This window comes from Helianthus annuus, chromosome 12 (genome assembly GCF_002127325.2).
Source record: "Helianthus annuus cultivar XRQ/B chromosome 12, HanXRQr2.0-SUNRISE, whole genome shotgun sequence".
In the NCBI taxonomy this organism is placed as follows: Eukaryota; Viridiplantae; Streptophyta; class Magnoliopsida; order Asterales; family Asteraceae; genus Helianthus; species Helianthus annuus.
The window spans coordinates 20697053-20769141 of record NC_035444.2 but is presented as its reverse complement, the minus strand read 5'-3'; the positions used below and the strand labels follow the sequence as shown (position 1 = coordinate 20769141).

The following is a 72089-nucleotide window of genomic DNA, read 5'->3' as shown; positions in this document are numbered from 1 at the left end:
GTAATGGCTCAGTCTTATGACGGATCAAAAGTAGTTATGAGTTGGTATTTATGTGGGTAATAAACCTCTAAAAGGGTTCCCTCTGATCACCACTCTAACTAGCTCAAATGTCGAGTCAAACGAATGCTTAAAAAGTCAACAGAAAGCTATTTTTGCGATTCTTGCATAATCGGTAATATAAATGATATGCAACCTGTTTAGACACTCATAAAACTTGAAATTAAGTATATAAACTTGTTTACGCTCGTTTGAATCGACCATTTGCTATATTGACCCGGTTCGGAGCCGAATGTCGCAAAAGTTTGACTTTTGCTTTGACTTCAGTTCTGACCCGTTTTAGTGAGGTATAGATATGCCTTAGGACTCTATTAGGACCAGGTTACATGATGGGATAAACCTCTGTGACCGGTTCGTTGGTTGTCCGAGTCTTTTACGCATTTCCGTTAATCGCCTAAAAATTGACCGTAACGGCCTTTTTAAAATATAACGAGTATTTCGGAATCGTGAACGGACCATAACCTTTCTTACTAAATTATAAGCATGTCCTTAAAGTTTCACGTCAATCCGAGGTCTAGAATGAGAGTTATGCTAAATAGCGCATTTATAAGAAACTTTTGTAATAAACGGCGCAATTAGCATAACGCCTATCTAAACCAAGATTTCGTCACCAAAACTTTTACCCACTGTTATAAAATAATATTTTTGGAATTTTAAAGATTTTTAATAATTTTTACCTTGCTCATAACCTGCGGTTATGGCTACGGTTCGGTAATACCGAATATGCCCTTTTCGGCCAAAACTTGAGTTCTACAAGGTCTTTTTACCCGATTCCAGTTGCTACTGATTTTAAATAATAAATAAAGTATTTTAGACTTTATATACTGTTCGGGAAACTCAGATTTCCTGTAGAACTCGAAAAGCTCTTTAAAAGTCTTTAAAATGACCGAAAAACCCCTACGGGGCGATATATTAACTTAAACTCGTTACGAGCATCACGGAAGGTATCCTACTGATACCACAACCTCTTTAAGGCATATTGACTTAGGAAACAAGCGTAGGACTCTCATGGTTAACCGTTGTGCCTATTGCGCGCACGGTTCGGCTTATGTAACTAGTTTGCATAAATTAGCCGATATAGGTCAAACCATATTATTTTGACCCTAAAATCCAGAGTGTGAACTTTAAACCCATATAAAACAAGTCTCTGAACTTGTTGGGTCAGAATCACACTCCATTCCCGGTTTTCGCCTTTTCGCGCGATTAAACCGTACTTATAATTCGGAACCAACCGGTCTAGGCTACGGCCAATATAAAGACCCGTTAGGATTCTAATAGGTTAATTAAAACCTTCGTTCCAGAATAGGAGCCCCAGTAAAAGCTATCTGTGACGTAATCCAATAAGGAATATACTTGCAAAGGTAAATACTTTTAACTTATTTTCCCTTATACGGGCTTGGGATACGGTATATTAATACCGCTTGATTGAGCATCATATCTTCCATCGCTTAGGTGGTTAATTGAATAATGTGATCGGCTCATTTAAACAGTCTTGTTACTTAAAAGCCTTTGGGGGGTTAATGACTGTTGTCCCGGATATCCTTGGCATCATTTTACGAAATGGCCACGACCTCGACATCCCGGTGTAGGCGTACACCCGGTATATTATGTCGACATTATTATTATTAAAAGACGTAGCCGTTGGTTTTTACACCACGGTTTTACGCAATGTGGTGTGTCTATTAATCTTTAACCCGGGCAGGATCCAGGCTACTGAACGCATAAAAGGACATGTAATTCGTTCACAAGATTTTAAAAATTTTCCCAAGTTATAAAAGAGTTTGTGCCTTGTGCATTCAAATCAATTTTAATAAACATTTTCAAATGTGTCAGTTGAACGTATTTACCAGTGTAAACTGACGTATTTTTCCAAAAAGATTAAGTGCAGGTACTATACGTAAATCGGCTGGTAATAGCTCCTTAGCATCACGAATAGTCTCGCAAGCTTGATGCTGTATCTGACTGAACAATATTTTGTTATTATTTTGATCCCCTGTGGATACAATTCGACTTCTGTAATACACCTGATATTACATTCAAAAGGTTGAATTATATTTATCTTTATGCTTCCGCTGTGCATTCATATAATTGTGTGGTTTGACTATATTGTTGCCAACTACGTCACGGTAATCCCCCACCGGGCCCACCGGTGATACACGTGGAAATCGGGGTGTGACAAGTATGCCATATACATACATTATAATGAATACAACTGTGCTCCGAATTACCTTCTTATAAACACACGACTTATCTTCGTTCTTGATAAAACTAAACTCTTTGATTTCTCATTAAACTGAGGATTTCATAATTGAGATGCTTGCTTCAATCCAAATGGATTTATTGAGCTTACCTACCTTATCAGGGTTCTTTGGATAAAAAACCCTCGACTTGAGCCATATAGAAGTCTTTAGTAAGATACCCATTTAGGAAAGACGTTTTGACATTCATTTGCAATATATCATAATCATAATTGGTAGCGTTGACAATAAGAATTATGATTGAATTTAGCATGGCTACTGGCGAGAAAGTTACCTCAAAATTAAGTTTGTAAACCCTTTCACTACAAGCCTTGCTTTGATGGTAGGCACATTACCATCCATGTCTATTTTCTTCTTGAAAACCCATTATCTTCCCGCAGTTCAATAATCGGGAGGAAAATTAACCAATTCACAAACTTGGTTATCATACATGGATTGCATTTTAGCATCCACGACTTCAAGCTATTTTCCAGTTTTCAAATACGAAATAACAGATTTATAGTTTGTGCGTAGGACCCATGCGCATGTTCATGCCATGCGCTCCTTTTTACTATTTCATACATACGACTATACAATATTCAACACACGCTCTATCTAGTCTATTCGCAAAGTAACATATACACAATATGTACCAATAACTACAACTTATGCTCCATTATCAAATGGAGTTCCAAGTCGCCTACTTTTATCTGTAACCCTACTTAGTCCTGTAAACTATTGCAAATGTGAGAACCACGGACATGCACCAAATGCAACACATAAATTATATCAAATAAGGTATAAAAACAACCTTTTTAGTACTAATGTTGGAAAAAGCGCGTTTCTTTGTATACTTTTGATTTTCAGGATTAAAAGAGCTTAAATGTACAAAAGGAACAAATTAACGGCAAAAACCAACATGAATACAAAAGAAGGGAAGTTGATACAATATACCAATCCTCCGAACTTCACCCCAAGACCAAGAAAAACAAATCAAAAGCTAAGCACGATTTTTGCCCGCCGGGCATGGGGTCGTGCCCCACCCAAGATTCCATGAAGAAGAAGACAAACATCAGCAGACAAGGGACACAAGGCCGTGTCTCATGGACACGGGCCATGGCCAACTCTCAGATTCACAAATCTTGGATCGTACAACAAGTACAATGGCCATGGGGCCGTGTAAACCCACTGTTTTCAGCTATAAATATGGCCAAGAGTAGAGTTGCCTCCAAAAGAGGGACATGCCACTTTTTGCATTAATAACTTAATTATCTTTCAATAATCCGGCTTTGCGGGACTGTATCCCTGCTAACTCAGACCAATATGGCTGAGGGTAGCATTGCCTCCAAAAGAGGGACATGCCACTATAACTAAGATAATCTCTTAAAATACCCAAAGTGTGGAAATCATCAAAGGATACATAAAAGATGAGTCAGAACCAAGTGATTCTATCTTGTCTATTTGTTTATTTATTCATTTAGTTTCTTTATTTTACTTATTAAAAATTTTTGCTTAAAATTTGATTAGATTAGACGTCGATGTTATTCCGGTGTTAAAAGCCTTGTGTACTTGGATGACCTCGCTATCTTACCATCACTATACTACGCCAATGATGGGTGCATTTGCCCTAGCGTGTTGTAGAGAGTGATAGTGTTATATCGTGTTTTATAAATTTATAACTTAATAAAAGAGTGAAAAGTACTTAAAAATATAATAAAAATCATACGCACTCCAACACCATATCAACCACATCCGGTGTCAAACACCCATGATTTGTGAAAGAATCGATAATGAATACCTGAAGCGCCATCCTTTAAGGCTCTTCTCTTCTTCAACTCAGCACAATTCAGCACGATACTTAGGACAATTACTCACAATGTCGTTTTTCATCACAATGATGGCAAGGATTGTCCTTGATGTATGCAAATAGTAACCATAAAAATACTACTAAATTAGATGCACATATTCCTGCTTTAAATTTATAAAATGATAAATCAGCTAATAAGCTATAAGAGACGTGTAGGCAAGTATACATATCGATATGAAGTATAGTATAGTTAAAGTACCGAGTATCGAACCCGTGCACATGACAACTTACTATACTAAGTCCTAAGTTAGTATTAGTTGATGAAAGCATGTTTGGTTTTGTTTTGAAAAGAAAATTAAATGTATACTTACAATAACACAGTTTTGAGAATGTTTTAAGACAACTAGATTTAGAAACAAACAATTTAAAAATTGAATCATCAATGTTGGAAAAATAATTTAGGTTAAGTTTACTTATGAAAACTGTTTCTCAAGAATTAGATGGAGCGCAACTAGCTTAAGATGTGCTAGAATGAATCAGAGCTCGACATATTGTTGAGACAATATAAGAATACAAGTGCTATATACACACACTTAGTAAATACCCTAATATCATGAAGCAATTTTTATTACAATATTTTATGACTTAGAATTGTTGTATTTAAGCTTGGACGATTAGGTTACCGACAAGTTACAAATCGTAATCAGACTAACACAAAAAAACCCTAATTAGTTCATAGACCTTTTTATTCAGATCTATCATCTAAGTAGCTCACACATTTTTACTAGTCGAGTTACCGAATTGTCTATTACCTTGGTAAGATATCAAGCCTCATGCTAATGGTCTCCAATCAAACAAGCATAACCTCTTATAAAGATTGACACAACCAAAAAACTAAATCACATGACCAATGTATAACATGCAATCATATACACCATAAGATCTAACAACACGACATAACCACTACAAGAATTATAAACCATTAGCGGCGACATGCAATAGTGACGACATGCTAAATGTCACCGCTATTGGTCGATCCGTGTCCCGGTGTCTGAAACCAAACCCCAGCCATTGATCCTTATCCTGATCCAACGGTTGGGGATTTAACAAGCAATAGAGGTGACAAGGATACTGCATTAGCGGCGACGCCGGTAATAGTTGGATCTGTGTGCTTACCCAAAAGAACAATCTTGGCCCGTGATTGAAACATGATCTAGTGGTTGTTGTTCTCCCCTTCAAACAAACACACTTCAAATACAATTTTGTCTTCTTCTCTTCAAAACAAACACAAATCATGCTCATCTGTACATCTTTGTCACCGGAGCTTCTTCCCGGCCGTCACAAATAACGACAATAATCCGTCACCAGAGCACCTTCTTTGTCACCGGAGCACCTTCTTCGTCCACCACCACTGTCACCGGAGCATCCTACTTCGTCACCGGAGCACCTTCTTCGTCACTTGAGCACCTTCTTCGTCATCGGATCACCTTCTCCGTCAACCACCACTGTCACCGGAGCATCCTCTTCGTCACCGGGGCACCTTCTAACGAGTTTTTTAGTTTTATGTGTAAATTGTGTATTGTATTGTTTGAGTATTATGTAAAATGCTTTGTGAGTTTGTGGATGTATAGTATGAAATTACCTATATATTAAAATTTGAAGACAATGAACAGTAACATCAAGGGGATTAACAAATGGTATCGGGTACTGGTACTAGTATCAAATTTACCAAACCAGGTATATTTTCAGTACCGAATGGTACCGACTTTTGACATTTTCGGTATCGGTTCGACACCGGTATTCACCGGTTTTTACCCTCAAATAGTATACCGTATGGTACCAAGCATTTTCGGTGTTGGTACCTAATTTCGATGATTTTCTGGATTGGTACATTTGGTGTCGTTACCTGTTCTGAGCTCATCTATATTTTAACGTGTTAGTACCGTAATAACTAAACTGAAAACAACCGAATTTCCAACGTGTAGGATGTGTGGGTCCTATTATTATATATTAGATATTTAAAATAATTTTTTACGACGAAGTGACTATCGTTACCACGTCCTTTTTATTTATGTATTGATATTCTGTATCTGCTTGCCGTTGCTGACACACGTTTCGCAGACATTAGATCCCCGCCGTAACGCGCGGGTGGAAAATCAACTAGTTTGAATAAAAATACAACGACAAGCTTTCCGACAATTTCCTAATGCTTTGTTATGAGATTTGACCGAAAATTACATGTAAAATGCTTTGTTTAAGTTTTTGAGAATTTGTAGGTTCCGTCAACGGCGAACTTTCAGGCAATTCTCTGGTAGAAGCATTAGCGGCGACAGGTTTAATAGCGACGACAAAAAGGGCAATAGCGGCCGATCTATACCGGCGATCCTTTAGCGGCGACATGTCGACGCTAAAACTAATAGCGGCGACAAAAAAGGCTTTTAGCGGCGACACATGGCGCCGCTAATGGTACCCGTTTCTTGTACAACCAAAATCACAATCTCATAAATAAATCAAACACTAAAATCAATCCAAACATCAAACCATCATAATCTAAACTAGATTTTGCCCCGCCCGCGTTGCGGGGCACTAAGTCGAATATTTCTCTCTCATAATATGTCCGTCTGTGTTTCGATTACTTGTATATACTACTCATAACACGATCTCAAAAAAATTACATTGAGTAAACCACTTAAATTAAAACACTATCATACTTTTGCTTAAGAAAAACAAAAACGATAGAAAAACAATAATTTTAAACTGGGGAAAAATATAAATTACACCGAGTCAAACAATTAAAACAAAGTACTACTATAGTTTTGTCAAAAAAAAAAAAAAAAAAAAAAAAACTAAACTAAAACGATGGCATGATTGTAATTTTACATTGGGGTCAAAATCGTAATTTGACTGGGAAAACAAAGGAAAACGATATCAAAAATATAAATTTAGATTGAGGCCAAAATTGTAATTTGGCTGAGTGGGGAAAAAACAAAACTAATTACAAAACTGTAAATTTAAACGGGTCAAAATCGTAATTTTGAATCGAGGGCAAAATGGTAATTTTTAGTTGGGGGCGAAAGCATAATTTTATTTGAATTGGGGTCGTAATTTTAAAGCGGGGATAAACGTAAATTGGTTGGGCCAATGGGGGAGTGCCAGGCAGCTTCCTGACACTATTCCCCCAACTTGTGTTTGTAGTTATGCACTGGGGGCAAAATCATAATTTTACTAGGAAAGCATACAAAAACGATTACAAAAATGTAAATTTAAATTGAGGGCAAAATGGTAATTTAGCTGGGAGGAACAAAACAAAACTAATGACGAAACTGTAAATTTAAACGGGGCAAAATCGTAATTTTGAACCGAGGGCAAAATTATAATTTTTAACTGGGGTAAAAGCATAATTTTATTTTGAATTGGAGGTAAAAACGTAACTTTAAACTGATAGCAAAATCGTAATGTTAAAGTGGGGACAAAATCGTAATTTGATTTGGCCTAAAGCAGGTGAACTACTCTTCACCAAATTTCATAAATATTATAGAGTTAATGAAATCAATTAAGTAATAAAATTATGAAATAATCAAAAGCATAAATAATATTATAAAAATATTTTGTGTAGTGTTCATGGGAACTTTGCTATCAAATTTCATAAATGTTATAGAGTTAATGAAATTAATTAAGTAATAAAATTAGGAAATAATCAAAAGCATAAATAATATTATAAAAATATTTTGTGTACTGTCCATGGGAACTTTGCTATAATATGTATAATGGATTAAAAAAAGTCTAACCGGACATAGTAAAGTAGATATCAAAATAAACTGATGCATGCAAAGTGTATAAATTTTTTTTGTAAGCTTTAGATCTCAAATCCCATTGACGTAAGAAGAAATGTTTAAAGTTACTTGAGTGCTGAAATTAATAGGATGCTTATTCTGTTTTGATTCAGTATCATTACTTTTTACGAAGTTTTGTATAATTAATTTATTACCATTATATTAATATTTTTTTATATTAAATACATACATGCTTCCCGCTAACCCGTGCCTAGTTTTTTTAAAGAATGATTACTTCTTACTTTATATGTTATTAGTAGGATTCTTGCGCATTTCGCTGCGGGCTTTTGGTTATTATCAGCCTGGTTCATTACAGTACTAATACGATACCGTCACTCGGCATAGCAATTGTTGCCAATGGATATATTTTTTACATCGATTGAAAACCCATAAAAACAAATACCCGTACCGCCACCAGTGTTGTTGGTATCGTTCCGTTACGATACCGGTATTGTACAGATAGTTGATATAGCTTACGATACCAAAAAAAAAACTTTACTACGAATATTACTTTGTGTTCAATGAATTTTAGACCGCCACGTTGAGAATTCAACAAATACGGTACCGTTGCCGATGTTGTTTGGTCGGTATATATTCACTTTGTGATGATAAAAAAAATCAACTATATATGACTTGTTCGAATACTGATGTTGTTTGATCGGTATATGTTTGGTTTGAGATAATAATAAATTAACTATATATAACTCGTTCGAGTAGAACTTTTATCGATTCGTACATAATAAGTAGCACATGATATGATGACATTAGTAATAAAAAAATATATATATCGATGCTATAGGGTATCGGTACCGATATTGTTCAGACAGTATCAGGAATATTAAAAAAAGAAAATCATTAGAAGTTAAAATTAAAGAAATATGTTTTCAGGTTAAAAGTAAATATAATAATAATCTATTGTAATATCAATTATGCATGTATCTAAATTTTTTAAGCTAATAATCACATATTATTAAAGGCTTAAATAATAAAGAAAACTTTTTAGCACTCGAAAAATAAAGCCTAAAAACCAAGTTGTGGTATACACAGCATATATCAACACATGTTTTACATAGATCAAAAACCACAAACCTTGAAATCGAATATCAGTACCATTTCTTTTAATACTGCTATTGGTACCTATGTTGTTTAATTCAGTTCATCATCGAACCGGTTCACACAAAATTTATGTCGAAATGTCGAGTAAAAAAATTAAATACAACTAAATTAATAAACATAAATTATTAGAGAGTTAAGTCATAAAAAACTTTTATTTAAAAAAGAAAAAAATTATTAAAACAAAAAAATATTATTGGGTAAAGTACTATCCATGCCCACTTTCTATTTGTATGTATAAAATAATATTAAATTTCATATGTAAATAAATATTATTTATAAAGAAAAAACACTAAAACATACTATTCATAGCCACTTTCCAATTTCCAATTATATATATTAAATAAATAACTAGTGGTATCTTCCTGTGCTTCGTGGAAGGAATTTGATCGGTTCGGTTTGACATGTAACAGTATTGGAATTCAGTCGTTATCGGTTTTGTTTTTTACGGTTAAATTTCAAGCTAGCGACACTAGTTTATTTCTTTACAACAACGGTATATGTCGGCACTTGATATAACAATCAAGAGGACATACAATGATACAACCGATACATATATCGATGTTGTTCGACCGGTATTTCTCAATTCGTCTCATCCAGGTTAGTCAAAAAAAAAAAAAAAAAAAAAAAGAAGCGAAACTGCTAAAAAAAATACTTGGATATTTGATGAGAAAAAAAAAATGGTTTGTTGTTCCCGCATGAATATTTATTTTGGATTTATTTCCTGAATAATATTTAAACTACTACAAATACAAGTGGCTGACATCAGCCGGTAACAGTTGAATCATTTAATTGGGCAAAAAGGGCCGCAGGGGTAATAGTGCCAGACAGCTGCCTGGCACTCCCCTATTGGCCCAACAAAATTACGATTTTATCCTAAATTAAAATTACGATTTTGCCATCATAAATTTACGCTTTTGCTCCCAGCTAAATAAAATAAATTTGCGCTTTTACTCTTAGCTAAAAATTTCGATTTCGCCCTCGGTTAAAAATTACGATTTTGCCCCGTTTAATTTTACACTTTTGCTATTAGTTTTTTCCCCTTAAAATTATGATTTTGCCATCTGTTCAAAATTATGTTCTTACCTCGACTTAAAAAAAATCTTTTTTACTCCCAGCTAAAAATTTTGATTTTACCCTCGGTTCAAAATTACGATTTTGCCCCGTATAAATTTATAGTTTTGCCATTAGTTTTTTTTTTCTCACAGCCAAGTTAAAATTTTACTCTCAACTTAACTTTACATTTTCCCAATCGTTTTTGTTTGTTTTCCTGGTGACATTACACTTTTGACCACAGTGTAAAATTACAGTCGTGCCGGCAACTTCCTGGCACTCCCCCGTTGGTCCATTTAGTTTACAATTTATCCCCAAATTAAATTTATGATTTGACCCTCAGTTAAAAATTACGTTTTTCCCATTGTTTTAGGTTTTTTTTTACCAAAACTATAAAGGTTTTTTGTTTTAATTGGTTTACTATGGTCTTATCATCGTTTTTTGTTTTTTTTTTCCCTTGGAAAATTATAGTAGTCTTTTTTTAATTGGTTGAAAATTATTCGGCCCTCGCCCCGCAACGCGGACGGGGCATCTACTAGTTTAGTAACAAACGTTAGGGATATGATTTTCTACTTAAAGTCACCATGTTGTCCAATCATAGCATGCCGCGCGGACCAAGCAGCCCACAACCCAGTACCTAAGAACTACGTGAATTGTTATATATGTAATGTAATCTAATTCTAATAAAAGAGTCCTATTAATGCCACATGGCATTTTCTCATTCAAATGTCCTACTAAAGCCATATGGCATTTCCTCATTCAATTCACTAATAATATATATTTATATTTCATATGCATAAATATTATAATGCATAATAATAACAATAATAATCTAATCTAATACTAATAAAAAAATCATGTTAGTGTTACATGACATTCTCTTCTTAAAATTATATCTTAATACCATGTCGCATTCTCTCATTTACTATTATTATTAATTCTTCTTCTTATTATTATTATTATTATTATTATTATTATTATTATTATTATTATTATTATTATTATTATACAATTTATTGATTTATACACAACAACAAATAAATAAATATTATTAAAAGAGTCCTATTAATGCCACATGGCATTTTCTCATTCAAAAGTCCTACTAAAGCCATATGGCATTTCCTCATTCAATTTACTAATAATATATATTTATATTTCATATGCATAAATATTATAATGCATAATAATAACAATGATAATCTAATCTAATACTAATATAAGAATCATGTTAGTGTTACATGACATTCTCTTCTTAAAATTATATCTTAATACCATGTCGCATTCTCTCCTTTACTATTATTAATTATTATTATTATTATTATTATTATTATTATATCATATTAATATACAATTTATTGATTTATACACCACAACAAATAAATAAATATTGTTATTATATCATATTAATATATCCAATTTATTAATCTATACATAAGTATAAATAAATACGCAATACATAAAAATATTTATCTTATACTATTGAAGTTTTTTAATTATTTATTTTTATTTTCATATGTGACATTGGATTTTATTTTTTCAACATTGCTGATCAAACCAAATTAGGTATTTATCTAACCAAATAATTTATTTGTGAATAACTAAACACAAGTATCTCTTAGTTTAGCAATATTATTATTTTATTAATAATATATTAGATTAATATTCAGTTATTATTATTAGTATATAACACATGTGGTATCCGTGTAGGTCCCTTCTCGGAGGATGACGAACCTAAACCTTGTTATACTAACCCACTAGCGAGTGCGGAATCCAAGCTAGCAAGCAAACCGGGATGAGACAAGTATAAAGCACAACACACAAAGATTCACCGATTAACACCACTGTATTAATACGTATGAAAGGTTTCGGTTACAAGCACTATGTTCACAAATCTGTTCTGCGAACTCTCAAGTGTGTGTGTGTTTTCGGACAGAATGCTCTCAAGAACTCTCTCTTTCTGTCTGTGTGCATCTAAGTGTCTAAGTGAAATACAACACACTGCATGGGTATATATACACCCAGCATCTGATGTCTGGTCCGAAGGATCCGATAGATGATCGAAGGATCATCTATCGATGACAAAGTGTTCGAAGGATCCACAAATACTTCGAAGGATTGCATATCCTTCGAAGTCTCACAGTATCCTTCGTAGCCTATCTTTCGAGGTCATCGAAGGATCCACAATATCCTTCGATGAGCTATCCTTCGACACAGAACATCTTACAACATTTCACAAACTGTTTGGCCAAGTCAAACCAGGAGGACGGTTGACTTGGTCAACTTACAAGACTGACAAGGACATCGTTTACATCGTGACCGATTACAGACAAAGTACAGACACAAGTGCACCAACAAACTCCCCCTTGGCTGTAGCTTTGTCTTTATCTTCTATAGTTGTAGACTCGTCTCGAACTTCGATGGTCTTTGGTCTTCGAGTTCTCAAAACTCTGATGTCCTTTCAAGTCTTCATTGTCGGAGGATCTTCAAAGTCTTCACGTCTTGAAAGCAGAGAGTGTATCAACAAACTACCCGTATCATGTAGGAAGTGTGTTGACAAACTCCCCCTTAACATAAGCTCCCCCTTGAGTTATGCTCGTGAAATACTTAATCTTTATGAAGTGAGATCCTTGTGGTGTTGATGATGGTCAGCGGCAACTCGAACATCTTCATCATTTGAGTGCCTTCACGTCATGTCTTCATTCCAAAGCTTTGTCATCGACCATGTTCTCCTAGCCTTTAGAATCTGCACATGCAAGAAATCTAAACGCGTAATGAGAACAACTGCTTGGAATTAGTTAACATAAACAAATGACACACTGATGACCATGTCACTATCAAACACCGTCCGACAGTTTGAAAGTTTAATAAATTTATCAATTTTAAATTCTAACTTTCAAAATCTGCAAATTTTGACCGTTTATGAAGATTTAGTCAATTCGGTTTTCAGTTAGGTTTCAGGTAACGAAGACTCGAGCTCCAACATCGTACGATCGAAAATAAAGTAGAAATAAAATCTTTTTGGTATTTATAAAGTTTATATTAAAACTCACCTAAAATCTTTTTGGTATTTTTGAAATTAAAAGACAACAATTTAAAATCCTTTGAGTGTTATCAAACGACATCACCGCTAATGTCGTGCTGATATGCACCAAACGACGAAACTGTTTAAAAGAAAAACAATAAAAGTTAAGCAGTAAATAAATAAATATATACAAACATTCTTTTTGCGAGTTTCGAGAGTAAGAGAATCATATCAGTGTACGGTCATGCCAAAACACTCTTGTTGTTTAGTTAGTTAACATTAAAATAAGCATCCTATAACAATTATCGGTATTGTTGTCCACTTAAGCTCAACTTATCAGATGTAATCATGGCGAGGGGATACGTTAGGTATGATTTATACTTACCGACCGGTGTTCATCCACATCACGACACATTCCCGTATCAAGGTATGCACGAGAGTTCATCTTACCGGTGAGTATACCGATTATCATCTGTTTGACCGTATATGATGTGAGATACTCACTTATTTTGATTTGAAAACAAGCCCTATGTGATATAATCACTTATTGATGAGGAACTTGATTTTCATATGCATGAGGGCACAGGAGCAAGTCCGTGAACAGGTCAGTACTTCCGTACAGCAGAGAGACGAACTTGACTCCCGGATAAATGTGATATTTTATCACTTATTTGATTTGGACATGTGATTGTTTATCACTTATTGAGGTCGAATGCAGTATGTAATATGTACACGTATGTATAGTATCATGGAAGATCTAGACTTGCGTCCCCGTTATTTTTCGGTAAAAGATACAACCATGATACCCAGATGATAAGCAGCATAAAGACCGAATATCTCAGAACCTCGGCAATCTATCAAACGAAATTTCGGTACTAAGACCATATGCCAATGAATGGTTCCCACCTGGTCTTCAGTCGATTAAGATTTATATCACCCTGCACACTTTAAAATGATTGTGAGCCTACCGATACATCTTATATAGAGCTGCTTATCGTTTTTCATTTAAGGTTTAAAGAGGTTTGGATAGACCACTGATGTACTATCATTTTCTCTTTTGCTTGCCAGGAAACTCATTTTTGTTTTTCTATTGTTTTTGTGTTTTTGAAATTTTTCGATGTTTTTGGATTTTCAGATTTTTGGATTTACTCCCCCTAAAATCAATAAACTAAGATAAATTTAAAACACAAAGGTATTTACAAAAATGATTTTCCGATGTTGGTTTTACTCTTGCTTGACCTTAATGCCGTTTACCAATAATAAGAAGTCAAATCTTGATTTGTCAAACGCTTTGGTAAATAAGTCGGCACGTTGGTCATCGGTGTGGACCTTAACAACATCGATTAGCCTTTTCTCAAAGCAATCACGTATGAAGTGATATTTGATTTCGATGTGTTTGGTCTTTGAGTGCTGCACAGGATTTCTAGTGATATCTAAAGCAGCAGAATTATCAACGTAAATAGGAGTAGTTAGGAATTCAAAACCGTAGTCCCGCATTTGTTGTTGGATCCAAAGAACTTGGGAGCAACAACTTGAGGCAGCAATGTATTCAGCTTCGCATGTTGATGTAGCGACGCATGTCTGCTTCTTGCACTGCCATGTGACTAGGCGATTTCCTAAAAACTGACATCCAGCCGTTGTGGATTTACCGTCGATTTTGCATCCGCCAAAATCAGAATCACTGAAAGCGACCAATTCAAAGTTATTATCCCTAGGGTACCACAGACCGGTGTCAGGGTACGCCTTCAAATAACGAAAGATCCTTTTTACAGCTGCAAGATGTGAGGCCTTCGGGTTAACTTGATATCTGGCAAGCAGGCACGTTGGGTACATTATGTCTGGCCTTGATGCTGTGAGGTACATAAGAGATCCGATCATTGCGCGATAGTTTGAGGGGCTAACAGCTTCTCCCTTCAAGTCAGGAGTAATTCCGTGATTGGTTGGCAATGGGGTACCAATGGGCGTTGCATCAGACATCTGGAACCGGCTCAAGATGTCACCAACATATTTAGTCTGATGGATGAATATCCCAGACTCTGTTTGTTGTACTTGTAGGCCCAAGAAGAAGGTCATTTCCCCCATAGCACTCATCTCGAATTTATCCTGCATTATGCGCTCGAAATTCCTACACAAGACATCATTAGTAGAACCAAAAATAATATCATCAACGTATACCTGTACCAGAAGAAGATCTCCATCTTGTTCTTTGATGAAAAGAGTACAGTCGATAAGACCTCTACGAAAACCGTTCTCCAGCAGATAGTGTGATAAGGTTCCATACCAAGCTCGCGGTGCTTGATGAAGACCATAGAGAGCTTTGTTGAGCAACCAAACCCGATCGGGATGGATAGGATCTTCAAAACCTGGAGGCTGTTCGACGTACACCTCTTCTTCAACCACACCATGTAAGAATGCACTTTTCACGTCCATCTGATAAACCTTGAATCCTTTGAAGGACGCATAGGCTAGAAAGATTCGAATTGCTTCGAGACGTGCCACTGGTGCATACACTTCGTTGTAGTCGATCCCTTCAATCTGACGAAAACCTTGAACGACTAAACGTGCTTTGTTTCGGATAACAACTCCGCGGTCATCCTTTTTGCATTTGAAAACCCAACGGGTACCAATCTTCTTGTATCCAGCAGGTTTCTCTACGAGTTTCCAGACACCCAGCTTCTGGAATTGTTGCAGCTCTTCCTGCATTGCTTCAACCCAAGCGTTATCTTTCAAGGCTTCTTTCCAAGTTCTTGGTTCTTCCTGTGAGACATAACACGCGAAAGACCAATCGTTTTGTTGCCCGGATTCTCGAATAGCTGCATACAAGCCTGCATTGTTGTTGTTTCGCAACATGTTTCTTGTTTGAACGCCACTTTGCACATTTCCAATGATGTTTTGTTGAGGATGGGTATTATGAATCCTTGTTTCTGGATTATCTGGAACTGGAATATTTATACCCAGGTTGTTAAGATTAAGATCAACAACCAAATCAAGGCCCGGAATTGACGAAGAGGATGATGCAGTAGCCTCAGCTGTTCTATGGGCATCCACTGGAGGAGTACCCTCTGAAGTACCATGAACTGCTGTTGTAGGGGCTTCTTGATCTGCATCTAGAAATTCATCATCCTCTGAAGATTCGTTCAATTCGTTTGCATCATGAAAATCCTCATTGTTGAGAGTATTATTGTTCACCGAAGAAGATGGTTCTTGATTAACAAGAATTGGACGAACCACCGGTGAAACTGTTGCATTGTCACTCTCGAAAAACATCCTAGCCGCAGCATTTTCTTCAACGGCTTCAACATTGATCGAATTGAAGAAGTCATCGTACTCAAACATCCAAGGTTGACCCGGATTTTTGACTGGCAAGGTGTGCCTTTGTACTCTGACCTCAGACCATTCCTCGACCCTTTTAGTCTCTAGATTCCAGACTCGTAAGTTAGGGGTGGCATACCCAAGAAAGTATCCATCAATTGCTTTTGCCCCAAACTTTCCATTAGGATCGATGATTGTGCATGGAGCTCCAAACGGTTCTAGATAAGACAAATCTGGTTTCCGTTTTTGAAGAAGCTCAAAGCAGGTCTTGTTGTGCCTTTTGACTGTAAGGACTCTGTTCAATGTATAACATGCAGAGGCCACTGCTTCAGTCCAGAATGGAATGGGCAACTGTGACTCTACCAACATTGTCCTAGCAGTCTCGATCAATGTGCGGTTCTTACGTTCAGCGACACCATTCTGTTGAGGAGTATAAGCTGCACTAAACTCATGAAGAATACCCTTTGAAGTGCAGAACTCCGCCATGGAATGATTTTTAAATTCAGTACCATTGTCGCTACGTATCCGCCTAACCTTCAACTTATACAAATTCTCAATCTGAATGATCAAGTTTTTGATAATACCAAAGGTTTCACTCTTGTGTGCCATGAACGCTACCCAAGAAAATCTTGAATAATCATCAGTAATCACGAGACAGTATTGATCACCCCGAATACTCTTGTGCTTGACAGGACCGAACAAATCCATATGCAAGCGTTCAAGAGGAACTGCCACCGTGTTGATCTTCTTTGTAGGGTGCTTCTTCTTTGTTTGCTTTCCTTTTTGGCACGAAACACAGACGTCTTGAAGATGGAAATTTTTGAGGGGAACACCATTCACCAATTCATTTGAAACCAAATGATTCATTTTGCGTAAGTGAATGTGACCCATTCGTCTGTGCCAAGAGATAGTGTCTTTTTCAGTGGCTTTTGAAACGAAACAAGTTGCTTGTGCAGACGTGGTAATAGCTTGGCTCATGTCAAGGACGTACAAATCATTTATCCTTGGAGCCGACAAGAGAATCCATTCTTTTGGAATTTTGAAGCCGGGTTTCAGCACATAACATCCATTAGCATCAAAGTGTACTGAAAATTGCTTGTCACAGATTTGAGAAACACTAAGAAGATTGTGATCAAGTTGTTGCACAAAGTTGATCTTGTCAAAGCTGACAATCCCGTTAGATATCATTCCTTCACCCGTTATATATCCACCTTTATCTCCAGCAAAAGCAACATAACCTCCTCTAATAGATTTAACGTCGTAGAGAAGCTTCATGTCGCCTGTCATGTGCCTGGATGCCCCACTATCAACAATCCAATGACTACTGACAGTTCCTCCTGGAACACCCTGCACATGAACTCAAATGAATTAGTTGGAGATGGGGACCCAAGCCATTGTGGTCTTGGGTATTCCATTTTCATCAATGACAATAACTTCTTGTCTTTGATGGTTGGTGAATTGTGATGGTCCCCCTGATTCAGTAACCGATTTAGGTTTCCAGATCTGTTTTGTTTTACCAGTGTCTTTCTTTAAAATTTTAACTTCTTGATTGTTTGAAGTTTTAGAATTGTCTGGTTTTACAGCAACAGATTGTTTTTGAACCACATCGATTTTAATTGCTTTTTCAATCTTCTTGACCTGTTGGCGTTTCTGTTTCTTTTCCCTTTCTTTTGCAAGGCGGGGATCTTGTTTTACAGAAACAGATCGCTTATGGTCATTGTGGTCACAGGGAACATCAACCTTTTCTTTTTGCTTACGAAGATATGGACAATTTCGAATAATATGTCCAATTGTTCCACATTCAAAACATGATCTTCGTTCTACAAACCCCGAAGAGTCATGTGATCGTTTGGCCGATGATGTTGAACTTTGTGAACCCGAGGTACTAGGCTGTGAACTGCTTGGTTCATTTCTTTTCTCAATAATAGCCTTTTTGACAAAATCTAAGTTAGATTTACTTTCAAACGTTTCAATTTTGTCCGTTCCCGTCGATTTCACAAAGTTTACATTCTTGTTTTTCTTCTGATTCGGCTTCTTTTGAGTTTGAGCCGGTGATTTTGCTTTTGGCTTGGTGTGATTTTGCTGTTTCTGCACTGTTGGTAATTTCTTGTTGCCAAATTGTTTTCGAATTTCGGCCTTTGGAATAGGAGGACACTGTGTAACTGTAACACGTGGTCCTGACTTTCCCAAAAACTTACTGGTCGAATTCTCAAAGACTTTACTGATTAAGGATTGATTAACATTCCTAATAGGAAAATCTTTGTCAGAGTAAATTTTGTCATCACCAACAAGAGTGTACAGCAAATTCACACTCTCCGGCTCTTTTGCAGACGAGGACTCGATTGCAACAGTCTTAGCGGGTTTAGCAGGAGGATCACATAGAATATGATTCTCGAGAGGTATGTCCTCATTTTTGGCTACCGCATCAGACTTTGCTGGGATAGTATCATCAGATTCATCATCAGAAGAATCAGCATCCTCAATCACAACTGGAGGATCTTGATTCTGTTCAGCACTTACAAATGTATCTGCTGACACATCTGAATCTGAGGATACTTCCTTTTGGTATCCGAGTCCTGCAGCAAACTCCTTAACATCTAGAGGCACAGAAGGTTCAAATAACACTCTGTCCTCCTCATCTGGCATGGCATCATAATTGTGTCTCACAGGAGGTGGACATTTCTTATATCCCAAGCACGTCATGTCCCTTTTCTCCTTTTGGACATCAATGATGTGATCCAACACATAGCTAGAACTCAAATAGCTATCCAGCTTGAGTTGGATTGCCTCACTTTCCGTTTTCACACAGACCATTTCTTTTTGCATTGTCTCAAGACGAGAGATATACAAATTAATGTCCGTTTGTTTTCTGGAAACCATTTTAGTCAATTCAGTTTTATCTTTCTTTAATGTCTCAATCATTGACTTAAATTCTTTTTCATGGTTTTCATAAAACATATTGGCTTCTGTGCATTTGGAAAGGTCCACAGTCAATTTCTGATTGTGGAGAAAAGTCACATCATACTTTTCTTGCAAAGCGTCATGCTTACTTTGCAAGTTACTCAAATTCTCATTCACAGTAGTATGTTTGTCTTGCAAGTCAAACAAACTAGCTTGTAAAGCATCATGTTTGCCTTGCAACTCAGACATACTTTTCTCCATATCAGCACATCTAGCATGCAATCTAGCACACTCATCACAATTAACAGCAGTGGGTTCATCGACACATACCTGACTTGATGAACCGTTGACATTAGCCATAAAGGCTGAATGGAGAGAAGACGAAGTATAAGCAGCTTGATCCACCAGAATAGATCTTCTTTGAGTTTCTGCTGCAGCTTCTCCCAAGAGTTCATCAATATCTGCATCGATTGCTGCATTCGATGTCTCACCCACATGATCATCACCATAATTGGATGATTCTTCATCAACACTTCTGCTGTACCCAGAAGAGTCTTCATCTTCAGACGATTCACCACCACTGGCAGAAGATTCTCCACCACTGGTGTGAACTAGCTTCTTCACAATTTGAGCAAAACATGCTGTTCCATCGGGAGCATCACCACCCAACTGGATTGACCAGTCACAACCTTCATCCACCTGAACCGCAAGTGCCCGGTTGGTTTGGTTGTTGACGGGTACCATTGTACGATCATTGTTTCTGTTCTGCTGGTTGCCTTGGTTTCTGAAGGGGTTTTGATTCCCGTGTTGAGCTGGCTTTGTGCACTCCCTTTTAAAGTGACCCCGTTCACCACAGTTGAAGCACTTAACAGCTTGTTTATCGAACCCATACTTGGTGTCTCTCTTACTTTCCAAGCTGGTTCTTCCAGTACTCTCCATCCAATCCTTTGCCCTTCTCACAGCACTCGCAAAGGCCCACTTGATATCCATCAAGTCCATCTCTTCTTTATCAATCTGCCGGTAGTCTTCTTGTGTCAGATTAATATTGCCAATCTGACCTTCTATCAACCCACAGTACGCGCTCACTACAGTGTTAAGCAGCTCCTTGTGTTCCTTAGCTACTTCTACACTGATTTTAGAGAAGCTTGAAGTGTCGAGCTGTAGTGTACCTGGCTTTGATTGTTGACTAGCAGACGAGGTTCCTCCATAACATGCACGTTGTTGTTGAGCAGAAGGCGGAGGAGGAGGTGGTTGTATTGGATTTCCGTACATATCTGTGGTGGGAGGTGGCTTAACAGGAACTTGCACAGGGTTGCCATACATATCCGTGCTAGTAACAAACGCCGTTTGAAGTGGAGCATGTGGACTGGTTCTTGCAGACGAAGAATTGGAAGTTCCACAATACATCTCTGGATTTTGCGCCACTGGAACTCTTTTTGCCTTTAATGTTTCCTCCTGATCCTTGTTTTCCAAAAGCTGCACGAAGTCGTTGATATTAGTGGTTCTCAACACTCCGTTGTACTTCAGGATTTCCAAGAAACTACTCCATTGGGGAGGCAAAGCATCAGCAAACTTTTTCACCACTTCAGCTTGAGTTGTCGTTACACCATAATTGTCCAATTCCGTAAGCAAATGATAAAACCGGCTTGTCATATCTCCCAAGGACTCCTTATCCATACAAGTGAAACCATCAAATTCTTTCTTGAGAAGATCATGACGCATTTGACGTGTTGCTGCATTTCCTACTCCTCTGGTTTTCAATCCGTCCCACAACTTCTTTGTTGTCTTGAAGCTGACAAACTGGTGATAGATATCCCTGCTTAACGCCTGAGTGAGAATGGCGTATGCCTTCTTTTCCAGATCATAGGTTTTCTTTTTATCTTCTGGAAGATCGGCAAACGTAGCAGTATCTGAAGCAGCAACCTCTATGGCTTGATCGAAATCTGTAGTGAAACGTATCCACAGTTCGGTATTTTGACCAAGAACATATGTTTTAAATCTCTCAACCCATCCTGAATATTCATTCAAATGCATCAACTTTGGAGGTCGATTCAAACTTCCTGTTTCACTTTCGCTTAATAAGATACTTTGAATGCTCGGAGTTTGATTCGATACCAATGCCCATTGATTTCCCTGAGAAGATGTCGATACCGGAGACTCGGCCCATGAAGGAGATGACCTTGTATTCGTGTATTTTCCATCGTCTGGAGCCGGTGTACCCCACCATGAGGGAGTGACACCTGAACTTGTATATTTACCACTATCTGGAGCCGGATTCCACCAATTCGGATTCATGATTGATAAGCAAAATACATGCTAAGTGAATATTCCGAAAGGTCACACAGCCGAAGGATCCTGTTCGAAAGATCTAAAATCACAGAAACTTGTTAACAACAAACAGACCACAATCGAAAGATCAAATCTTGTTCGAAGGATCAACAGTGCTCGAAAGATCACTGTTGTATCTCGAACAATGATTTCGAAAGATTCACAAGCTCGAAGGATTCACTATTTGAAAGATCCTTATCTTTCGAGTATATATCCTTATCTTTCGATGAACTGTCTTTCGAATAGATTCCCTGGTCGAAAGATATGTTTCGGACTCCGAAGGATGGGTCGAAAGATGATGATCTGTCGATCCTTCCTTGACCGAAAGATGGTCTTTCGATGTCGAAAGATATCTTTCGAGCGACTCTGACACACTGACACTGATGTGAAAGGTTGGTGAAAAGGTGATGTGATAGGTAAGGTCAACGTTCGGCAAAAGGGTATGGCAGACTGTACTTTCTTACCAACCCAAGATTTTCAAACAAAACTTACCCAAAATGGACAACAACCAGTCACCGGAATAATGACCGGAAATTGGCCGGAAAACACCAAATCACTTAAAAACAAGTTTTAAGTTACCCAACCCGCCTTTGAACACTCCCGGTTAGTTTAGAACACGTTTTTCAGTTTAAAAATCCAGTAAAACCAGCAAAAACGGGTGCTAAACCAAGTGTCCAAACACACCAAGAACTTGAACAAAACCCGGTTTTAAACAAGGTAAAGAGCCTTAGCTCTGATACCACTTGTAGGTCCCTTTTCGGAGGATGACGAACCTAAACCTTGTTATACTAACCCACTAGCGAGTGCGGAATCCAAGCTAGCAAGCAAACCGGGATGAGACAAGTATAAAGCACAACACACAAAGATTCACCGATTAACACCACTGTATTAATACGTATGAAAGGTTTCGGTTACAAGCACTATGTTCACAAATCTGTTCTGCGAACTCTCAAGTGTGTGTGTGTTTTCGGACAGAATGCTCTCAAGAACTCTCTCTTTCTGTCTGTGTGCATCTAAGTGTCTAAGTGAAATACAACACACTGCATGGGTATATATACACCCAGCATCTGATGTCTGGTCCGAAGGATCCGATAGATGATCGAAGGATCATCTATCGATGACAAAGTGTTCGAAGGATCCACAAATACTTCGAAGGATTGCATATCCTTCGAAGTCTCACAGTATCCTTCGTAGCCTATCTTTCGAGGTCATCGAAGGATCCACAATATTCTTCGATGAGCTATCCTTCGACACAGAACATCTTACAACATTTCACAAACTGTTTGGCCAAGTCAAACCAGGAGGACGGTTGACTTGGTCAACTTACAAGACTGACAAGGACATCGTTTACATCGTGACCGATTACAGACAAAGTACAGACACAAGTGCACCAACAATCCGATACAAAAATAAAACTTTATTGCGAATATAACTCTTTATTCAACGAATTTTATACCGCCATGCCAATAAAACTATAAAAACGAATATGGTATATAGTTTAAAATTTAAATTATATTTTATATAATTTAGATTATATTTTGCTTTATTTTTGTAATTATATATCAACAATGATTAAGTTAAATAGAAGGTATTTACATAGCTTTTTAAGTTCACATTTAAGCGATGATATAAATTAATGGGGTTGGTTTTATTTGGATTAAGAAAACAATAAATTAAATAAGTAAAAAGACAAAAAATGCCCCTCATTAAACTGATTTTTTTGATGAAGTTAATGGGTTGGATGAAAATGACAAAAAGAATGCAAAACTCAGGAACTAATGAGAAAAATTGTTATTGCTATTGTTATTATTATCTATTCGTAATTATTAAATTATTATAATTATGAATTATTATTATCTAAGTCACTAGGTTATAGTCTATGCGTTACACGGGTTTACGTAACATATCGTCTTTATTCAACCCGTGTAATACGTGGGTCTATAAACTAGTTTTGTATATAGTAAAGTAACATCATCTTGTTAATTTTTTTTTTTTTTTTTTTTTTTTTGGGGTAAACCAGCATTTCTCATATTTCAAACATAGTTTACGTGAATTGAGAAAGACATCATGGTCTCCATTAATCAACACACTTTCAAATGATACGCTAGATTTGATATTAAAGGCACTGCTGCTCACGTGAAGTATTATTTCATAAATTGTCAGGTGGTTTCATAAATGCAGCAAATTCGTCATAAAATCTTACAAGTTCCATTTGACCATCCTTTGATTATGAACTAATTTTAATGTTAAAAAGTTAAAACCCTAAAGGGGGATGGGGCGCCCCGTGATCATCGATTGTTCACGCGTGGAAGCTAATGAAACACCACCGCCACTGCCTTTTATCATGCGTGGCCATGAACACACGTTGTTGTTTTGTGAATGATTTTGATGATGGAGATGAGTGTGTGGTGAGTGATGGACATTTCCACGTACTAAAATTTATTACTAGTGATGGAATAATGCTCGATGACATGGCGGAAATTGATTGGATATTATGAGTGATGAGTGTGTGGTGATGATGAAGTAATTAATTAAGTGTTGACACACACATGCAAGTAGTCTGTCTACAAAGAATATTTCCTCAATAAATCCTCTAAAGATACTTGCTAGATTTACTAATTAAAAAAGGTTGATTTCATGAACGTTATTACTGGTCATAGACCTGCTGGTTTTACATTTTTTTTCTTAACACCTAGATGAAACCAATCTGAACCCATTTTTCTATCATTTATTACCTCTCTTAATTACCATGGTAATTTATTAAAATACAGGAGAGGCTGGTGGTGTACAGATCATAGCAAAGTTATTGGCTAAACTATTCCAACCACCGTCCGGAACAACAAATTCTTCCCAGAAATCAGGGGATCTCAAAAGATTGTCATTGATGAAGTTTTCATCATTAGTGTACCTGATTTCCTCAAACGGTCCTATTTGTGTTTCGGTTTGATCATTGTGTTCGGTGGTAGGACCTTGATCGCATGAACCATTGCTTTCGACTTGGTTCGATAGGGGAATAGCTGGTGTTGCAACCGAAACATTTGAGGTCGAGATGAATGATTGTAGACTCTCATTGTTGATAGAGTAATTTGACCATAGGTTCCCTTGCCACACTTTAAGGACATCAAGGCATGGTAGATACGGAGGTGGAACTTTTGTGGGTGTTTTTTGGATAGAAGGCGGTGAAACATTAACATAGGTTAGTTGGGTTGACTTGATTTTTGGCTTCTGAACAAGCCTTGCTTCTGCCTCTAGCCGAGCAGCCTCCCATTGAGCCATGTGGTTGAGGTTGGAGCCTAAGTTTTGGGTGCCATTATTTGGCTTGTGAGTCATTGGATCAATACCCATTTTAGTCATCCTCTTCTTGATATGTGAGTTCCAATGGTTCTTGATCTCGTTATCCGTCCTTCTTGGCAAGTGAGCAGCAATAGTTGACCATCTACACATAAAAAAGGTAATAACATTAGAACAAACCATTCAAGAAGTTGCAGGAAGAGATTCTATATCCCAACTACTTCTTGTTGTATTTTAATTAACAAAATTATGGCTGTTGAGAAAATCTCACTATCTATCTTGCGGGATAGGCGACATGTTTAACGGGTCTCACCCTTTCAAACCCTAATTTCTGAGTGAGATTTTAGTGGGTAGGCTTATTTGTTTGTTTGACTGTTAGGCTATGGGGTGTGGGGGTCATGAATTGGAACATTATTTTCACATAGGATCATTAATTAAATGGTATACCATCCCCCTCCTTGATTGATGGTGGTTCCCATGGATTAAACCACGATTACCACGACCCTCCCATTTGATAATTTTAAGACAAAAACAAATTAAAAAAAATAAAGGGGTTAGTGGTTTGGGTCATGACCACACCCTTAGGGTAGTGGTTTTGAATAATGAATTAAAGATGGATGATGTGGTACCTATATGGAGGGTCATGGTGGTCATGAGGGTCATGACCAGTGGCGGATCTAGGATTCCGACCAAGGGGTAACGTGTTATAAATAAGCCGTAACGAAATCGAAAAAACGTCAATTTTTCCAAAATTTACACTAATTTTTCCAAATTTTTTCTGACCAAGGGGTAGCGGGGGTTACCCCTACCAAAGAGGTAGGTCCGCCCCTGGTCATGACCACACCCTATAGCCTTAAAGACTTTAAGACTTTACATTATTGGTAACCTTTAACTCCTTGAGGATTCTATATAATCGAATAGTACCTGTTACCAAGAAGAGCATGGAGTTGAATAATGGTTCTTTCTTCTTCCAAAGTGAACTTTCCTCTTTTGATATCTGGCCTCAAGTAATTCGTCCATCTTAACCGACAACTCTTTCCACATCTCTTAAGCCCTACATATCATCAAAACAATGTATATTTAGCCAGATCACATGAAAAAAAAAAATCCTTCTGTGTGTAAAGTGGCAGTCACTTGCATATAACCAGCTTAGTTAGCCTATACTGAACAAATTAATAAATGGTGATGCATGCATGGGAGCTAGGGCACATGATTACGTACCGGCTTTAGGAGGCAAAGAGCGCCAACTTCCATGGCCAAATTGTTGGATGTAGGACAGGAGCTTTTGGTCTTCTTCGGGTGTCCATGGTCCTTTCTTCATCCCGACTCCTAACCCAACCGTATTACCATTGTTTTGTTTCGTGACTTTCGTCTTCTCTTCCGATCTTACCATCTTAAACTTTCTTCTTTTAAACTTCAGAATATACCCTAGGTATCTACCTTATTCTTGCTAGATATGTTAAACGTGTAAGGATCTCTAGGTATTATGTTCAGGACACAACACAGATGTGAGAGAGAGAGAGAGAGAGTTGAAAGGGAAAGACCAGTATGTATGGAAAATGGAAATGGTAGTTTGATTATCCGTTGAAAATAGAGGGCTATATAAGGAATGAAACGAGACAATGTCAATAATGATAGCCAAATATACCTAGAGAATAGACCTATTTAAACCCCAACTACATGAGTTCTTTTTAATTAAGACATACACATACATATATATATACACACTGACACACGTACACCATCAATATTTTAATCAATAATTGTCGTTCTTAGCTACCAACTTTATAACTCAAGCAGTGATGAAACAAATAAAATACTCCACAACCACTAGTACATTTGAATATGCAAAGACTCTCATTTAGCATAGTTAGGTGTTTGCATGAACGCATTATTGGTATGACTGTATGAGAGCATTCACGTCTCATTCCAATATCAACGTACTTCATCCATATATATTTTTGAGCAAAAAGTAAGGTTTTCATTTAATTTAATATATACCCCATCTCATTCTTTAAAATGTGGATTAGGGAATGGGGTAGTCACTACTGATAGAATTCTATCACTCACAAGCACCAATCAAGTTCCGTCATGTCATCAACCATTTTTCCATCACTCACAACCCTTTTTTAGTGGGGGTGGTCATCACTCACCACCACACCCAACAATTTCCCCCCAACCAACAACTACCCTCACAAAAAATCTATCACGGCCGTTAAAAAAATCACGGAAACTTGTTTCGTTAATGTATCACGCGTTGATGTTTATGCCGGCGGTGGGAAATAACGCACTGAAAATGGTGGCCGTGATGCTATAACGCACCGCCCCCTCATGCCTTACAATAGCAGTTCACTTTTCATTCCTAATATTTAGGGTATCACTATTCTCTCCCACATATATTACCCAGATATTTGTGAGTGTTTGTAAATGAAAGAAAAAGATGAGAAATGAAATGTAGGAGTTTTTAAATTAATAGAGATAGAGATGAGGTAAGAGTTTTTTTTCTAAAAGATGAACACAAATTTGAAGATAAATGTGTGTGTGTGTGTGTTTTATCTTAATTATAGAGATAAGAATGAGAAACCAATAAATATCAAACAACTTTAAAGGAAAGCAAACTCAACAACTTTTAGATCCAAGTGTGCCAATAATTTTGATAATTATATGAAACAACCAGCATCTAATCAAGCAATTCAGCATCTGTTATAACCCCTTAACAAAAAAAAGTGAAGGATGTAGTTCAGCTAGGAGGCTGAGCAAAATGATAACAAAACTAAATAAAGCTAAACATGATAACATATAAGTTTTGAGAATATGATTGGAAAGGATTGAATATTCGGAAGGAAACCCACTCCTATTCACCATTAGAAAATCTGTAATCTCTAATGCACATTTTCGTCGGAAAGGTGTCGAAAACCAGGGTTCCTGATGATTTGCGACACAAAAAAGCATACTGGAAGAATCCCGTGAAAAACTTTTTTCTACATATTTCCAACCATAATACGAAAGTTTCTACGCATTTCCAACATAATTTCCTTATTGTTATTATTACAATTAACTTTATTTTTAATACAACACTCATTTTTATAGTTGATTTTAATATAATATATCATTTTGTTATTAATTTTTTGTTTATATACATTTTGACACATTTTCGTCGATTATTATTATTATTATTATTATTATTATTATTATTATTATTATTATTATTATTATTATTATTATTTTTTGTGAGACATTTGCAACATCTTTTTTATTTCTTTTTTTAATTTGCAACACACTTAATTACGACAACATGTAATTTTATTTACACATTTTTTTATATTTGTTACACAGCAATAGAAGGTAATTTTTTATGTTATTTAATTTTTCTACACATTTATGATGGATTAAAAAAACAATTTCTTTTTCAGTTTTTTAGATTTAAATTCCCGACCATGATGCGAAAGTTTCTATACATTTCCTACTCAATTTCCTAGTTGTTGTTGTTATTATTATTATTATTATTATTATTATTATTATTATTATTATTATTATTATTATTATTATTATTATTATTAATATTATTATTATTTTTGGGTAAAGATTATTATTATTATTATTATTATTAACTATGTTGTTAATATAATTTCTGTTTTTGTTTTTATTATAATATATTATACTATATTATATTATATTATTATTATTATGCATTTTTTCCGACACCTTTCCGTCAACTGGTAATTTTTTGTAGTTTGTGACACATTTGCAACACCGTCTTTTTACTTATTTATTTTAATTTGCGACAACATATAATTTTATTACGTACAAAGAGTTAATTACATCGTTAGTTCATGTGGTTTATGCATAGTAAACACCTATGGTACGAATAGTTTAAAATAACAATATGATGTATTAACTTTTAATTTTGTAACAATATGAGTTATTAATACTAACAAATGTTAGTTTTTTTAGATTTATTTGAAATGACCAAAACATCCTTTATAACATCAAGAACTATTTATGTAATTCTTTGATTTTATATAAATCTTTTATTTAATTAAAGGGGCCATTTATGTAAACTACAAATATATATTTTTACTTGTTATACCCCGTTCCTAAAATTTCAAGTAAATACAATTTAAACCTTTTATTTTCTTTTTGTGAAATTTGTATTCTCGTATAATCTTTGGATGTCATAATCTTATAACTCACATTCGTCACCCTATGTAGTCGCTATTAAATAAAATGTCTGAATTATTTGTCATCATGAATTAATAAGTTATCTTTTTCTCTTGACACTACAAGAACAGGGCACCTTTAGCGGCGACGGCTGTCGCCGGTATTGACCGCTTTTGTCGCCGCTATTGACTATTAGCGGCGACATGTCGCCGGTAAAGCATCGCCGGTATTGCTCGGACGCTATTGACTGACTGTCGCCGGTATTGATAGCTGTCGCCGGTATTGATGCTGCACTTTTAGCGACGACAAATGTCGTCGCTAAAAGTGTCGCCGGTGTTGACTTTCGTCGGTAAAGTGTGAAGAGCAATGGCGGCGACACATGTCGCCGCTAAAAGTCTATTTTTTTTTAATACAGCAGCTGTATATACAGCTGCCCAGCCAGTTTTACGGCCGAAAAAACAAAACCTGCCTATTTTCAAACAACGCAAGCATACGCAATGAACATAATCAACATATACTAAAGGTAATATAATTAAAAACTACGTTTAAGTCGTACATTATATCCTACAACGTTTAATTAAATCCAAAGCATACATTAAAAACAAGTCACTCATCGTCATCGTCATCGTTATCGTTGGGTTCATCGTCGGATTCATTATCGAATAAGTTGTCAGAATCGTAGCCTTTTGACTTTCCTTTTCCTTTTCCTTGTGAAGCAAGATAGTTGTTAAGTTGGTTCAAAAATGACGGGGTTTGGAACAAGCTGTTAACAAAATCCTACAATAATAGATAGCAAAACGTATATTAGCATATTAATTAACGCTACCAACATATATTTAACAAGGAAACATGCGTTCGTTTGTCATTTTTTAAATTGCGCAGTTTACCTCGGAAAAGGGTTCTTGCGTCCGAGCTTGCGAAGACGACATGTTAGATGACGAGTGCGAGGACGTGTTGGAAGAAGGTTTAGGACCCATCCCGCGGTACCATCCTCGCCGCTCACCCAACGCTTCCTGATACGGGGCAATTGGCGGACCCTCACTGCTCCATTGACTTGTGGCCTGTTGTATGTTCCGCTGTATTTTACGAAGATGATTAAATATATGTGTGTGTATATATATATATATTTGTTATAGAAAATAATACTTAAAAGAAATACTTTCGTAATTTTGTTCAGCATTCTTCCCCATAAAGGAAATAGGGTAATTCGGTGGTATACAGCATGTTTGTTGCCAGGGGCGACAAGATCGAGTTGGTAAGGATTAAAATATCTCTTTATTTCATTTCTATGATCGATGATCATATTGTCCGTGTGGGTTTTAGCATACGTAGGTACCCAATCCATATCCTGTTTAACATTAAACTTAGATTAGACATTAAATAAACAAAAGCTTACACACACGCACACATACATAAAACATTACATTTTTATAGGCGGTGCTACCGTACGAAGATGTCCCCCCACGGTATGGGAATTGTTGTTTCTCGCGTACTAGTGTGTTGGCCTCGCTTCTTTTAATATATTTAGCTTCCCGGAAACCTTCAATGGTTCTCAACCAGTTATCATAGGGCATATCCTTGGGATGGAATGCCCGTGCACTCTCAAGATCATTGTAACCTCCCTTGCTCTTAAATAATTTTTTAGCCTCGTACTTGCGGTCAGAGTACCGTTTAATAAGCACAACCCTAATGCCACCCGTCAAGTTTTTGGCCTCATAGTCACGTTCCACTTCATCCAAATTGAAATTTTCCTACAAATTAAATAAAAAAGTTAAAATATCATATATAAATTAGATTTGCATGTGCTTAAATATTTGATAAAATTTTATGCATATAAGTTATTTACCCGTAAGTGGTTCATGAGGGCATCCTTGTAATGTTGTTCAACGTTATCCCATCCAATTTTATCGAAGGGGATGGACCGCCACATATACAGGCCGGCCTCCCGTGAAAACATATCCCTTGATTTACCAACAGGGGTATACCTCACCTGCCTGTCAAACGTAAGCGATACAGGCCCCCCCGCTTTTACCAGACGCCTTAGTTTCTCGTTTTTTGCTTTCCCCCTAACCCTCTTCGGGGGAACCGCTGCAATTAAAACAAAAATAATTAGTAACAACATTTATAATATATAAAATATAAGGACTACAAAATAATTTAGTAAAAGACTTACCGTCTGTCTCATGTGTGCCACGAAATCCACCAGGAGGAATCGGTGGATCACCAGCGCCGTCACCCCCATGTCCCCAGGGGGCCACATCAGCCATCAGATACGCGAATATCAACAATATCGAAAACATACTCCCTATAAAGTTACAAATGTTACAGCATGTGTATCTAATACAAATTAAGGGAAAGTACAACAAGTGTAACTCAAATTCAAATAAATATTTCAAACAAGTGTTAATCAATTACAAATCAATAAAAATTACAATAACTTTTCTTTTAGTCAGACTCCACATAATCGGGATCATCCTCATCATAAGCAGCCTCGACCTCATCAGAATCAGTCTCGACTTCAAACACTTCATCGACGGTGGCCGTTGGGGGATCAACTTCAATTGAAGGCTCACCCGCAGTAACATGAGAAGATCCAATTTGAAAGTATTGGGTCAAGTCAATGACAAGTGGACAGTCAGATGAAGAGTTGTTGTCAACAACGTCACTATCTTCTAAGCGTTTGCCAACATTTTGAACCTTATTGACGCGGTCATCACTTAATGGCCGATCCCAAATTCTTCGATGATTAACATTTTCGACTACCCACCTATGTTTATTTTTTTGGTTTCGAGACGTTTCTTGGATGAAGAACACTTGTTTGGCTTGCGAAGCAAATATGAGTTGATCGTCTTTGTCCCATTCATGTTCAGTGCTTATACTGGTGATATTATTGTCATGGTTTACACCCCTTTGAGTATCAAACCACTTGCACCGAAATAGGACAGCGGAATAATCATTTGTATAACGCAACTCAATAATTTCTTCTAATTGGCCATAAAATTTCACACCGTTCTCTCCAACCACTTCCACCCCAGAGTTTTGCGTTGCGCATTTTGCATCACGTTCAAGTGTCTTAAACCTAACACCGTTGACTATGCAAGCAGTGTAAGTGTAAGCAGTCATTTTCGCACAAATTGAAAGAGCATACAACTCCGGGTGGAATTCTGGAGAATTTTGTGTTTTCATCGAATGGACCTAAAAAATATATAGTAATAATGTTTGTTATATATGTATTACCTAGCAAGTATAGAGTAATGAGTGTTATATATGTATTATACCTTATGGAGAAACCATCCCGGAAATTTGGTTTTAAGATCATCATGGGGATGTGTATGTTTGAATTCACTACATTGATGACAAATATAAGAAAGGAACGAAAAATACCAATTAACAGATTATGAAATGTTAAAGATAGAAGCACTCACTTCATGTACTCCCTAACTTCTGCGCAGTTTTCGAGGACAAACCATTCCATCTTGCTTTTTTCGATGAATGATAGATATTTCTCCTTTCTTGCGCCAACATAACGACATTTTGACTCAAACACCCATAACTTTCTTTTTTCAACAACGACATCATCGTTTCTATCTGGGCGATTGAACTTAGTCTGAACATCTTTAAGGTACATTGAACAAAATGTTAGAGCTTCTTCAAACACATAACATTCAGCTATACAACCTTCAGGCCTTGCCGGGTTTTTAACATAGTTCTTTAGTTTTTTCATGTACCTTTCAAATGGATACATCCATCTAAAAGCTACTGGACCTCCCGCAATCGCTTCATCAGGTAAATGCACAAGTAAATGAACCATAATGTCAAAAAACGCAGGTGGATAGATCATCTCTAACTTGCATAAGATGGTAACAATGTCATCCTTTGCTTTCTTCATATCATCCACCGATAGTGTTCTAGAGCAAAGTTGCTTAAAGAACATACAAAGGTCTACTATTGGTGTAGATGTATCTTTAGTCAAAAGCCCTCTAACCCCAATCGGTATCAAACGTTGCATGAGGATATGACAGTCATGAGATTTCAACCCGGTAATGTTAGCATTGTTATCTGTCACCCTCTTACTGATATTCGATCCAAACCCATCTGGTAATTTAACATTTTTTATAAACTGACAAAAAAGTTTTCGATCATCGGACTTGAATGAGTACTTTGGGTGGGGACTTAAGAACTTGCCACCCGATTGTTTCAGCCATTGTGACGGCCGAATGTTTAGTTTTTCCATGTCAGACCGCGCATTTGGCGTGTCTTTGCTCTTATCGTTCATCAGAAGAGTACCGAGCAAGCTGTCGCACACATTTTTCTCTATATGCATTACATCTAAGTTATGTTTCAGCTGCAGAGAAGACCAATACTCAAGGTCAAAAAATATGCTTCTTTTGGACCAGTTCAACTCGAAATCTGACCGGGTTATCCTCCTACCTCCAAAATCTGGATGCTTGCCTGGTAGACGATTAATTAAACGACCTAGTTGAGCTTCTATGTCAGCTGGGCTAAACTGTCTCGGAGGGTCTCGTGTCTCGGGTCTCCCGTTAAAGTCGAGACTTGTTCTCCAAGGATGGTTGGCATCTAAGAACCGGCGATGGCCAACATAAGCACATTTACCAGTTACACGTATTGAAGGAGTGTCTTGGTTACAAGTTGGGCATGCCATGTAGCCTTGTCCGCTCCAACCTGATAGGCTACTACGGGCTGGAAAGTCATTTATGGTCCATAACAACGCCGCCTTCATTGTGAAGTATGTGTTTGTTGCTGCGTCTTTAGTACGTACACCTGTCTGCCACAATTGCTTAAGCTCATCCACTAACGGTCTAAGGAAAACCTCCATGTCTTTCCCCGGTGATTTAGGGCCAGGAATCAACAAGGTCAACATGAATGTGGACTCTCGCATGCATAGCCAGGGAGGCAGATTATATGTGGTGAGTATAACCGGCCACGTGCTATGAGTCGAGGATCCACTACCGTTGTTAAAGGGATTAAAACCGTCAGCTGCAAGCCCTAAGCGAACATTTCGTGGCTCCATCACGAAGTTTGGGTACTTTTTATCAAAGTCTTGCCATGCAGATCCATCAACTGGATGACGCATAGTCCCATCTTCCGATCGTCCGGTACTATGCCATATCATATCTTTCGCTGTGTGCCTTGAACAATACAAACGTCGTAGTCTAGGCGTCAAAGGAAAGTATCGTAACACCTTACGAGCCACCTTCGTGCCTTTTGTGTCTTTATCGACCCATCGACTCTCATTACAAACGGGACAATTTTGCAAGGACTCGTTTTCTTTCCAAAAGAGAGCACAATCATTTGTGCACACATCTATCATCTCATATGCCAAACCAATCTTCTTAAATGTCTTCTTAGCTACATAATACGAAGGGGGAATCTTGTTGCCTTCTGGCATTGACTCTCGCAACAATGAGAGGAGTCGATCTACTCCTTCATTTTGAAAATGGTACGTATCCTTTATATTCAAAAGTTTTGCTAAAAAGTCGATAGAAGAAAACTTAGTACAACCAGGATATAATTCTGTTTCAGCTTCCTTTATCAGGTCTTCAAAATCATCAACAACACCGCTACTATCTCCATTCGAGTTCTCTTGGTTAAGGTATGTATCTTCTTCCATACGCTCCCCCCTAATGTCTTCAATAACGTTTACCATACCGTCTTGTGGCGCAACATCGTTTACTTGTGCAATTGGAGTCGTGTCCCTGTGATAGGTCCACGAAGTGTATTCCTTCCAAAATTTGTTAATACCCAAATGGTATTTCATTTCTGCCATAGTTATTAAGCCGGAATTTTTACATTGGGTACACGGACATCTAACTTCATTGTGGTTTTTTATCACTCTTTCACACATCTCGATAAATGACTCGAGTCCTTGCTTGTAGTGAGGTGAATGACGTGGGGAATCAATCCAACTTTTATCGATAGGCATTATGCAACTGAAAGAAAATCTAATTTAGGATTAACAAGACAAGGGTAGGCTGCTAAACCCACTTTTTGAACACTTTATCTCACATGTGAATGTGTATTACATGATTGTTTGTTTAAGAAAAATTCGGCAGCATTTCCTCTTAGCTCCCAAGTATATATGTAATGATATATATACCCGAGGAGCAAAGAGAAAATGATAACCGAATCCTTCTTAAACAAACAATCATGTAATACACATTCACATCCTAAATGAGATAAAGTATTCAAAAAGCAGTCCCAAGATAAACGGGGACAACCCGAAATTAATTTCTAAATCAATTTCGGGCGGGTATTTCTAAGCTCGCTATGTTTAAAATGATTAATTCAAACACGGGTACAATTTTTTAAGCTTGTTATGTTCTTAATGATTGTTTTAAATTTTGGGCGGAATGTTATGTTTTAAATCATGATTTCAATTTCGATTGGGTGTTTTCTTAGCTCGTTATGTTTGAAATGATGATTTCATACATACTAACATACACAATTTACATACCTAAACTAAAAATTATACAATTTCTAAACTTAAAAAAAAAAACGAACCATTATACAATTTACATACACATTTTTCAAATACACCTACATTATACAATGTAAACATACTAACAATTATACAAACATACATTCATTCATACACTTACATACCCACATACAACTTAAACTAAAAATTACACAATTTACATACTAACAATAATACAAACATACATACTAACATACTAAACTAAAAATTATACATTTTCTAAACTTTAAAAAAAAAACTAACCATTATACAATTTACATACACATTTTTCAAATACACCTACATTATACAATTTACATACTAACAATTATACAAACTTACATACATTCATTCATACACTTTACATACTAACAATCATACAAACATACCCTACTTAACGTCGCCGGTATTGCCTTTTAAGTCCCCAACCGTTAGATCAGGATTTTGATCAACGGCTGGGGTTTGGTCTCAGGGTGTGTGACACGGATCGACCAATAGCGGCGACATTAGGGCCGTCGCCGCTAATGGTGTCGCCGCTAAAAGCCTCCCTTTCTTGTAGTGTGAGTTCAAGCATGATACATCGTTGCACGATGAAATTACTAATAAATTGAGCGTGTCAAATATAAGAGATGAAATAATATTTACGTAAAATAAATAGTTTCATTTGTTATTTTTTATCTAAAAAAAGTTCTCTAACATAAAAAAACTAATCTAAATTATATGTTATGTTGACATTTTTATAGACATGTTTTCACTAGAAAAAAATAAACCCACATAAAGAAAGAACTAAAGAAGGGGAAATGTTGGAAATTTAGATAGTGTGATTAGATATTAATTTGGTGAAATTATAATTTCGTAAATTATAATTATTTACTAGACTCTTCATATGGTGATAAACTCTTAAATGGAGTTTTATGTCAATTTATTAGAGTTTATGTCTCTAATAAAATCTCTAATAAAGTGGGACTTTTAGTAGAGTTTTTATGTCAATTTATTAGTTTTTATTAGAGTTTATTTCTCTAATAAAATCTCTAATAAAATGAGACTCTTCTCTACCCCAGATCTCTTGTATGCAAAGTAGGTTATATGCCTAACTTGATGAAACTAATTACAAGTAGAGAATTGAAAGTGGAATTTTAGAGAAAAAAATTAGAAGAGTTCTTGGAGATACTTGAAGACCCATGTGTTAGGTACTTAGAGGGATATGTTGTCTCTATTAAATTTCATCAGATTCATATCATTATTTTCCACAAGTTCTAACACGATAATTTTATCCGGTGTAACCTCGGGCGCGTGGCCATCTCCGGCAGTACATACTGCTTCGGCTATTGTAACCTGGGAGACAGACGCGTCGTCTTTAGTAGAGGCGTGAAATCTGTTTTAAGGGAAGCGTGTTGAACACGTGTCTCAACCAAAATCGTCAATGTTTTAGTGTGCTCTTTGTTGCAGTCAAGGAGTATTTTTCAAGACTCAAGATGATGAATACTCGAGTCTAGGATGCTATCAAATGTGCGTGAAGGACCCATCGGAGATGCGGCTTGAATCAAGATTGGTATATGAAATTATATTTTATATTCTTTTTATTTAGTTATTGTAACCAGTATTGTACTATGATATTTTCTACGAAGAACGAGAGTCTCGTTATTATATATATATTTTGTAATTATATTTTATAAAAAGTGAACCTTGTTCCTACAAACTTAAAACAGATTTCATGAGATTGTTGCTACAATCTTAAAACCTTATTTATAAGGATTTTGGGTTCACAAAAGAATTTATAATAAAAAAAATATTTTAAAGATTATGATCTTATAAATATTTTCTTTTGGGAAATATGTATGTAGTACAACTTGTTGTGTTTGGATTTCTTAAGATTGAGATACAATCTTAAATCCTATACCGTGATACAAAACGAATGGTTTTGGTTCAACCATTTGGTTTTTTAAACGATTTTGGGAATCGTTAATTTTTCTAACTTTTGTGTTAGATCGGGTTTATTAGTGTAAACCATACTTTTTTGTAAACGTTAAATTCTCTAACATATGTGTTAGACCGGAATTATTGGTGTTAACCATACGTTTTTTGTAAATGTTAAACTCTCCTAAGTAGAGTTTTTTATGTCTTTAAATAAGAGTGTTATGTTACTTGATTAGAGTTTTATGTCTCTAATTAAGTCTCTATTTAATGTAGAGTCTTTATCCACCCATGGATTGATATGAACAAATAAGTCTTATAATGATTTTTGTAATCATTTGTCTTCTAACATGTGTGTTAGAAACGTTTATGAAAAGCGTTAGTTTGGAGGCAATTTTTTTTAGTTGTTTAGTTTCTAACGTGTGTATTAGAAATAACTTATTTATTTGAAACATATATGTGTTTTAGCAAGTCGAATTGACATTTTGTGGAAATGTTAATAATTCTAACGTGCGCGTTAGAATTTCTTTCATTTTAACATGATTGTTAAAAATGGTTAAAATACAAATGCTTTGAAATGTTTTATGTAAACATTTTATATAAGTAATTTGTTGTAGCATTGATTTTAATGCTTTGTATGATTTAGAAATAAAAGGTCATACATTGAAGTTGATGTTTGATTGGCTTCAACAATTAAATCACCATAAAGTAATGGTGTAGTTGTGTGGGATTTATCACCAACTTTAATTTGGGATTTCTAAATCCATTTGAGTGAAATTTTAATTACTAATTAAACTCTTCATATGGTGAAACTCTTGAGTAGAGTTTTTTTTTTTTTTTTTTTTTTTTTTTTTTTTTTTTTTTTTTGAACGGCAAATTTGGATCACTGACGGACCACTGGAGTATCATCGTGCCACCAGCAGAACCACCCGATCATATCCACCTCCACTAGGCAATAATGCCTATACACCAATTCAGGAGGAAACCCAATAAATCTGGGAAAAACCCCCCTTTGTGGGAATCGAACCCATGACCTAATGGTCATAAGCCTTATCCCACCACCAAGATACCACTAGGCTATAATGCCATGGGTTCTTGAGTAAAGTTTTAGTGATGACATTTGATGAGTTTTATTAGAGTTTAAGTCTATAATTATTGAGACTCTTAACTCTTCGTATGGTGAAACTCTTGAGAAGAGTTTTAATGATGATATTTGATGAATTTTATTAGAGTTTAAGTCTATAATTATTGAGACTCTTAACTCTCATATGGTGAAACTCTTGAATAGAGTTTTAATGATGACATTTGATGAGTTTTATTAGAGTTTAAGTCTATAATTATTGAGACTCTTAACTCTTCATATGGTGAAACTCTTGAGTAGAGTTTTAATGATGACATTTGATGTTTTAATTTGGTCATGTTTTATATATATAAAATGACTTGAAGTTTTCTAACATGTGTGTTAGAAAATGTGTATCACGAATACGAGGTTAGAGATTGTTCATAATGAACAGAAATGTTTTATGTAAACATTTAATTACCTATGTGTGCATTAAAAATGATGAGAAACGATTTATTTTATAAACTATATCTTTGGAAAACGTTTTATGTAAACGTTCGATTCTATAATGTGCTTGTTATAACATTTTTTTCCCAACATACGTGTTAAAAAATGTTATTTGGTGAAAACAACTTGGTGTTGTTGTGAACAAATTTAATTGTTCAAGTTTACTACTTAAATGTAGTATTTGTAACAACTTGGTGTTGTTTTGAGCATAATTGTCCAAGTTTAAAGTTTCAAGATGAAATGGGGAACTTGTACTTACAAGTGCATGGAGTCTTATTGAGAGAGTACCTCAAGACATGCCATGGGACGATATTGTTGAGAAAATTTCGGTCAGATTATAAAGTGTTGAAGATAAAAACACTTTGCTATTTGATGTCTACATATTGTCTATGTTTCCGTTTAAATTTCAAAAGTGATTGGAACTTATGATTTAGTTTCCAATGTATTTTATTGTTTTGTGTTCAATATCTTTGGATAACACATGCAATTTTTTACAAAGAAATAAATCACTAATGGTTGTGACGTAGAAATTATTTTTGTGGAAAATAATTATTACATCGGTTATATATTGTTTAAAACAATATGGTTTTAAACGGATAGTATATGAAAATACTTGGACATAAACAACTTGAAAGTTGTTACATTAACTAAAAGTCAAAGACGAAACATCAAATGTATAACCACATCATGAGTGAGTAATGAAAGAACGTAGTGAGTGTATTGAGATGAAATACACTAACGACATTCATGTCGACATATTTCATTAGAAGTCATTGGAAATTCACAAGTGTGAATTCTAACATATGAAAGTAAAACTACTATCTATAATTGTATACCTTTAATAAATCTTGCGAGATTTATAAGTAGATGCGTCTACCACTTGATTATTGTTAGATCTATATGGAGATTTTACCTTCATTTGGGAGAGCATCCTAAATATACATATATCCTAATGAATAACAATAGATGTGTGCAAATCACTTATGGAAAAATTATGAATGCCATGTTGTTGAGTGTCAATCTAGTTGACTCTATCTCACACATAATAGTGATTGTAGACAAGAAACATTCATCTTGTTGGTGATTAATGTGTTCACCAAGTGACTTGGATTAAGGCTTATGTTTAAGTACTTATGAGTCAGTGGTAGATTGTTGGAGATCAAAGGTAAACAAGTTATGTTCCTTAAATCAATGATGAAATTTAGCTATGTGCTATATACAATAATTTGTGAGACCTTCCTAAATATTGATGTTTTAGGATTATGAATAAGTCTCATTATTTTATCTTAGCAAGGGATGAATGTTGCAAAGTGATATTATGATATCCTTAGGGCTGTGAAGAATCAGAATGACGCATCTTCTGTTCACATGCTAAAGTATTGTAGTCTAAAGCATGCTAGACTAGTACTTGGTTAATTATGGGTCTTGACGGAGACTAATTAACTCTAAACATTCAAATGTGTATGAACACAAAAAGAACTTGTGTATAGACAAAGTTGAGGGAGAATTTTCATTCATTATAAGGAAAAGACATGTAACTTTTTAAGAGTTTGTTCAAAAAGCTAATGAGGAGAACTCATTGTCTAAGCTTATTCTAGATGTTAAATTAGAATTATTCTAAGTTGGTGACAAACTTATGACGATGGCATGTGTTGCTTTGGTCAGCTTGGAAGCTTATATAAGCTAATGCAATGAGTTGAATTCACTGATACAATGAGGTTGATCTTGTTCAATCATATGTGTATAAATGTTGTTTTGGTCAAAAATCAAGCAAAGATAATGCAACCAAATCTTTTGTTGTGAGGTGTGATGCTTGAATTAATGAACAATGTTAAGGATAACAATCAAATGTAATGAACAAATGACACAAGGATTTATACGAGGAAAAAGCCCTTGATCAAGAGTTGATCTCCGCCATAAAAAACCTCGGGTGATGGCAACTACCGATCACCAATTAAGATTAAACAAAAGAAGTTTACAATTTGGGATGATAACAAGCTTCTTACAAGGATCACTATAATGTGCAAAAAGGTGTATGAAATCACCAAGTAATGTTCGAGAGCCGACTGAGAGCTGTTACGAGTGTGTGTGGATACCAAAAATAGCTAAGTGTTCTACTCAAGCTTGTTATCCCCATTTTAAATTAGAAATAACTATACTAACAAACTATCCGACAATTATGCAAGCTCCCCACGATCTCCATAACGTCCATAAAAGCTTAGCACGTGTGGAATATTGAGGGAATATGCTCCAGGAACTTCGGTGAGACTTGGTCCATGCTTTAGCTCCTGCAAACCAACTTCATATTCGAAATGGACAATCGTTAGTGTAAGGATAACAATAATGATCCTGGATCCTGATCCTGCAATACTCCCTGAGGATCACTAATTCAAACAGAATTGAGGATCCCTGACCCCGGCAGCACTTGAGGATCCATGATCCTTAGGATTATAAAATCCTCCCCTAAGTTGATTTGAATCGGGAGTTCGCGAAGTTGATTTGAACCGCGCTTCTAAATGTCAACGTCAAAATTCGTACGGGTTCGAGAGCAAACGGAATCACTTTAGAATGATGAAAACAGATGATGAAGCTTGATGAAAACATGATTTTTGTTAAACGTGGGGTAGTCACGGTTACCGATGCAAACGTCAAATTTTGGTGACTTGACTACAATGGGCCAAAAACCAAAAACGGTATGTTCACTTCCGCACGTCAATGTTTATGTTTGTTATCGGTTATTCGCAAATGTTCGAAAGCATTTTATTTATTGTCATATTCTCGCATTTGAAAACGAACGTATGAACCTGGAATGTCAATACTGGTCCTAATGAGTTAACAAAGTCTTTGGAGGGATACAAGTCGGATCCTACGGGGTACTAGGCGAAATTTCTTTATCAGCTAGAATATGCAACGAAGAAATCTTTTTGTTTATTGTCATATTCTCGCATTTAGTAACGAATGAATGAACCTAGAATGTCAATACCGGTCCTAACGAGTTCACAAAGTCTTTGGAGGGATACAAGTCGGATCCTACGGGGTACTAGGGGACGTTCAACTAGAATATGCAAAGAAGAAAGTCTTTTTTGTGATTTTTCGAACAACCGAGAACATTCAGTGAAGATTGACGACAGTTCCGCTCAGTGGAGGGAATTGGTGAACATTTGAAGATAAATTATACTCAGTGGAGAGAATTTGTTCTGTGAAATTGACGACAGTTTCTTTGAAGTGGAGAGAATCTGTTAAGGTTTAGAGATCTTACCAAAGAAATGGGGGGATAAAAATTTTCATATGTTGAATTTCTTCGGTAAATTTCTAAACGCAATTACAGGTGGTAGAGATTGTCTTATGACAGATCAAGACTTGATGCAGCTTTTTTAAAGAATGGAACCCTTATCAAATGCCGATTGGAGTATTGGAAGATCAGCGGAAGATCGGTCAACTGAGCCTTGTGAGGAAATTGCACAACACCCAACACGGATACGTGTACTTTGAGGGGGAAATACTATACAAGGAGCGTCAAGATACTACTTACCTGGATCATTGGTCAAGGGGGAATTTGTTAACACAGAGAAGATAAATACTTGACTGAAGATCGATTGCAGTTGCATTTTCAGCATTCGACAGCAACGGACAAGGGGGAATTTGTTGATGCAGATTTTGTGTCCGATGCTTGTCGAATAGATTAGATTTATTTTATGCTGAATTTGTAATAGTTAGTGAAACGGACAAACGAATGTGTATTGACCCGCTCGTTTGAAGTGGTCAAAAGAGAAGGTTATGTGTTTGACCGTGTGTGTTTGCTAGACAAGTGGGTGTGGGTATAAATACCACCCACTTGTTCATTTGCAAACTAGAGAGTTAGAGATAGGGTGAGCTCATTGTGTGAGTTCCCTGTGAGCTTTATTGTGTGGGGGAGAGATCACCACTTGGTCTCTCCCCGGATGTATACTCCTTTGGTATTAGTTCGGTTAGCTTGTAATCGGGCCGACTTGTAATGTTATACTACCGATTAATACAAAGAAGTTGTTTTTATCCATCTCTAATCTCTCCCGTCTTGAACTAATCTCACACTAATCACGGTTTCGGTCAAGAAACACGGTCCTACACTTATATGTATTTAATGTATAATATTTTCTTTTTATTTTAAATAAAACCATTATTTGTTTAATAAAAAAGCCAAAGTGTGTGTAATGCTTCATTAAAGGGTTCATATTTGTTTGAAAATCAAAATCATTCCTAAGATGTTGCTGAGTTTTAAAATCTAAATCACTAAAATCATGCTTTAGAATTTACAAATTTATTTTCGTTATCTACATACTAAACTAATTATATAAGGGTATTTGGAAACTTAGTATGGAACTCTATTGGAAACTTACCTTTAGTTATGAAATCATAGAAAGTTTCACACAAAAGAAACTGGAACTGCATCAAATAATTAATTGTATTAAAAATGACAGCCATAACCTTAAACAGTCTAATACATCTGACCCGTGAAACCCAAGACAGACTACTTCCTTTCAGTCCGGTTATAGGTTATGATAACGTGCTGGTTTCGCACCAGTTCCGACCCATTAATAACCCCTAGTTGCCCGTAAGTCTTTGCTATTGTTTCAACCCTTCTCTAGACTGCCTCATCCACAACCGAATAAGTCAACAAATCCACCAACTTCTTACTATCCTGTACGTTGTTAAAAATCATTAGAATATCAAACAATTTTTGAGAACCTGAAATAGTTCTACTAAAAATATATCCAGAGATGAGAGAATCCTTACTTGTGCTTAAATGGCAGTTTCAAAATCATCTGGTGAAGCTCTAAACTATGCTTCTACCACAATTTACCATAGTGGATTCGTTTAGACTTTAAAGGACCTGCAATAAAAGAAGTATATTCTATGATCAAAGACATTCATTCAAATACAAATACTAGTTTTTTAGAATATCCTTTCTTCAGCCTAACCACACACATTTTTAGGAGCATCGTCTTGATCAGATTGTTAACATTCTCATAAAGTTCTAACAGTAAATTCTTATGTCACGTTCCAGTCACATACTGAAATTTAAACCATGAATTTATACTATTGCTACACAACATTCTACCCGTAAAAATAATTGAGCCACACATTAATATAATAGAATCATATGATCATAATGACTTACAATAAGCTCAGGCTTGATGCTACCAAATCTTAACACAGTAGTTAGACGTTAGTCATGCGTGATGAAACTACATAGTGACTTGCAGAAAGTTACATTACTACAATTGCTGGTATCAATTACGATTTACATATTGTTGATACATGTTTGTGGACGCGACTCAACGCGACGTGATTCGATCAAGGACGCAACTTTCCTCCGTCACGTACAAGATCAACAATGATGGACCAAGATGCATAAAGGACTTTACCTTAGTCCTTGGGCTGAAACAGATCAACAAAACAAGACACTTGGGCTAAGCATCTCGGCGAAACACTGATTGGGCCCAAGCCCATGCTCGACGAAACAGGAATCATGTCGACGAAACAACTCAGTTTCGTCGACCATGAATGTGATTCGTTGACTGCTTTCCATTTCGTCAAGCTATCTTCTGTTTCGCCATGTATCTGATTCGCCAAGTTCCGTTTCGTGGTGCTGTGACTATAAATAGTCAGTCTCTGGATAAGAAACACAAGAGCACACTGAGAGCACAGCACACACACGTGAGAAAACTTTGAGAGTTTACAGAGTAGATTTGTAAACATTGAGCTTGTAACTGATCTTTTCATACGTATTAATACAGAGGTGTTAATCGGTGAATCTTGTGTGTCGTGTATTTGCGTGTTTTATCTCGGTTTGCTATCTCGGTTGGATTCCGCACAACCGGGGTGGTTTGTATACAAGGATTCGGCGACTAGATCCTCCTAGCCGGACCTACAAGTGGTATCAGAGCCTTGGCTCTTCTCCTTGTTAAAACCGAGGTGTTCTGCGTGTTTTTCGGGTTTTGAAAAGTTCATGTTTTTCTGGAAAAACTTTTTAAAATCGGGTTTAAATCTTGTTGTTTGCTGAAAGTTCACATAAAAACCTTGTTGTTTATCATCTTTACATGTTAAAAGTGGGTTTTTAGTGAAGTTTTAAGCATTTTCTCGTGTTCGGAAAGTTTCGGTTCACCGGAAACTTCATGAAGTTCATGGTGTTCTTCATATTGTTCTTCACATTTTACACTTTTTGATCCTTAAAAATTATATGTGAAAAGTGTTTGTGCATTGAGAAGTGTTATAGGATTAAAATAATCCAAACCATACTTGTTTGGTGAAACAAGTATGTCCTGAGCCGAAAGTGGTATCTATTCTGTCAGGATAAAGTTTGAAAAGTTTACCAACTCACTGACACCTTTTTCAACGAAACGGAGAATCAACGAAACAAACACTTGACGAAACACGAATTTGTTTCGCCAAAAGTGATCATCGACGAAACAGATATTTGAGCCTGTCTTTGACGAAACAAAAGCCAATTTCGTCATCCTTGGGCCTTGAATTATTGTTGGGCTCATTTCCTGTTTCGCCGTGTTAGTCCAAAAAGGAAGCCCAAAAGAAAATAACCCTTTTGTTTCGTCAACAAATAATTCTTTCCGTTTCGTCGACTTAGTGTTGGGCTTTTAAAATCATTTCATCATTGGGACTGTTTCGTGAAGTGGGCCTCTCTTTCAAAAGCTAACTTGTTTAGTCAATCAAAAGGCCCAAAGTGACAAAGTTATTTCGCCAAGCCCATTTTCACAAATCTGTTTCGCCGATAAACAATCATTGGGCCAGTTTCGTCAATATTAAGCCCAAAATCTGTTTCGTAAAAATAACAACGTCTAAGTCTGTTTCGTGGAATTTTGGTTTCGTCGAAACACTTGGAATTTTAAACAGAAGGTGTGCATTTGTGGTTTAACTGTTTGTTTGAGGTGTGATTTTCAGGTATTCATTTTTCTTGATCAAATATGAATCCTAGTTGGTGGGGAACTCCGTCTCCGGATGAGGGAAAGTATAGAAACACAAGTTTATCTCCCTCAGGGGCCGAATCTCCCGTATCCGCTTCTTCGCAAACAAACGCTATATCAACCGGTCAATGGGCTTTCGTATCAAATCAAACGCCTAGTATTCAAAGTATTCTTTTGAGCGAGAGCGAAACCGGAAGTTTGAATCGGCCTCCAAAGTTGATGCATTTAAATGAGTATCCGGGATGGGTTGATAGGTTCTACACATACGTGTTGGGGCAAAATACAGAATTGTGGCTACGTTTCACCACAGATTTCGATCAAACAATAGAGGTTGCCGCTTCAAATGCTGCTACGTTTGCCGATCTTCCTGAAAATCAGAAAAAGACGTATGATCTGGAAAAGAAAGCATACGCCATTCTTACTCAGGCGTTAAGCAAAGATATTTACCATCAGTTTGTCAGTTTCAAGACAACGAAGAAATTGTGGGATGCGTTGAAGACCAGAGGCGTAGGTAATGAAGCAACACGTCAATTGCGACACGATCTACTCAAGAAAGAATTCGATGGCTTCACGTGTATGGATAAGGAATCGTTGGGAGACATGACAAGTCGGTTCTATCACTTGCTTACTGAGTTGGGTAATTTTGGGGTTGTGACGACTCCAGTTGAGGTGGTGAAGAAGTTTGCAGATGCGTTGCCACCCCAGTGGAATAGTTTCTTGGAAATTCTGAAATACAATGGGGTTTTGGCTACAACAAACATCAACGACTTCGTGCAGCTTTTGGAGATTAAGGATCAGGAAGAAACTCTAAAGGCAAAGAAGGTTCCAGTTCCACAGAATCCGGAGATGTATTATGGAACCTCCAGCACCTCTTCTGCAAGACCAGTCTCTCATGCTCCTCTTCAGACGGCATTTGTCACGAGCACAGACTTATATGGCAATCCGATACAGGTTCCTGTCAAGCCAGCTCCAACTACAGACTTGTATGGAAATCCTCTACAGCCAGTTCCTCAACAGCAAGCCTATCGGCCATCTACCGTAGCAACTGATCTATATGGGAATCCACTTCCTGCTCAACAACAAGCTTGTTATGGAAGCACGTCATCTGCAGGTCAGCAATCAAAGCCAAATACAGTACGGCTTGACACTTCAAGCTTTTCAAAGGTCAGTGTGGAAGTAGCTAAGGAACATATGGAGTTGCTAAACACTTTGGTGAGCGCGTACTGTGGATTAGTGGAAGGTCAGATTGGGAACATTAATCTGACACAAGAAGACTATCAACAGATTGACAAGGAAGAGATGGATTTGATGGATATCAAGTGGGCCTTTGCGAGTGTTGTGAGGAGGGCAAAGGATTTCATGGAAAGAACTGGCAGAACCAGCTTGGAAAGCAAGAAAGACACCAAGTATGGGTTTGATAAGCAGGCTGTAAAGTGCTTCAACTGTGGTGAACGGGGTCATTTTAAAAGGGAATGTACAAGGCCAGCAAAGCATGGGAACCAGAATCCTTTCAGAAACCAAGGCAACCAGCAAAATCAGAACAGGAATACTGAGCGTACGTTGATACCTGTCAACAACCAAAGCCAAGCAGGACCATCAAATGCCAACCAGGCACTTGTGGTTCAAGTAGATGAAGGTTGTGATTGGTCAATCCAGTTGAGTGGTGATGCTCCAGATGGAACAGCCTGTTTTGCTGAAGTTGTGAAGGATTTGATTCACGCCAGTGGTGGAGAATCTTCCGCCAATGGTGGTGAATCTTCTGAGGATGAAGACTCTTCTGGTTACAGTAGAAGTTCAGATGAAGAATCCTCGAGTTCAGGCGATGATCATGTGGGTGAGACATCAAGTGTGTCAGTTGATGCAGATATTGATGAGCTTTTGGAGGAAGCTGCAGCAGGAACAAATAGAAGATCTATTTTGGTGGATCAAGCTGCTTATTCTTCGTCTTCTTTCCATTCAGCCTTTATGGCTAATGTCGACAGTTCATCAAGTCAGGTATGTGTCGATGAACCCACTGCTGTTATCTGTGATAATTGTGATAGTTTGAGTGTTAAATGTGCTGATTTAGAGGCAAACATGTCTGAGTTGCAAGGCAAACATGATGCTTTACAAGCTAGTTTGTTTGACTTGCAAGACAAACATGTTTCGTTGAATGATAAGTGGTGTGAATTACAAAGCAAACATGAGGCTTTGCAAGAGAAATATGATGTGACATTCATCCACAATCAGAAATTGACCGTGGATCTTTCAAAGTGCACTGAAGCCAACATGTTTTATGAAAACCATGAAAAGGAGTTTAAATCGGTAATTGAGAAATTAAAGAAAGATAAAACCGAATTAACAAAAATGGTTTCCAGAAAACAAACTGATATAAATTTGTATATAACTCGCCTTGAGATAATGCAAAAAGAGATGGCTTGTGTCAAAACTGAAAGTGAGGCGATTCAACTTAAGATAGACAGTTATTTGAGCTCTAGCTATGTGTTGGATCACATCATTGACGTTCAGAAAGAGAAACGGGATGTCACATGCATAGGTTACAAGAAACGTCCACCACCTGTGAGACACAATTATGATGCAATGCCTGACGAGGAGGATAGAACTTTCTTTGAACCATCTGTTCCTCTAGATGTCAAGGAATTTGCAACAGGACTCGGATACAAGAAAGAAGTATCATCAGATTCAGATGTGTCAGCAGATACATGTGTGTCTTCTACTGAACTGAATCAGGATCCTCCAGTTATCATTGAGGATGCTAATTCTTCTGATGATGAATCCGATGATACTATACCAGCAAAGTCTGATGCGGAAATCAAAGAAGAGGACATACCTCTTGAGAATCATATTCTATGTGATCCTCCTGCAAAACCCGCTAAGACTATTGCAATCGAGTCCTCGTCTGCAAAAGAGTCGGAGAGTGTGAATTTGCTGTACACTCTTGTTGGTGATGATAAAATTTATTCCGACAAAGATTTTCCTATTAAGAATGTTAATCAATCTTTAATCAGTAAAGTCTTTGAAAACTCGACAAGTAAGTTTTTGGGAAAGACAGGATCACATGTTACAGTAACACAGTGTCCTCCTATTCTAAAGGCCGAAATTCCAAGACAATATGGCAATCAGAAATTACCAACAGAGAAGAAGCAGCCAAGTCATACCAAACCAAAGAGAAAATCACCGACTCAGGGTCAGAAGAAACATACCCAAAAGAAGAACAAGCAGGTGGACCTTGTGAAATCAAAGGGAACGGACAAAATCGAAACATTTGAAAACAAATCTAACTTAGATTTTGTTATACAAGCAACAGTTTTGAAAAGAAATAAACCAAACAGTTCGAAACCTAGTACCTCAGGATCACAAAGTTCATCATCAGCAAGACAATCACATGATACTTCGAGGTTTGTTGAACGAAGATCATGTTTTGAATGTGGTACAATTGGACATATAATTCGAAATTGTCCATATCTTCATAAACAAAAAGGCAAAGTTGATGATTCCCGTGACCAAACTGACCGCAAGCGATCTGTTTCTGTAAAACAAGATCCCCGTCTTGTAAAAGAAAGGGAAAAGAAACAGAAACGCCAACAGGTCAAGAAAATTGAAAAGGCGATTAAGACCGATGTGGTTAACAAAACATCTGTTTCTGTCAAACCAGAAAATTCAAAAACTTCAGAAAATCATGAAGTTAAAATTTTAAAGAATAACACTGGTAAAACAAAACAGACCTGGAAACCAAAAACGGTTAACGAATCAGGGGGATCATCACAATTTACGAATCATCAAAGAATAGAAGTTATTGTTGTTGATGAAAATGGAAGACCCAAGACCACAATGGCTTGGGTCCCCATCTCCAACTAATCAAGTGAGTTCATGTGCAGGGTGTTCCAGGAGGAACTATCAGTAGTCATTGGATTGTTGATAGTGGGGCATCCAGGCACATGACAGGTGACATGAAGCTTCTCTACAACGTCAAATCTATTAGAGGAGGTTATGTTGCTTTTGCTGGAGATAAGGGCGGATATATTACGGGTGAAGGAATGATATCCAACGGGATTGTCAGTTTTGATAAGATCAACTTTGTGCAACAACTTGATCACAATCTTCTCAGTGTTTCTCAAATCTGTGATAAACAGTTCTCAGTACACTTTGATGCTAATGGATGTTATGTGCTGAAACCCGGCTTCAAAATTCCAAAAGAATTGATTCTCTTGTCTGCTCCAAGGATAAATGATTTGTATGTCCTTGATATGAGCCAAGCTATTACTACGTCTGCACAAGCAATTTGTTTCGTTTCCAAAGCCACAGAAAAAGACTCAATCTCTTGGCACAGACGAATGGGTCACATTCACTTACGTAAAATGAATCATTTGGTGTCAAATGAATTGGTGAATGGTGTTCCTCTTAAAAACTTCCATCTTCAAGATGTCTGTGTTTCGTTCCAGAAAGGAAAACAAACGAAGAAGCGACATCCTACAAAGAAAATCAACACGGTGGCCGTTCCGCTCGAACGTTTGCACATGGATTTGTTCGGTCATGTCAAGCATAAAAGCATTCGGAATGATCAATATTGCCTCGTGATAACTGATGATTATTCAAGATTTTCTTGGGTGGCGTTCATGGCACACAAGAGTGAAACCTTTGGTATTATCAAAAACTTAATCATTCAGATTGAGAATTTGTACAAGCTGAAGGTTAGGCGGATACGTAGCGACAATGGTACTGAATTTAAGAATCATGCGATGGCGGAGTTTTTCACTTCAAAAGGTATTCTTCACGAATTTAGTGCAGCTTATACTCCTCAACAGAATGGCGTCGCTGAACGTAAGAACCGCACATTGATCGAGACTGCTAGGACTATGTTGGTAGAGTCGCAGTTACCCTTTCCATTCTGGAGTGAAGTTGTGGCCTCTGCATGTTACACGTTGAACCGAGTCCTTACAGTCAAAAGGCACAACAAGACCTGCTTTGAGCTTATTCACAAACGGAAACCAGATTTGTCTTATCTTGAACCGTTTGGAGCTCCGTGCACAATAATCGATCCTAATGGAAAGTTTGGGGCAAAAGCAATTGAGGGATACTTTCTTGGGTATGCCACCCCGAACTTAAGAGTCTGGAATCTAGAGACTAAAAGGGTCGATGAATGGTCTGAGGTCAGAGTACAAAGGCACACTTTGCCAGTTAAATGTCCTGGTCAGCCTTGGATGTTTGAGTACGATGACTTTTTCAATTCGATCAATGTTGAAGCCGTTGAAGAAAATGTTGCGGCAAGGATGTTTTTCGAGAGTGACAATGCAACAGTTTCACCGGTGGTTCGTCCAATTCTTGTCAATCAAGAACCATCTTCGGTGAACAACAATGCTCTCGACAATGAGGATTTTCACGATGCTACCGAATTGGACGAATCTTCAGAGGATGATGAATTTCTCGATGCAAATCAAGAAGCTCCAACAACAGCAGTTCATGGTACTTCAGAGGGTACTCCTCCAGTGGATGCCCCTAGAACAGCTGAAGCTACTGCATCATCCTCTTCGTCAATTCCGGGTATTGAATTGGTTGTTGATCTCAATCTCAACAATCTGGGTACAAATATTCCAGTTCAAGATAATCCAGAAACAAGGATTCACAATACCCATCCTCAACAAAACATCATCGGAAATGTACAAAGTGGCATTCAAACAAGAAACATGTTGCGGAACAACAACAATGCAGGCCTGTATGCAGCTATTCGAGAATCCGGGCAACAAAATGATTGGTCTTTCGCGTGTTATGTCTCACAGGAAGAGCCAAGAACTTGGAAAGAAGCTATGAAAGATAACTCTTTGGTTGAAGCGATGTAGGAAGAACTGCAACAATTCCAGAAGCTTGGTGTCTGGAAACTCGTAGAGAAACCTGCTGGCTACAAGAAGATTGGTACCCGTTGGGTTTTCAAATGCAAAAAGGATGACCGTGGAGTTGTTATCCGAAACAAAGCAAGATTAGTCGTTCAAGGTTTTCGTCAGATTGAAGGGATCGACTACAACGAAGTCTATGCACCTGTTGTACGTCTGGAAGCAATTCGGATCTTTCTGGCTTATGCCTCATTCAAAGGATTCAAGGTTTACCAGACGGACGTCAAAAGTGCATTCTTACATGGTGTGGTAGAAGAAGAGGTGTACGTCGAACAGCCTCCAGGTTTTGAAGATCCTATCCATCCCGATCGGGTTTGGTTGCTCAACAAAGCTCTCTATGGTCTACATCAAGCACCGCGAGCTTGGTACGCAACCTTATCTAATTATCTGCTGGAGAATGGATTTCGCAGAGGTCTAATCGATTGTACTCTTTTCATCAAAGAACAAGATGGAGATCTTCTTCTGGTACAGGTATACGTTGATGATATTATTTTTGGTTCTACTAATGATGTTTTGTGTAGGAATTTCGAGCGTATTATGCAGGAGAAATTCGAGATGAGTGCTATGGGAGAAATGACCTTCTTCTTGGGCCTACAAGTACAACAAACCGAGTCCGGGATATTCATCCATCAGACTAAATATGTTGGAGACATCTTGAGCCGGTTCCAGATGTCTGATGCAACGCCCATCGGTACCCCATTGCCACAAAATCACGGAATTACTCCAGACTTGAAGGGTGAAGCTGTTAGCCCCTCATACTACCACGCGATGATCGGATCTCTTATGTACCTCACAGCATCAAGACCAGATATAATGTACCCAACGTGCCTTCTTGCCAGATATCAAGTCAACCCGAAGGCCTCACATCTTGCAGCTGTAAAAAGGATCTTTCGTTATTTGAAGGGTTACCCTGACACCGGTCTATGGTACCCTAGGGATAATAACTTTGATTTGATCGCTTTCAGTGATTCTGATTTTGGCGGATGCAAAATCGACGGCAAATCCACAACGGCTGGATGTCAGTTTTTGGGAAATCGCCTAGTCACATGGCAGTGCAAGAAGCAGACTTGTGTCGCTACATCAACATGCGAAGCTGAATACATTGCTGCCTCAAGTTGTTGCTCCCAAGTCCTGTGGATCCAACAACAATTACGCGACTACGGTTTTGAATTCCTAACTACTCCTATTTACGTTGATAATTCTGCTGCATTACAGATCACTAGAAATCCTGTGCAGCATTCAAAGACCAAACACATCGAAATCAAATATCACTTCATACGTGATTGCTTTGATAAAAGGCTAATCGATGTTGTTAAGGTCCACACCGACAACCAACGTGCCGACCTTTTTACCAAAACATTTGACAAATCAAGATTTGACTTCTTATTATTGGTAAACGACATTAAGGTCAAGCAAGAGTAAAACCAACATCGGAAAATCATTTTTGTAAATACCTTTGTGTTTTAAATTTATCTTAGTTTGTAAATTTTAGGGGGGGAGTAAATCCAAAATTTGAAAATCCAAAAACATCGAAAAATTTCAAAAACACAAAAACAATAGAAAAACAAAAATGAGTTTCCTGGCGAGCAAAAGAGAAAATGATAGTACATCAGTGGTCTATCCAAACCTCTTTAAACCTAAACTGAAAAACGATAAGCAGCTCTATATAAGATGTATCGGTAGGCTCACAATCATTTTAAAGTGTGCAGGGTGATATAAATCTTAAAATGACTGAAGACCAGGTGGGAACCATTCATTGGCATATGGTCTTAGTACCGAAATTTCGTTTGAGAGTTTGCCGAGGTTCTGAGATATTCGGTCTTTATGCTGCTTATCATCTGGGTATCATGGTTGTTTCTTTTACCGAAAAATAACGGGGACGCAAGTCTAGATCTTCCATGATACTATACATACGTGTACATATTGCATTCGACCTCAATAAGTGATAAACAATCACATGTCCCTCAAAATAAGTGATAAAATATCACATTTATCCGGGAGTCAAGTTCGTCTCTCTGCTGTACGAAAGTACTGACCTGTTCATGGACTTGCTCCTGTGCCCTCATGCATATGAAAATCAAGTTCCTCATCAATAAGTGATTCTATCACATAGGGCTTGTTTTCAATCAAAATAAGTGAGAATCTCACATCATATACGGTCAAACAGATGATAATCGGTATACTCACCGGTAAGATGAACCCTCGTGCATACCTTGATACGGGAATGTGTCGTGATGTGGATGAACACCGGTCGGTAAGTATAAATCATACCTTAACGTATCCCCTCGCCATGATTACATCTGATAAGTTGAGCTTATATGGACAACAATACCGATAATTGTTATAGGATGCTTATCTTAATGTTAACTAATTGAACAACAAGAGCGTTTTGGCATGACCGTACACTGATATGATTCTCTTACCCTCGAAACTCGCAAAAAGAATGTTTGTAAATATTTATTTACTGCTTTCAGTCTTTACATTCGAAATATTCAAAAATACCAAAAAGATTTTAGGTGTGTTTTAATATAAACTTTATAAAAGACAAAAAGATTTTATTTCTATCTTATTTTCGATCGTACGATGTTGGATCTCGAGTCTTCGTAACCTGAAACCTGAACTGAAAACCTAATTGACAAAATCTTCATAAACGGTCGAAATTTGCAAGTTTTTGAAAGTTAAAACTAAAATTGACAAATTTGTTAAACTTTCAAACTGTCGGACGGTGTTTGATTGTGATATGGTCATACGGGTGTCGTTTGTTTATACTAACTATATTCCAAGCAGTTGTTCTCATTACACGTTTAGATTTCTTGCATGTGCAGATGCTAAAGGCAAGGAGAACATGGTCGATGACAAGCTTCGGAATGAAGACACGACGTAAAGGCACTCAAATGATGAAGATGATCGAGTTGCCGCTGACCATCATCAACACCACAAGGATCTCAAGCATTGAAGATCAAGTCATTCACGAGCATAACTCAAGGGGGAGCTTATGTTAAGGGGGAGTTTGTCAACACACTTCCTACATGAAACGGGGAGTTTGTTGATACACTTTCTGCTTTCAAGACGTGAAGACATTGAAGATCCTCCAACATAGAAGACATGAAAGGCGAATCACGCGAGTAGCGTCCAAGGGGGGGTTTGTTGATACATGTTTGTGGACGCGACTCAACGCGACGTGATTCGATCAAGGACGCGACTTTCCTCCGTCACGTACAGGATCAACAATGATGGACCAAGATGCATAAAGGACTTTACCTTAGTCCTTGGGCTGAAACAGATCAACAAAACAAGACACTTGGGCTAAGCATCTCGGCGAAACACTGATTGGGCCCAAGCCCATGCTCGACGAAACCGGAATCATGTCGACGAAACAACTCAGTTTCGTCGACCATGAATGTGATTCGTTGACTGCTTTCCATTTCGTCAAGCTATCTTCTGTTTCGCCATGTATCTGATTCGCCAAGTTCCGTTTCGTGGTGCTGTGACTATAAATAGTCAGTCTCTGGATAAGAAACACAAGAGCACACAGAGAGCACAGCACACACACACGAGAAAACTTTGAGAGTTTACAGAGTAGATTTGTAAACATTGAGCTTGTAACTGATCTTTTCATACGTATTAATACAGAGGTGTTAATCGGTGAATCTTGTGTGTCGTGTATTTGCGTGTTTTATCTCGGTTGCTATCTCGGTTGGATTCCGTACAACCGGGTTGGTTTGTATACAAGGATTAGGCGACTAGATCCTCCTAGCCGGACCTACACATATAACCATATAAAAAACTGGTGGTATCAATATATTTGCTTTAAGCCCATGGAAATTTGCAATTTATCTATAATGATTAAAAAAATTACGTAGAAACAATATTTGAATCAAAAAGCAGTAACTAATGATACTTTGTAACGGTTCCACCGGACCTCATTCCATGCGCTAGGCCTCTGTCACATGATTAATGGCTAATTGATATCACTGAACTAAAACAAACCCTAGATATACAAATCAACACAAAACCGATCAATAACTATGATGTATACACAAGCAAAACATATAAATCGATGAAAAATGAGAGAATCGGCACTACAAAGATAAGATGAAGACGAAGATGGATGGCTGGAGAGTGGAAGGAGGCAGACGAGCAAGTTCTTGCGGTGATAAGGGTTTTTATTTAGAGAAATCAGGGAGGTTATAGGCGGCAAACGTGGGTGGGGAGAGAACGTGTGCTAGTAACTTTAACTGCTCTTCAAGAATATAATGTTGAATTTAAACGATTTAGATTAAAAATTGGGGATTTTCAACTGCTCTTCAAGAATAAAATGTTGAATTTAATGGGCAGTTGACAATACCAGGATTGTAGGAGACTTTGAGTTGAGGCCATGGATAGGAAAAGTTGGACCTAACCACCAGCTAGAAAAAACGTAAAGAACCGCCTTAGGAGAAGGTGTAGTCATGGAGATGATGGACAGGAAAAGATGGAGGTAACCACCTACTTGAGAAACCGCAAACAACCGCTCTAAACCGCCATGGGAGCGGTTATTTTTGAGAGTTTAAACGGCTGAGATTTCATCTCAGCATGATCTGACGGTGGATATCGATTTGAAAGGTGGTTAGACTTAATGGGTTATATATATATATATATATATATATATATAATTATATACTTTCGTACAAACTCTAAATCAGATTGGATTTCATTTTTATACAACATTCTTCTTGAAAAATGATTTCATGTATTCGAATTACTTGACTATCTTTAACATTAAACTCTCCAACTCTTTATGTCATCGAGTAAACTGTATTAAGCGCTCAAGTAAAACATCTACCTATCTTATATTGAACGACTAAGGATTTTAAAAAAAACATGTCATTCATAGACCCAACTTACCCTATTATTTTGATAAGTGTCACTCTTAGCGTCAAGTTCCCTACTAATTTTGACAAGATTCACCATCACATTTATACTTTCCTTAGGCCTTAATTATTTTTTTAAAGACCCTGTGACCCAAATAGATTTTGCATGGATCCTTTTGATCTTGATATAAGAAACGCTTGGATCCTTCACTTGGTTGCTTGATAGTGACTCTTCGAACCATATGACGGGTCAAAAATAGCTTTAATCTAACATCAAAGCGAGTAAAGATAGGAAATGGAAAGGGCATTTAAGTTGAAGGTAATGGCACTATATAGTATAAAGTAACCAGTTACCCAAAGGCAAACAATTAAGTAGATGCGTTCTTTTAAAACATTTGACACTTTGTACATTAGGTTTATATCAAATATTTATTTAAATTTTAAAGCTAGGCAAACAAGAAAATTACATCACGACGGAAGGAAGCATAGACCATACCACAATCCTTTAAGACAATTTCTTATTACTTTTAAGCCTTTGTATATATGATGTCACACCAAGTTAATACTGTTACAATTAAAAATATTGTGTATAGGATGATCTTTCGAGTTATTTGTATTTTTATCTACATTGTTATAAATTATTTCTGTTTGCTCAATATATTATTATATTTGATTTTTCACGCGTGTTAGTTTTTAACCCATAGTACATTCTGAATTTACTTGCAGCCACAACTCAGCAAAAGTTGAAAATGGGAGATTTACATAAATGATAAGTTAAGACCCCAACCACAAAAGGAAATTTGATTTTATGAATGGATGTTTATAAGACTCATATACTGTCACAGCAGCTGGGGTATCAACTAACACCACGAGAAAATTTATGGAAATTTGATCCGACGTCGTTGTAAATCCACATTACTGCATTTAAATTGTTTTTGGGGAAACTCAAGGACATCATTTTTTCTGTAATTTATAACAGGATTTGTTTTGGGAGAAGGTTTCGAAGATGATTGAAGGACAAGTATTAAACAGGATTTGTTTGTGTGGATTAAAAATATGTTAAAGTTTCGGGGACCTTCGTTAGTATTGGTGGGATTTTAATATTAGAGACTCAATAATGTAATTTTGTTTATTTTGTATTGGGACTTTCATTGTCTAACTGGCCGTCTTTTGGCAATAAAATTTGCCGCTGGTTGTTAAAAAATGATGTAATTAACATAAGTATCAACATGAAATAACTATTTTATATCTCATGTCTATAACTATCTTATATATTTTTATGTATCAAAAAGGAGAGATGACAGAGTCTAGCGTCCTAATTTTAATTAACTAAAAATTATAAAATTATATTGTGTACTTTTTTTAAAACCTGTTTAATTGTATCATAAATAGGCCAGAAATTGCCAACCCTATTATAAATACAAAGGGTGCTTAATTGTATAATAAATTGGCTAGAAATTTCCATCCTGTCTTTCCGTAATGTTTTATTATTATTATTATTATTTTTTTATATTTTTTTAATTAAATGGATATCAGGCTCACTAAACCTAATACAAATGAGCTAACTTCTAAACCATAAAAATTGTTTTGTAAATGGGCCTATCTTGGAGTTGGTATGTGTATAATATTTAAAAAAACATATATATATATATATATATAGGGGAAGGTTCAAATTAAAACCACTAGTTATTGTGAAAACTTGAAAACTAATTAAAAAAAGCCAAAAAAACATACAAAAAAAAATTTTTTTTAATTTTTTTTTTGCAATCAAAATTTCGCAGGTTTTTTAATATAAAAAAAAATTTCAAAAAAAAAAAATTTTTTTTTTTGTGTAGTGCACATGTGTAATACTGCACATATGTATGTGTACTACACATGTGTATTATTACACATGTGCACTACACAAATTTTTTTTTTTTTTTTGAAAAAAAGTTTTTTTTTATATATAAAAACTAGCGATTTTTATAAAAAAAAATTGAAAAAAAAAATTTTTGTGTGTTTTTTAGGCTTTTTTTAGTTAGTTTTCGAGTTTTCACAATAAAAGTGGTTTTCATTTGAACCATCCCTATATATATATATATATATATATATATATATATATATATATATATATATATATAGGGTAAGGTTCATGCGAGAACCACCTTATTGCGAGAACCGCGAGAACCAATGTGAACACAACCTAAAATAGCTAAAAAAACCTAAAAAAACCTAACCCCCACCCCCACCCCCCAAAAACCTAAACCCCCCCACCCCCCCCCCCCAACCCCCAACAAAAAAAAACCTAACCCCCCCCCCCCCTCAAGCTAAATGCTAAAAACTAAAACCCTCAAAAACCTAAAAAAAACCCAACCCCTCCCCCCCCCCCCCCCAAAACCTAAACCCCCCTCCCCCACCCCTCAAAAACCTAAACCCCCCCCCAAGCTAAAATGCTAAAAACTAAACCCCCAAAAAACCTAAAAAATCTAAAAAAATCAAAAAAAAAATCTAAATTTTTTTTTTATTTTTTTATGTTCAAATCGCTACTTTTAGTAGCTAAAAAAAAATTTTTTTTTTTGGATACTAAAAGTAGCGATTTTTATATAAAAAATAGTAAAAAAGTAAAAAAAAAAAAATTTTTGGGTGTTTTTTAGATTTTTTTAGGTATTACTGTTTGTGTTCACACTGGTTCTCGCGGTTCTCGCAATAAAGGGTGGTTCCTAACGGATCTTTGTCCTATATATATATATATATATATATCGTATTTTTTTTAAAAACGCGTGCCCCTAGAAGTCACAGGCCCTATACGGTGGTCCTCCCCGCACACTCTCATCACCGCCTCTGAGCTTCCCATATGTGTCATACGCATCCATAATAGTCTTGACTTTGATAACCCACACCAGATAATTCTTTGGGTCAAAGTTGGACATTGATAGGACATCGTCCCCTTTCTTTTGTTGGTACAACCATTCCCCTCTTGTGCTTCGACAACCTCGGCCCTTTTATGATCAAACTTGTTCCAAGAGACTTCTTTCACTGATCAAGATAGCAAATGCATTGCTAGCTGCCTTTACCGTTTCCTTTCACCCGCCAAGCAAACCATATCTTAAAGCCATCTGCCTTGATTTCTTTATGCCCACGCTTTTGCACCTCCGGTTGTCCCCCCCCCCCTCTCCCTCCATTCACACGAACAAACAGATGCAATAAAAAACTCATAGCCCCTTCAACATGTACCAAAGATCGAGGGCTTTGATACCAATTGTTGTTGTTCAGGCCTTGGTCGAAGATTGTACAAAAAAGTAACACAAGAGACTGACCAAACTCCTTGATCGACTCTTTTCATTAATTGGAACACGAATACCAAATCAAAAGAACAAGTTCAAAAACAACCCTAAAACTAGCAGCTAAATAAGCCCAAACACATAACATAAACGTGCAAGTAGCCCACTCCTAAAAGCTAGCAAAGCATAATCCATTATTTAGCTCACTATATTTTTAAAAGAAAACAACATAAACGTGACAAAATTAAACTAATCTGCGACAAGTTTTAAAATTAGTTTTGACCCATATCCATGACTCGGAACTCGTGACTCCGTTGACCCGTGATGCATGAACAATCCTGATTAGACCTACAATAAGTATGTAAAGTATATAAAATTAAGTCCGATTTTAATATTGTATAGTATATAAGCAAGCAACCTTGTTCTATTATCTTATTGTTTCTGGTTGATCAACAGGGTTATAATAGCCGTCTAAATAGATTCTTCCATGGCCATAAAGCGATTTCAGGTTATATTAACTATTTAACCTGAGTTATATTATCGTTGTAGTTATTATTTAGGTATTGTAGTTGTATTTATTTGTGAATCAATGACTTATTCTTTGGTTAAAAAGTTGCATTGTAATTTTTAGGGACGCTAAAGCAGCTCATTTGTTATTACCTTTTGAAATACCAATTTGTTATTAGATATTTCTAAGTGTTTTATATTTAAAACTTGTTTTACCACGAATAATCATACATCAATACATATTTTTTCCCTCTACTATTTCAGCTAAATTCGGAAACACATTAACTTGTAACACGACATTAAGGTGATTTTACTGCAAAAGATATCATAATCATGAACAATTCAATTTATTTGGAAATCTATTTCAAATTTTTGTTCAGTTCGTTACATTCATTAATTAGCAAAACTGCACTCAAAAGATGCACTACTGGCAACAACAACCGGATTAAGTAGAAATAAATACTCACTAGTTACAAACAGGAGTCTGGTAGACACAAAGAAGTTTATCATGGTTCATTTTAGAGGTTAAATTTATGTCAGTGTTAAAGATTAGGTTACAAAGAAGTTTATCATGGTTCATTTCAGAGGTTAAATTTATGTCAGTGTTAAAGATGAGGTTACAAAGAAGTTATCATGGTTCATTTCAGAGGTTAAATTTATGTCAGTGTTAAAGATTAGATTACAAAGAAGTTTATCATGGTTCATTTCAGAGGTTAAATTTATGTCAGTGTTAAAGATTAGGTTATAGCCTTAAGGAACCCATCTGATCCTGCAAGTTCAGTTTGTTTAGGTTTTCATCAAGATGGTTAGGATTTTAATTTTAATGCTTCCAGAAGACTCCTACCTTATTTCAATGTACGGTAGGATCCTTTACCATCCTATTCAATGAAATGTTTATTTGTTTGTTTTCATAAACAACAAGAACAAAAGAAGGTAGGCCGTAGGAGTCTGTTACACCACCCGTAGTGGTAAAGGATTTGAGCGTTTTTTGCCTCAGAATGTCCCACCACACTCAAGTACACCGCCCCCGGGGCATTTTCCTTCAAAAAGTTGGTTGGACGTTTCCTTTAAAACGCCGGAGAACTTTTGCTTTGGCCAATAGGAAATTTCCAAGTATACCATCTAATATTGTTTGCTTTATTTTTTTAAAAAGATAATAATTGGGTAATCATTGGGGCATTTGGGACATTATTACCACTACACCCCTTTTTAACTTCAAGCCCAATAATACCCCTTTGCTGACTAGGACACCATATGTCCAATAATACCCATGGAAGAGGTTTGAACTTCAAGCTCCACTACACATGTTCTTGCACGTTCTTCAAGTATACAACTGTTGTAGAGTAACATGTAGGAGACCGTTCGTAAAAAAATAAAATAAAGACTTTTTATTAACTTTAATTACAATACAGAAGAAAAGAAAGCAGCAAAATACAATACTGATACAACTGAAAATATAAATACAAGAACAAAAATCTAAAACAGCGTGTGTGCCACGTTGGCTCACTTTCATGCGTGCGCGCACAGGACTAACACTCTGACGCGCGTGCGCCATTTTGGCTCATTTTCAAGCGTGTGTAGGTCTGCACCAGTCATGCGTGCGTGCGCCACGTCACCAGTACCTATACGATCACGCTGCGCGCGTCACATTAGTGTCCATGCGCTACTACGCGCTGACATACATGTTCATGCGCCATGTACCCGTGCGCCCGCCTGCCACCTCATGTGCCACTGCGCAGACCAGCCTGGTCATACGCCATGCACCCGTACGCCCACCTGGTCCTTGCATCCTCTGTGTGGAGCCACACGCGTGTGGTTAAAAATACGAAGGCGGCTCTCAAGCGGCTCAAAGCGCCCATCACCCACGCGCGCGCGCGGGCGTGTGCGAGTGCGAGTTAGGTGCTCCGCACCCTTTGCGAGTACACTAGTGTGTGTTTCCATGTAGCAATAAGGAAGGAGTGTTACCACTTAAATACCACTTTAAGTTTCATCTCTCCTCCTGTGTGGGACAAGGTGCCATTTTCCCATTATTTCAGCATTCAATGTTTCAAACAACAAACTTTGAGCATTGATATCATATTCATCTTAGCTCCGTTTTGGATGCGGTTTAGTTCGTTGTGAAGCTCTTCCAACATAGAATACAAACCCACAAATAAATATATAAACCCCCCCCCCCCAGTTTCTTATATTTATTTTTAGTCCAAAATTAGGAAAAATACATTTCCTATATTTGTGAAAATTGTTGTTTTCACAAAATTTCCAATAATCCCCTACATGAATAGAAATCGATCTATCAAGTTTCAACGATACACATTTAGCAGTTGAGTATTACAAGATAGGTAGGTGTATCCTTTGAACCTTCTTTTGTGAAGCATACTTAGCCTCCTAGGGTCTTGTAGACGCGGTGTCTTTGAACAATCCCCCATTTATGAAGGTGACAATATACATTCACACAATACTCTCCCTGGTTTAGTCAAGCCCTCATGGTTGTGTCCGTTTAAGGTCATGGAACACTTTCCTGGTTCTGCCAGAGCTCTAGGATTTGCGCCTCCCCACAAAGCCATTCGAAGCAACCCTACTTCTCTCTAACATAGATGATTCCTTTGAATCATTAAAAGCATCATGGTTAATTTATATTTACTTAGATCCTTAACCTCAACATGCTTAACCTTCCTTCATGTCACTGATTGGAATGGACTAGGAAATATATAATTCCCTTTATTAATTTTGGGGCACCCCCACAGTGACTCCCTTTGGGTTTATGATTAAGTTGTCCTATTGAACCTAGATCTTGGGATCTCCAGTCAACTAGGTTAGATTTCCCTCATATTCCCTTCTTCTATTGGCTTTAGTCCCATTCCTCTTGACGACTTATAAATTAAATCTTTGCTTAAGCATTTTGTTAACGGGTCTGCAATGTTCTCCTTTGACCTATCATAGTCAATCGAGATAACACTCGTTGAGATTAGTTGTCGTACCATGTTGTGTCTACGTCGAATGTGCCTTGATCTGCCATTGTACATTGAGTTTTGAGCTCTAACAATCGTTGATTGATTGTCACAATGTATGCAAATCGCCGACAAAGGCTTTGGCCATCTTGGAATAGCTTCCACAAATGGACGTAACCACTCCGCCTCTTCCCCGATTTGAACTCAGATTCCATCGTGGATCTAGCTAAAACAGTTGCTAGGATGACCTCCAAGCTATAGCCGCTCCCGCAAGTGTAAACACATATCCACTTGTCGATTTATGATCTTTTATATCCAGTATCAAGTTTGTAGTAGTGTATCCTTCAATCACTCCTGGATCACGGGTATAGTGTAATCCGTAATCTCTTGTGTATCTTATGTATCTAAGCACCATTGTGATAACTTTGCAATGATCCGAACTTGGATTACTTGTGTATCTACTTAGCCTGCTCACAGCATATGCTAAGTCAGGTCTAGTACATGTCATTAGATACATGAGACTACCAATGATCCTTGAGTACTCTAACTGAGCAACACTCTCGCCTCTATTTTTCCTTAGACGTTGGGTGTTATCGATTGGAGTTCGAGCTATAGTCGTGTCGTCCGAATTGAATTTCCCATGGATATTGTCTACGTAGTGAGATTGACTTAATACAAGACCATTTTAGGTTCTAGTGATTTTTACTCCAAGAATCACATCCGCTAAGCCCATGTCTTTCATGTCAAAACTCACTTTCAACATACGTTTAGTTGAGTTGTTCATATTATCATTACTCCCAATGATAAGCATATCATCTACATAAAGACATAAAATTACATAACCTCTCGGTGTGTCTTTAAAGTAGACACATTTGTCACACTCAATTATTTTGAAACCATTGTCAATCATGACATGATCAAATTTTTGGTGCCATTGTTTTGGAGCTTGCTTCAAGCCATACAAAGACTTGACAAGTTTACATACGTTGCCCTCTTAGCCTGGGGCGGAAAAATCTTCAGGTTATTCCATGTAAATTTCTTCTTCTAAATCGCCATTTAGAAATGCGGTTTTTACATCCATTTGGTGAACTTCCAAATTTCTTAGAGCCACAATTGCAAGAACCAATCTTATAGAGGTTATTCGTGTCACAGGCGAGTAAGTATCAAAGTAGTCTATACCTTCTTTTTGTCTAAATCCTTTTATTACTAAGCTTGCCTTGCATTTATCAATACTTCTGTCTGCTTTCATCTTCCTTTTAAATATCCAACGATATCCAAGTCGTTTACAATCGGGTGGAAGATCTACTAACTCCCAAGTATGATTTTGCAATATAGAATCAATTTCATTCTTAATTGCTTCTTGCCATTGAGGTGCTTCTGTGGAGGTAACCGCCTCACGGTAGGTATTGCGCTCGCCCTCAACCATATAACTCATTAAGTCTGGACCAAAAGTTTTTCAACCCTTGGTCGTTTGCTTCGTCTAAGCTCACCTTCCTCAACCTCGAGTCGTTCATGTCTTTCATCTAACCATTTGGATGAACTTGGACCTGCTTATCAACCGTTGTTGATGAAGTTGCATGTGTTTATCCTAGCATAGGAAACACATTTTCAAAATATGAAACAATGTTAGGATTTGCCTCCATGATAGTGTGTTTGTGTACATCGGGATTCTTAGACTCATGTACAAGAAAACGATGTGCACTACTTTCATGCGCATATCCTATGAATATGCAATCAACAGTTTTGGGTCCTATTCTAAGAGCCTTAGGAGGTGGTACAATCACCTTTGCTAGGCACCCCCACACTTTCAGGTATTTGTATGAAGGCTTTCTTCCTCTTTATAATTCATATGGTGTTTCGTCCCTGTTTTTTAGTGGTATCTTGTTGAAAAGAAAGTTTGCTGAGAGAATAGTGTCCCCCCCACATTTCTCGATTCACACCCGAACTAATCAACATGACATTCATCATCTCTTTCGATGTGCAGTTCTTTTGTTCCGCCACGCCATTTGATTATGGAGAATAAGGAGGTGTGCATTCATGTATAATTCCACTTTTTGCGCATAAATCCGCAAAAGGTGCAACATATTCACCTCCTCGATCGCTTCTCACAGCTTTTATCTTCTTTTTAAGTTGATTCTTAACTTCGTTTTTGTATTAGATAAACTTTTCGATTGCTTCGTCTTTACTTAAGTAAATATACATAGCAATATTTAGTACAATCATCAATAAAAGTGATAAAGTATTTATTTCCTCCACATGTGGGATCCGCTTTTAAATCACACACATTGGTATGAACTAAATCAAGGGGTTCGGTTATTCGTGCAACTAATTTAAATAATGATCTTGTAAGTTTGGATTCTACGCATGACTCGCATTTGTAATCGGACTCAATATGGAATTTTGGTATCATATTTAATTTAATCAAACATTGTAATGAATTAAAATTTACATGTCCTAGTCTACCAGGCCAAACATTAGAAAACTCAATCATGTAAGTAGAAGTAGTAGTTTCGTTTATAGCTTTTGTTGTTGTTAACAACCATTACATTCATTTTAAACATACCATTAAGGGCATAGCCCTTTCCAACAAACATTCCACGTCTAGATAAAACAAACTTGTCTGATTCAAACACTAGACGAAAATGAAACTTGTTGAGCATCCAACCCGAAACGAGATTCTTCCGTACTATGGGACACAAAGGACTTTGCTCAACGTAAGCTCCTTGCCAGAAGTCATCTTCGAGATCACAGTGCCTTCACCCTTGATGTCGGCGGTAGCCTTATTCCCTATATAAAGCTTTTCTTCACCCGTTGCTTCCTTGAATGTTGAGAAAAGAGCCTTATCTCCACAAACATGGCGGGTTGCACCCGTGTCAACAAACCATCCTTGTGGGTTTTCACCCGTCACGTTGACTTCTTCAATCATAGCCGGTTCTTCGGTTATCATTGCAATTATAGGCATGTCATCCTCGTTAACCATATGCGCATAGTCACGCTTTGGTTTCTTGCATTGGTTAGCATGGTGCCCCGTCTCGTTACAGTTGTAACAAATACTTTGGAAAGGCGTGGATTTCTTTTTCAAAGCCCCCTTTCTTGGTCCAAGGTTGTTAACCTTTGCTTTCCTGTTGTTGTCCTTCTTACCTCCTTTGCCCTTATTGCCTTTTGAGGATTCCCCAATTTCCACCATGTTTGCTTTTGCCGAAGCTTGCAAAATGGTGCCTTTTTGGGCTACCTTGTTGTCCTCTACTATTCGAAGACGGACCACAAGTTCTTCCTCGGTCATTTCCTTTCGCTTGTGCTTTAGGTAGTTTTTGAATTCTACCCACGAAGGAGGCAATTTTTCAATCATGGATGCCACTTGAAATGTCTCGCTAAGTACCATGCCTTCAGCGTGGATGTCATGAAGTATAATTTGTAACTCTTGGACTTGGTTCATAACAGTCTTGTTATCAACTATTTTGTAGTCCAAGAAACGGGCGACAACAAATTTATTTGTTCTCGCATCCTCCATTTTGTACTTTTTATCCAAAGACTCCCACAATTCTTTCGAAGTCTTGATATTGTAGTACAAATTAAATGTCACACCCCCAAAATACCACTTGCGGAAACACCACAGGGCGTGTAACGTACCAGGATCTAGCCACCAATCGCATTGAACTCGTAAATATATTTAAATACAACTTTTATTCATTAACATCAAGTGTTACAAAACGTTACATATAATTCATTGTATACAGCGGAAGCATAACTCATTCGTTAAGTGTTTTATAACCCACAAGTACAAAAACCATTAGTCTTGTATTGCGATACCATGCATCTCGACCCATGACCACTTCAGCCTTCCAGACAGCAAGTTCCCAATGCTACAACCCTATAGACCTGCAAGCATGCAGACAAGTGTGTCAGACGACGCTGGTGAGTTCAAAGTTTGTTAACGTGATTAGTTACCGGTTACCAGATCAAAACATTTCACAGATTTGATGTTGTTAATCACACGCTTACCGCCGATGGCTCCAGATTATTTGCCCTAAACCCCAATGCCTCTATCAAAGCAATTGTCAAAATGAGGGTCATTAGTTCACTCCCGACCTCCTCGGTGCGGTGTGAGGGTGCCAAACCTAAATAGCGCTATTACCTAATACCTCGTTGCCTCTCTGGCAACAATCGGTAGGAGGGACTTGAGTGATAGATATACGTGTATTAACCAACAACCCAGGTCTAACATTCTAGTCAAACCCATATACCCGACATTCCTCCCTGGAACGTTTACCAGATGTCCCTCCCCGGGACGCATGCCTGGAAAAAGAGCAGTGAACTCACCTTGGTTTGCTCGGTATGACTAGTTATCACCCAGTTAATCAATCAACCCTACCGAGGTTACTAATAACAATTAGTTTCACAATTTATCAATTATGCCACATATTTCAGACATCACATTCATCACAAGTACTGCCATGCATCACATAACGTATACTCAGTTCATACATGTGTCCACATCCCCTATATAACACACAATAGTCACACAACAGTTCACTGGGCCAACTAACCAAGCCCAAGCCCAATAGGTTACCCTTCGGCGAAACACCGTCCGACGAAAGCCCCCATTTTTCGTCGTGAACAACCCCGACGAAAGCCCTATCTTTCGTCATTTTAGTGTTCGGCGAAATACCCATGTTTCGTCGAGTTATATGTGTGAAGAAACATCACAGTGTTTCGTCGAGATCAGTTACAAGGTTGTGATCACATAACAACAGTTTACAGTTACACCATTTCTGTGGAGTCACTGGATCAACAATTGTTACTTTGCTCGTCATACAATCCTTTGCAATTATCATAATGAACATTTATTTACAATATTAATATGCATGAATCATGGGTTCCATTTATTTGATTAACACATATTATTCATTAACCGTTTTTTCGTTTTTATCTTAATTAACACCAATCCTTCATACACTTTCAATCAAAGCAGTTACACAATTAACACTTTTAGAACTTATGCAAACCTTAATCAACATTGAATCAGTAGTAATAACCACCCACAACAACTTCAACACACATCACAAGCATATTCTGAACATAATAATAACTTTACCATCGAAACTCACAAATATCATCTACCACCTGTTCTTCAATCCACATAAACATAAAATATCAACATGTGATCGTTAACTCTAGATTGACATCCTATCCAATCAATTGCACAAGACCCGAGAACATCCACCCACTAAACTCTAGTGCACATAGACTCTAAATAATAACTGTTCTAACCATGTGAATTCGAGGCATGCTAGAACATGGGTGGACCCCCCCCCCCCCAAGTCTTTCCACTCACGTGTACAATCAGATTCACAAGCCCACTCCCACAATCAATCATCATGCAATTCCACATGTGTTTGTACTTATCCATCTAGTTCATGCATCAAATCATGTTTTACTTTTTAATCACACTCATGCAACACAACATGTAATCACATATTCTAACACTACCAAAGTTATGCACACACATACCAGTTATTAGAGTGAGAGGGATGAAAGATTCCACAAGAGGTAGGGCTTCGTCCAAAGTGTATTGCCGTCGACTTCAAGGGGAAGTACTAGGGTTAATATTGTTTCCAACTAAATTTACGTATCCCTAGTTCCACATATATGCGAATTTCACAAGGGTTGGGCCAAGTGATTTGGGCCGGGTAGTATGTGTGTGGGCCGATGTGGGTTTAGAACAAAGATTGTTTATAAAGAGGTGGGGTGTAACTAAGGAGGGTGTGTGGCCCAAACGTAATCGCGGCCCAAAAATACGCTGTGTGTGTGTGCGGCCCAAACATAGGTGGCCCAAACACACAATCAATCATTCTCGTTTAAGTTTAGGTTTAACAAGTTTATTATCACAACGTTTAACAATTAACATAGCAAGAACGTGGCAAAAGGAATAAAGAGGAATCAGGATCACAAGACTGAAAGGCACAAACCTTGAAAGTTCGGGTTGTCACATCATCCCCAACTTGAAAGAAATATCGTCCCGAAATTTGATAAGTACTCCAAAAGTGACGAGGTGTTAGATCAGGATGACTGTGGATTTTCCCGGGTACCACATCATCCCCAACTTGAAAGGGAATTTCGTCCTGAAATTCACCAATGACAACAAAAGTTGGTTCAACCACTTGAACAATTGAGGATATTAGAGCTTTAACGGATCTTTACGTTCCCACTTGAACAACTCCGGTCCACGTCTTGAGTTTCAACGAACTCTCACGATTGTCATACGACTTATGCTAACGAACCTTGACTTCTTGGTGCATGTTTTCGATAGATTCCCTGATAAATACAACTGGTCGGATAACCTTAGACTCTGGTAAAGGTATCACAAGTGTTTCATCAGAAAAACACTGCCTTAAATTCGAGGTATAAATATCATCGCGAACATTATCCCATTTCGTCGGATAACTCGAGTTTGTGAGTCATGTCACCGATTCGTTCCAGAGATCCGGATGTCCCCACGCATTGTAAACTAAGCTTACCACGTTTTCTATAGCGTAACGCACCCTCCCAGGGTGAGACTTTCGATTATGACACGTTCGCCTACGGCGAACTCCCAATGTTTCCTAAGCTTATCAGCTTTCCTGACAGTCACGCGTTGCCATAAAACAATTTCTGATCTAAGCAATCTCCAAGAGTTTCGAGTACAAGTCCTGGACCTGTGATTAGGTTGTCACTCACCTTAGCCCAACAAGAAGATTGGTATTATCATCCAGGTAATGCCCCAAACAGAGCTGTCTGAATACTAGAATGGTAACTGCTGCAGTAGAACCCAACCAAAGGTAGATATCCCTCAAATTTTACTAAAGTCAATCACACACGTGCTCGCAGCATGCCTTCGAGTGTCAGGATGGTTCGCTTATTCTGTCCGCCTGTCCTATGGTGATAAGCAATAGCTCAGTATGGATCAACATCAGAGGTAACAGGAATTGGCATCTCGTGTGACACTCTAGGTTTTCCGAGCAAACACCTTGTAATTACATTGTGCGTGTATATGTGTTATTAAATGAAAGTTGTGATTTCTTTTGTGCTATGTGTTATTAACGTGTATGTAGTATATATATATATATAGGTATGTATGTGTGTAGTGGGCCGAGACCACGAAACCCAACTCGAGACCACCCGGTCTCGAGTGAACAGTGAACGGTTGGGCCGTTTGGGCCGCATCTCCTTAAGCCCGTGAATCGGGTTATAAAACCCTCACATAAGTCACACCTTCCCATTTCTTTGGACACTCAAACCCACAATCATTCTCTTACTCTCACACCCTCTCACTCCTCCTAGCTCTCTCTCTCTAGAAAACCCTTAAACCCACAAATCAACCCCCATTTTTCTCGGAATCAACGAGTGGAAGCTTGGAGCTTGGAAGCCGGTCATCGTTCATCACTCAAAGGCCTTCTCTCAACCGTTTTTCTTCTTGCTACATTCGGACACCATTCGGTTAGTGTGATTACTTGATGTATGATAATGTGTGATTAAGGTGCTTGCTTGTGAATAGAATAGATGTTGAATGATATTATATGAAATGAATATTATGCATGACTAGAGGCAAATTTGTACATCATCATGATTCTTGCTTATGAATATTTTAAAGAGTAGAAGGAGGTGTTACATGATTGTTGCTTATGAAATGCATATGAGGAGAATGTAGGTTCACCGCTTTGCTTCAAGTCCACATAGTTGAAATTGAGAATCTTAGTGAATGTGTTTGTCCGAAAATGATCAAGTTATGAAAACCCTAATATGATGAACAATATGAATATGGTATGAACATGTTATGAATATTTGAAAAATGCTTGTTTAATCTGTTTTTGTTATGAAATAGACAAGAAAACATGTTTGTGCATTGTGGTTGGATAGTACACCAAATCATGAAAATGCATTTCTATTGGATAGTACATTGGACAGGTTCTAGAAGGTTTTCTGTGCACGTAATCATGGTTGCGAGTCGGAACCCTTGGTTGCGACTCGAGACCAAAGCATGATGAACCGCGACGGGCTTCAGGGACTCGAGACCGACTAAGTCTCGACTCGAGACGACATGATCTCGACTCGAGACTGGGCTCGAGACTCCTGAGATTGCGACTCGCAAGCAGCACACTCGAGACCAAAACGTGATTCTTCGAGATCTCCCGGTTGCGACTCGAGATCGTGTATTCTCGAGTCGAGACCACCCTTGTCTCGACTGGGCTGCTACGTGTTATTGGGCCACGACTTGTTGGGCTATCTGTTGACTGGGCTGCATGTGTTTCTGTTACTGTTTGTTTGTGAAAATGTTAGGGCAGGCCCAATAACCCAACTGTTTGAATGTATGCATGCTAAGTGTGTCTATACGTGTTTGCTATACGTGATTACTTGTACCCCAACTTGACCTATATTTGGTAACCATGCTAGGACGTGGTGACCAACGTGATTGACCGGGTATTTAATCTACCGAGCAACCCAAGGTGAGTTCACAACTTAAAGCATGCATTCCCGGTGGTTTGGGAAACGGAACTAAAAACAACACTATCCCCTTATGAGGGATACAACTTACTTTTCTTCCCTTGTTATTGGGAACCTTT

General features: G+C 37.3%; 3 protein-coding genes across 3 annotated transcripts; all 3 read right to left on the bottom strand.

Moving 5' to 3' along the window:
* Positions 1 to 24333: 24333 nt before the first annotated feature.
* On the bottom strand, positions 24334 to 26434 carry LOC110896459 (transcription factor MYB17). The gene is made up of 3 exons (XM_022143792.2): positions 26176 to 26434; positions 25879 to 26008; positions 24334 to 25099 (listed from the first exon to the last, which is right to left on the bottom strand). The coding sequence occupies exons 1-3, from the start codon at positions 26345 to 26347 to the stop codon at positions 24424 to 24426; spliced, it is 978 nt and encodes a 325-aa protein (XP_021999484.1). The 5' UTR covers positions 26348 to 26434; the 3' UTR covers positions 24334 to 24423.
* Positions 26435 to 29721: 3287 nt separating this feature from the next.
* Positions 29722 to 30168, bottom strand: LOC110896458 (mitochondrial distribution and morphology protein 12-like). The gene is made up of 2 exons (XM_022143791.2): positions 30003 to 30168; positions 29722 to 29892 (listed from the first exon to the last, which is right to left on the bottom strand). Exons 1-2 carry the CDS (start codon positions 30090 to 30092, stop codon positions 29722 to 29724), a joined length of 261 nt encoding a protein of 86 aa, XP_021999483.1. The 5' UTR covers positions 30093 to 30168.
* Positions 30169 to 31479: 1311 nt separating this feature from the next.
* On the bottom strand, positions 31480 to 34903 carry LOC110892553. Its single transcript, XM_022139709.2, has 3 exons — positions 32541 to 34903; positions 32394 to 32460; positions 31480 to 32310 (listed from the first exon to the last, which is right to left on the bottom strand). Exons 1-3 carry the CDS (start codon positions 34901 to 34903, stop codon positions 31561 to 31563), a joined length of 3180 nt encoding a protein of 1059 aa, XP_021995401.1. The 3' UTR covers positions 31480 to 31560.
* Between the last annotated feature and the right edge of the window lie 37186 nt (positions 34904 to 72089).

Coding starts and splice junctions, on each gene's coding strand:
- LOC110896459 (XM_022143792.2), bottom strand. CDS start 26,347: ATGGTAAGATCGGAAGAGAAGACGAAAGTCACGAAACAAAACAATGGT. Junction 26,009..26,175: donor CTCTTTGCCTCCTAAAGCCG/GTACGTAATCAT, acceptor GATGATATGTAG/GGCTTAAGAGATGTGGAAAG. Junction 25,100..25,878: donor CATGCTCTTCTTGGTAACAG/GTACTATTCGAT, acceptor TTTTATGTGTAG/ATGGTCAACTATTGCTGCTC.
- LOC110892553 (XM_022139709.2), bottom strand. CDS start 34,903: ATGGCAGAAATGAAATACCATTTGGGTATTAACAAATTTTGGAAGGAA. Junction 32,461..32,540: donor GAAGTTAGGGAGTACATGAA/GTGAGTGCTTCT, acceptor TCATCAATGTAG/TGAATTCAAACATACACATC. Junction 32,311..32,393: donor CGGGATGGTTTCTCCATAAG/GTATAATACATA, acceptor TATATTTTTTAG/GTCCATTCGATGAAAACACA.
- LOC110896458 (XM_022143791.2), bottom strand. CDS start 30,092: ATGGGTCCTAAACCTTCTTCCAACACGTCCTCGCACTCGTCATCTAAC. Junction 29,893..30,002: donor CGCAAGAACCCTTTTCCGAG/GTAAACTGCGCA, acceptor CTATTATTGTAG/GATTTTGTTAACAGCTTGTT.